Source organism: Coenobita brevimanus, chromosome 57, assembly GCF_032717465.1.
Source record: "Coenobita brevimanus isolate Jiangsu-jjx chromosome 57, ASM3271746v2, whole genome shotgun sequence".
NCBI lineage: Eukaryota > Metazoa > Arthropoda > Malacostraca > Decapoda > Coenobitidae > Coenobita > Coenobita brevimanus.
This window is the reverse complement of record NC_137010.1, coordinates 52,967,105-53,039,193: the sequence shown is the minus strand read 5'-3', so window position 1 is coordinate 53,039,193 and position 72,089 is coordinate 52,967,105. Positions and strand designations below refer to the sequence as shown.

The following is a 72,089-nucleotide window of genomic DNA, read 5'->3' as shown; positions in this document are numbered from 1 at the left end:
GTGTGTGTGTGTGTGTGTGTGTGTGTGTGCGTGTGGTACTAAGTTGTGGTAGCAGTTCCTGTGTGTGTGTGTGTGATGCTAATGGTTGGTAGGTCAGGTTAACAAGACAGTGTTCTAGTTGATACAAATGTCACCGCTATCTGACAATGGCACCTGTCATGTGGTCTGCTGCCAAGTATGGTATGGTAATGGTGTGGTGGTAGGTGTGGTGTGGTGACAGGTGTGGTGTGAGGTGAAAGGTATGGGGTGGTGACACCCATCTTCCTACCTATTTCAGATTATTGATAATTATCTAATTGCCTTCTTACCTACTGACCCATATGCCCAGCCAACCTGCTTACCTACTCACTAATTTATCTGTTCACCTACATTCTTGCCTACCTTCTGTTTAGCTACCCACTCGCCTGTTCACCTACTTACCTTCCACAGACAGAAGCTCAGGTGATTCAAAGGGTAGAAATCCGCCTTCTATCAATATACCGACCACACCACCACCACTACCACACGAGTAAGAAGACCCAGTGACAATATCTGACCCTGCAATATAAATGTACTATTCTAAGTTTTATGTTAGAAAATCATTGGTTAAACAGGGCTAGCTGGGGGCTTTACTCGCTAGCTGATAGCTTACTCTCTCCTTCCTCACAAAAATAAATAAATACAATAAAATAAAATGAATCAAACAAATGTACCGTAGCTTACAGAACAATACTTTTCAAATTATACTAAGCAAGACTTCAGATGGCAGAGACCATTAGTGCCATTTTAGTGAGTCGTAAGGATGCATGTTAACTAGTGATGCATAAGAGGACGTGGAACAACCACAGCTGCATTTAAATCCAGACCTATAAGAGTCCTAATTTTACCTCACCACTTTTCCGAATGGCCACCCAATCTGAAAACTACAAGCACCAGCCATCCAGCCAGCCGCCACACACACCTGCCCACAATCAAGGTGACGCACTCCACCCCACACCACCACCCCCACCCCCGCACCCAGCCTCATACTGCTGCCACCCAACGATGTACAGTGTCCAGTTCTCATACTGAAACTTGCCATCATTGTGAATCCCAGCCCAGTACTGTGAGCATCCCTAATACCTCCTTACACTCCAACAGTATTACCAGAGTTGCCCCTGATAATGACAGTGAAAACCATACCATCCCTGATACTGGCAGTAACAGGGATACTACCCCTGATACTGACAGTAACAAGGATACTCTCTCTGATACTGACAGTAACAAGGATACTCTCTCTGATACTGACAGTAACAAGGATACTCTCTCTGATACTGACAGTAACAAGGATACTCTCTCTGATACTGACAGTAACAAGGATACTCTCTCTGATACTGACAGTAACAAGGATACTCTCTCTCTGATACTGACAGTAACAAGGATACTCTCTCTCTGATACTGACAGTAACAAGGATACTTTCTCTCTGATACTGACAGTAGTGGAGATACCATGCCTGATACTAATACTGGAAGTAACAAAGATACCATTCCTGATACTGATATTGGCATTAGTAAGGACACTACCCCTAATACTTATACTGGCAGTAGTGACAACACCCCTAGTGACATAATCTCTAATACTTATACTGGCAGCAGTAGTGTCGTCATTCCTAATACTTATACTACCAGTGGTAGTGACTCATCCCTCATACTAATACTGGCAGTAACAGTAACATCATTCCTAGCACTTATACTGGCAGCAGTAGTGACATCATTCCTAAAACTGAATCTACAAATGGTAGTGACTTACCCCTCAAGCTAATACTGGCAGTAACAGTAACATCATTGCTAATACTTATACTGGCAGTAGTGGTGACATCACCCCTGATACTAATACTGGCAGTAGTATTGACATCACCTCTGATACTAATACTGGCAGCACTAGTGACATCACCCCTGATACTAATACTGGCAGTACTAGTGACATCATCCCTGATACTTATACTGTACTGGCAGTAGTAGTGACATCAAACCTGATACTAATACTGGCAGTAATAGGGACATCGCCCTTGATCCTGGCAGTGGTATTAACATCACCCCTGATACTAATTCTGGCAGTACTAGTGACATCACTCCTGATACTAATACTGGCAGTGATATTAACATTACTCCTGATACTAATACTGGCAGTGGTATTAACATCACCCCTGATACTAATACTGGCAGTGGTATTAACATCACCCCTGATATTAAAACTGGCAATGGTATTAACATCACCCCTGATACTAATACTGGCAATGGTATTAACATCACCGCTGATACTAATACTGGCAGTAGTAGTGACATCACACCAGATAAAGGTAGTGAAGGCAGCACTACACATGATAATGACATTAATACCATCAACATTCACCCTTATACAGACCCTGACACCGGCACTGTCATTACGACCACCGTGACACCAATTAACACACTCAGAACCATTAAAATCACCACATGTTCCTCTACTCTTGCCTTACCCACTAATGAGGCTCGGGTCAAACTTTGTGAATTCTAAAATAAATGCCAAACCGACACTAAATTTTTAACCAGTTCCTTGTCCATCTACACCGACGTTTAAAAAGCATCAGCAAATTCAGAGACATTTACCAGGCAAATGATCCAAAAGAGGAAAGGATAATTGGTAGCAGAGAACCCATAATGCAGCAGCCCGCCCAACCCAAATGTCAAGTGAACCCTTTTGAAAAAGCACTTGATCTAATGGTTTCGTTGGAAAAGCCTTTGGCTGATGCTGTATTTGACATTCTGAATGAGGACCTAGTGACCTAAATCACCTGCTACTTTACCAGAATCTCATACGCCACAAATGAGGGACCTTACTTATTGTGTTGGGGAAGTAGCAGCCAAGAGGAATGTGTCAAGACCAAAAATCAATTAGGGATCTTAGAGGTGGCTTTGGAAGGACTTGATGCAGTCTGTAAAGGACAAGAAGGATTCAGCTGAAGAGACTAAGAAAAAAAAATAAATTCAGCTCTCAGGGATCTACAAGCGACTGAGTCAGTGTCTGTGTACTATTAGCTTATTAAACTTCAGCTGACAACATGGCGAACAATATTACAGTAATAGCAGCTGTCACACTACCCACTACCTAAGTGTACAGTCATGATTACTAATCTCTGACCAGAGACGCGTGCCGGGCAGTGTTATGACCACACACGAGCCACGCATTCGAACACAGATTCTACATTACTGGGCGGGGCAAAGAACTGTAATCAGGTGATATGACACGTTCCACTCCTCATATCTCTGATATTACCATATTTTTATGGCTTATCTTTCATAATACTGTAAACTGCGTTTACTGACAGGGGCCGACATTTCTTCAATCAGTCTGTAATTGGGCAATTTCCAAGTTGTAAATAAACATGTGCCACTATATGTGGGTATTGGCACCAAATACATCGTAATAATCATTTATGAATTAACGAGATTAATTGGCACATATTTTGAACAGAGGGTGCATGCAGCTAAGACGTCGCGTCGGAATAGCGCAACCATTCCCACTGGATGGTAATGGGGCCTGTTATCACCAGGGAAAAAAAATCAGTTCAAAGGAGTGAGTAATGGCTGAATTGGTAGAATGGCGGCCTGCAGTCTTAATGGACCCAGGATCGAATCCCGGCTGGGGGAGGGAACAGTATAAGGATTTGAATTTCATAAAAGCAGACTTCATTGCTCTACCAGAAGACCCGCCGAAATGTCGTAAAAATACCTCCCCCCCCCCAATACCAGTACACCAGTCCTGTATGAGACAGCCCTAGCATGTATTCAATATGAACGGTGGATATTAGCGCCAAAGTGGTGACATGTGGTGTGTAGGAGGACTAATGGGCCTTAGGATAAGCCCTGAAGCCTTTGCCCAGAGTCTGACACATAAAAGATTTCTCTCTCTCCCTCTCTCTCTCTCTCTCTCTCTCTCTCTCTCTCTCTCTCTCTCTCTCTCTCTCTCTCTCTCTAAGTTTAGAGGGTGAAGTTCTTGAAAGGGTGCAACAGGGACGAAAGGTTGCTGGTTCCTTGACAGCAGTGATAAGAAACAGGGAGGTAACCATGGAAGTGAAAAAGTTACTACATGACAGTATTGTGATACCAACTCTAACGTATGGAAGTGAAGCTTGGACCTTGTTGGAGGGACAGAAGTCAAGAGTGAGAGAAGTGGAAATGAGTTATTTGAGGGGAGCATGCGGAGTCACATGGAGAGACAGACTGACAAACGAGAAAGTGAAGGAGCGTTGTGGTGTGGATGTGTTAGGAAGCGTTAGGAGAAACACACTGAGGGGGTTTGGCCATGTGGAGAGGATGGAGAGTGAGAGACTGACGAGGAGAGTGTATGTGAGTGAGGTGGAGGCCAAGGATGAGATGAAGGAATGGAGTGGAGAGGTATATGAGAGATGGGGGTGTGAGCTGGGAGCAGGGCAATGAAGTGGCGGGGGACAGAGCGACATGGAGGCTATTTGTTTGTGGCCACCCCTTATGAGATTAAGACGTCTGGCTATATATATATATATATATATATATATATATATATATATATATATATATATATATATATATATATATTATATATATATTATATATATATATATATATATATATATATATATATATATATATATATATATATATATATATATATATATATATATATAAAGCATACTTGGAATATGTCGTGTGGATATGGGCTGCTGTGGTAGTCGTGGATATTTCTCCGCTATCACCTATCAACAAATCGCTTAAAGACTCGCCTCAGGAAATAGGTTAGTGAAATAATAAACAGATTAATAAAACACAGTATGAATGGCAAATGTCACGCACTCTCTGCACACTAAAATGTAACAGCTATGACCAACTTTCATGTCTATTTCTTAAGATGCATATACAGAATATTACTTGAAAAAGTAATATAATATGTGAAACGAAAGTGTTTCATTGATGCTTGGGAAATAGTTCATTGAAGCATTGAAGCACTAAACCTTTCTGGAACGATGGCTGAGCGTGTCTGATTGTGTAGCCTACGCCTGGCCACGACTTTTGCTAACTCTCTGGTCAGAGAATAATAATCATGAGTGTACCTAAAACATATTGACACCAACTGTACTGTATTTTTGTATGTCCATTATATGGCAGTATAGCATCATTTCAAGATCCATTTTGTGGTCTTGGATGTAGGGGGAGGGTCACTTTCAATCAACATGGAAACCTAGTTAATACACCAGTCTTCAAAATGAAACCTCTGTGTTACCTGAGGTGAACTTGTATACAAAAAGGGATTAATCCCCGAGCTAGAACTAATCAGATCATATAGCCCTGCTAGGGTTACAGGAGACCGCTACCCCTCCCAGTACAGCAGCCACCGCGCGGGGCGCGAACTCGCAACCTCATGATTACGAGCCCGACACCCTATCACCGAGCTACCGCGCTCCCCTACTTGTATACAAACACCGTTGTGTTGCATCCTAAAAGTCAGAAGGAGTTAGCTGACTGGTTTACAGTCTTGTCACTGTCTGTACACAGCACTGTCAGAAAGTAAATAAAGGGAAAACAAAAATTATGCTTGCTGAGAGATGACTCTCATTATTATGTGCTGATGGACTGGATAACAGTGCAGTCTAGTAATGGAGTAGGATATATTGTAAGCTAGAATACCATTGTGATGATCAGACTAATATATGGTACAGTATATGCTGACTTTTAGCTATATATCACAAGTAACTTTCTGCATTATTTCAGGCAGCATATTTACTGAACACAACTTTACCAGTGCCATGTGCACCTAAGTAGACTAATATTATTAATTAATATTCTAAATTATATTACCAAGTGGATAGGAAGCAATGTGAAACTAATAATCTCAGGTAAAGGTCTGGAGTTTTATAAAGGCTTCCTTCATATAATGTAGCTAGAAATAAAGTTCCAGTTATACTGGTAATTATGGTTATGAAGTTATGGTGCTGCCTAACCCCAGTGTTCAAATGAGGATGTCTTTATTATTTTCTTGCACAGCATGACCTGGTGCATGAGTCGGAAAGGTAAAAGCATGAGTGTGGACCGAAGGCTGCAGTATTTTATTGACAGCCACTTAACTTGTAAAATAATAGTGAAGTAAGTGGCAATGATACAACATGGTCAGCTTGTGCTGGTAATGCAGATATTGTGGCCCCAGGCTCAACTGAACATAAGCCTGGTGGACTGTACACTGAAGCTGCCCTACTCACTCCTGCAGTTCACCATTCTTCTATCATGAGTTAAGGGGTGTTGTGTAAATGCGCTGAAGAGCAACCAGGATATATCAGTGACAACAAGTGAAGGCGACTATTTCAGTACAATGAAATGCTGGACTGGCTGTCCCTGTGCTTCTGTCTTGGAACTGAGAAGAAAAAATGCTTTACTGTGCTGCTGCAACCACAACCTGGAAACTGAAGCCATAAGTGCACATTTGTAGGAAAATGTAGACTTATTTGGTGTGGGGATATTTCAGTTACATTAAGTTTTAGCAGCACATGAGTTCCATCCAGAAGTACCTGGAGAATCAGCGTGTGAGTTCTGATACTCCATCCACAATTACAAGGTTAATATTGCTTTAGTTGGCTAATGCAGTTATATACAGGAAACTGAAGCCATAGTTAGGTGTGCACATCTGTACAAACTGAATTAGCAATGCTATAGTGGCCTATCCTAATGCGGTTGTGAAAAGGAAACTGAAGGAATTAGTGTGCACTTATCTACTGCATCTAAAACATCAAGACTCTGAGACCTTGGGATGTTTCCTTGTACCGGTACTGGTTCTGTAATAACAAAGCTTGGGTTACAGGCTGGGCTAGTGTATGACTGTGTAACCATTTTTGTAAAGCCTGCTGAGATAATACTGTACAATATATATTGTGCTGTATCAAACAGTACTTTGTACTGTATGGCCAACATGATGAACACCACACCTAGTTAACGTATGGTGGGCAACATACATAGGCTACTCAAACAAAGTTAATACACATGGCAAACATAGTGAAGAACACATATACTGTAGTCAACATGTGACCAACACACATAATCAATATAGTGATGAATGCGTGGTTAATTTAGTTAACACATACAGTAGTTGACACAGTGGACATCACATATGGTCAACATATGGAGGATACTTGACAACAAACACAGCCAACATATACATAGTGGACAACACACATGGCCGACGTGATGGACAGCACACAGGGCCAACATGATGATCAACACACATGGCCAACATGAACAACTCATGGCCACATATCACAATTCACTAACATCCAAACAAATACTGCATTCAAGCTTCAGCCTGTTGCCCTGCCAGTCATTAGCACATATAATACTCAAATACACCAGTACCAAGATTCATGTTACCATCCATGAAGGACACAGATTACTTGTGGGACCAAGAGACTAAATACAACTGCCTAACAACAGATACAATAAAATCCCATTCTCAATTGTTCATTAGAAAAACAATGTCTGTGTGGGTATAATGACATGGGCTGGTATGCGATGAGGAGTGCAATATACAAAATGGAGCGCCAAAAATGTGTGAAAGCAACATGATTTCTCTATCTATCTATCTCTAGCCCGACACCCTTGTATACTGTATAGTGTTACGTCCCCACCCCACACTGCCACAGGCTCCAATAGCAGTAGTACAGTATAGGATGGACGTTGCACAGTGAATTGTTCTTCCTGTGGTCAGCCTTTCGGTGTAGAGCACACAAGATCAACTGAGGCGAAAATAAACACTGTCTTCTTAAGTTCACTGTATTTATTTTTCCAAATAATTACATTTAATGCTTTCCAACTTCACTTCACTATTTTTCACAAGCACCGTATACGCACTGCAGTAACACTTCACTGTTTGCCAAAATCACTTCACTGTTTGCCAACATCACCTCACTATTTTCATAAGTACCGATCATACACAAACTGCAATAACACTTGACTGTTCGCCAACGACACTTCACTATTTTCACAAGTACCGAAATATACACACTACACTGATAATGAACTACACTCAGAACTGCACTAAAACTGACTGAACCTACTCTAGTCTCTTCCCCATCCATACATAGCTAAGCTTACTGTATTCTAGAGTGTTCTAAACTTCTCCACAGATCCCGTGTATTCCCGAAGGGAGCAATGGTTATACTCGTACCAGTTACCACCTCAGATGAGGAAACGTAGTAAGATAGACGCTGATGGAAAAGACAAAAGTAACATCAAGCCACAAGTACTTGGGGAAAATAATCCAGCCACAAAGGGAAGCAAAATGAAGACATTAAAAACAGAATAAAGCAAAAGTGGCAATGAATGAGAGTATCAGTCTAATAAAAGGAAATGAAGCTTAGTAAAGTTAAAATAGGATTAAAATTGTTTGACGCATGTGTTACACCAGCACTCATGTCTGGAGCAGAAACTTGGAAAAAGTTAAAAGAAAAAGAAAGAAAAGAAGTTAATGACATCCAAACAAAGATTTTAACAAAACTATTAAAATTACCAAGAACAACACCAAAATGTGCCCTACTGTATGAAACAAAATCAATGAAAATGGAACATAAGATAAATACAAGAAAGTTAGAATATTATATAGAGCTAAACTACAGAAATGAGGATGCAATGGAAGTACAAATGAAACAGCTTTGTGAGGAAAATGAGGGAGAATACGAAAAAGAAATACAAGATCTGAAAAGGCTACATAATATTACGGAAAATATATCAAATATGGAACAAAATGAGGCAAAGAAAATGATAAGGTACAAGAAAAAAATAGAGAAGAAATCATAGCTGAAATGAGACGAGAAAACAAAACTAAAGAAGCAGCAGAACAGGAAAGAGAATATTTAGAAAAGCTGAATTTTGAAAAAACAAAAGTTATATTTATGTTAATAAACGAGAATGATTGATGTTAAGGAAAACTACAAAAATAAAAATGAACAAAATTTACTATGTGAATTATGCAAGGAGGAAGAAGAAACACAACTTCATCTGTTTCATTGTAAGGCATATGAAGACATAACGAACATAATAGTAAAGGAAACGATAAATGGAACAGTTCAAGAAAACGATATAGTTAAAGTCGCAGAAACTGTAGAAAAAATACAGAAAAGAAGGAGTATAATACTAAATATAAGAAAGGAACAATGGAAATTGATACGGGATACGGAAAAATAAATAAATTAAATAATAAGAAAAGAAGCCATCTGTTATAAAACAGAACTCCTGGACAGGAGAGTGCGCCAGCAACAACAACAACAACATGCCAGAGTTTTCTTACGGACTTACAAATAAGACAATAAAATCCACGGGTTCGCTATTGATCTATAAAGATCCTATTACCCGCCTCCATTTCCACCTGTACCATGTATTTATCATACCTTTCCTTAAAAATATTTATTGAGGGTGCACTCACTACATTCTCTGGGAGTCTGTTCCAGTGACTGATTATTCTGTGAGCAAATGTGTTTCCGGTTTGTGATTTATTGAATCTCTTTTTGTACAGCTGTCTTGAGTTCCCTCGCACACTGGTATCTGTTCTTTGAAAGAAGTCTAAATGATTTATGTTCTAATGTTCTTCCAGTATCTTATAGACTTCAGTTATGTCTCCTCGTCTTCTACGCTCCTCCAGCTTGGGAAGTTGAGAGTTTGAAGACGTTGTTCATAGGTAAGGTGTCTGAGATGCATACACGTAGCCACGGGGGGGCGGGAGCAGGGGGGCAGTTTGCCCCCCCTGGGAAAGTTTTGGGGAAATGTTGGAAGGGATTTTTGGCATAGTTCTTGTATGACAATACAGTTTTCCTAATTTTACTACTAGTATATTAAACAAGATTATCTATTTCCAAAAATATTTATGTGGGAACAATAAGTTCCTTTGAAATTGAAAACTAAACTGAATATTATAAAACCCTTGAGAAAAAGTGACCAGTTATAACTTAACAATTTCCCCTATCACCTTAGCTTATGTGGTTAATATTAGAGCTCTAATGATGTTTTGCACTTGTATCCTGATGAGGTGTAAAAATGGCCTTGCTGTCCCCTCAGCCATATCCTCTCACCCTGTAGCCATTATTTTTTTCTTTTTTATGCGAGGAAGAAGGAACCAAAGGGCACGAGCCCTCAATAACAGCTCCCACCAAGAGAAAAACATAATACAAGAGAGAGCCAAATTCATGATCCAATTATTTCGAGATGCCTGGACACACAGCGTTTGAAAGACTGGAGATCATAGGCAGCAGAAATACAGACAGAAGGAGACAGTTCCAGAGCTGACCTTTTGCAAAAATGAAGGACTGGGAGTAACGGTTAACTCTTGCATTAGAGAGTTGGACAGAAAAAGGATGAGAGTTTGCTGCTAGACTGGTGCTACGCGCCCGTCGTAGTGGTGGAGGAATGCACCCAGACAGTTCAGAGGAGCAGTGACCATTAAAGTAGCGATAGAAAAGAGATAAAGATGCAACAGTGCAGCGAAGAGACAGAGGTTGAAGGGAGTCAGTAAGAGGAGAAGAGTTAATGAGACGAAAAGCCTTTGACTCCACCTTATTGAGAAGAGCTGTATGTGGGGAGCCTTCCCACACATGAGAGTTGTACTCCACACAGGGGCGGATAAAACCCCTGTATAGAGTCAACAATTGTGCACGGGTAAAGAAAGAATGGAGTTGGCTTAGCACACCTAATCTCTTGGAGGCAGATTTTACAAGAGATGTAATATGATCTTTCCAAGCTAAGTCCCGAGTAAATAAAACCCCAAGCATATTCAAGGATAATGCAGGATTAAGCTGAACATTATTAAACATAAGTGGGTATACCTGTGGAAGATTTTGTCGGGTTGATAGGTGCAAAAACTGAGTCTTTGATGCATTAAAAACAACCATATTATTTTTACCCCAGTCAGAGATACGAGCCAAGTCAGACATTAGGTGTGCCATAGCCTCATCCCTTGTTTGTTGAAGTAACTGCTGAGATGGGCGGTACGGGAACTGAATGGAAAGGTGATGAGTGGAGTCATCAGCGTATGAGTGGATAGGGTTAGATGTACAGCTTAGAAGGTCATTGATGATCAAAGGAAGAGAGTTGGTGATAAGACAGAGCCCTGAGGAACACCACTCTTGATAGCTCTAGAAGAAGAACGATGGCCGTCTACAACAGGGGCTATAGAATGACCAGAAAGGAAGCTAGCGATCAAGGCACAGATAGAAGGATAGAAACCGTAAGAGGGCAGTTTGAAAATTAAAGATTTATGCAAGACTCGATCGAAAGCCTTTGAGATGTCAAGTGCAATGGCAAAGCTTTCGTCAAAGTCCTGAAAGGAGGATGACCAGCAGTCTGAAAGGTAGGTGAGAAGATCGCCAGTGGAGCGTCCCTGACGGAACCCATACTGACGATCAGAAAGAAGGTTGTGATAGGAAAGATGCCTTAAAATTTTTCTATTGAGAACTGACTCGAAAACTTTTGAAATACAGGACGTTAAAGCAATTGGACGATAGTTAGAGGGTTGGGAATGGTCACCCTTCTTTGGGACTGGCTGAATGAGAGCAAACTTCCAGCAAGAAGGAAAGGAACAAGTTGACAGACAAAGGCGAAAGAGTTTGCCTAGGCAAGTTGTAAGCACAGAAGCACAGTTCTTGAGAACAACAGGACGGACTCCATCAGGCCCATATGCCTTGTTAGTATTGAGGCCAGTGATGGCAGAAAATACATCAGTTGATGAAATTTTAATATCAGCCATGAGGAAGTCAGAGGGGGGAAGGATGGAGGAACAGCACTGGAATCGTCTAAGGTGGAACTGGAGGAGAAAGTGTGTGCGAAGAGATCTGCTTTATCAGTAGAAATAGCTGCAGAACCATCAGAGTACAAAAGAGAAGGGAAGGATGATGAGGTAAAGTTGTTAGAAAGGTTTTTGGCAAGGTGCCAGAAGGAGCGGGAAGATTTCAAGTTGGAGAGTTGAGAGCATTTAGTACGGATGAAATTATTTTTAGCAGAGCGAAGAGCAGACTTAGCACAATTCCTGGCAGAAACGTAAAGATGATGTGATTCAGGGGTGGGTTGGCTCCGGTACCTTTTGTAGGCCCTCTCCTTGTTGCAGACAGCATTAGAACAAGCGTGATTAAACCAAGGCTTTCTTGCGTTAGACAAAGGATACGAGAAAGGAATGTATGCTTCCATGCCTGAGAGAATAACCTCCGTAATGCGCAAGGCACACTCGGATGGCTCCCGGCCATGGAAGCAATAATCATTCCAGGGAAAACCAAAGAAGTACTGCCTGAGGGCCTCCCAATCCGCAACTCCAAAGTGCCACAGGCGACGTTTCTTAGGAGGGTCTGCAGGCCGTACCGGAGTGATAGGACAGGTTAAGGAGATAAGGTTGTGATCACAGAAGCTCAACGGAGAGAAATGATTAACAGTGTATGCAGAAGGATTAGTTGGAAGGAAGAGGTCAAGTATGTTGGAGCTCTCTCCAAGGCAGTCTGGGATACGGGTAGGGTGCTGTACAAGCTGCTCTAGGTCACTGAGGATAGAAAAGATGTTGGGTTGTTCTCCACTTGGATCAGAGAAAGGAGAGGAGAGCCAAAGGTGGTGGAGAACATTGAAATCTCCTAAAATGGAGATTTCAGAGAAAGGAGAAATGGATAGAATGTGTTCCATCGTAGAAGTAAGATAGTCGAAGAATTTTTGATAGTCAGTAGAATTAGGGGATAAGTAAACAGCACAGATATATTTAGTCAGAGAATGACAGGAAAGCCGAAGCCAGAGTGTAGAGAATTCAGAAGAATCGAGTTCAGAAACACGAGAGCAAGATAAGTCATTGCGTATATATACAGAACATCCACCTTTGGGTTTGAAATGAGTATAGAGAAAGTAGGAGGATACAGAAAAGGGTTTGCTGTCAGTTGCCTCAGACAGCTGAGTCTCAGTTAGAAAAAGAAGGTGAGGTTTAGAGGAGGAAAGGCGGTGCTCAACAGAGCAAAAGTTAGAGAAAAGGCCGCGAATGTTGCAGAAATGAAGAAGAAGAGAGTCAGACAGTGGTTCCAAACAAACACTGAACAATTATTGTTACAAACAGCTGAAACAAGCAGAATTTTTGAAAACTGCATGGAACCCTTTTGATCACCTCGGACTACATTTTAGAAGGTAAGCAGATATAAATATGTGTGCCATGGGCCTCGTTTGAGTGGGGGACAGGCGGATGTGTCTCCCCCACTTTTTGGAGCTTGGGAGACAGAGTATCTATTGTCCCCCCCAGCTTTTCTAGGTGAGAATTTTCAGGATGAATAGCTTTACACCGTTTTCTTTTTTACCTTATTGGAAAAATCCTTTCTATACAGTACAGTAGATGTGAAAATCATTCCCTGCTGAGCGGGGAAGGTCGAATGGTCACTGAGTCAAGGATTAAGAGAAGTTAATCCCACCAGATGTATTTACTTAGGTCAGTCTTGACGTATGCACCACCCCTGATGCTTGAGCCAATGAGAATCAAACTAAAAGAATAAGTAGTGGAAAACAGAATTTCTATTGGCTACCACCACAGCAGTAGTACAAAACAGAATACCAGACTGGGGGTGGGTGCGGCAGTGAAATTTAATTTGCACTTATCTAATACTCTATAGCAGTAGCCTCGTGTGTGTGTTCTTACCTAATTGTTCTTACCTAATTGTATCTTTACAGGAATGAGTCAAGCTCGTACAGTCCCGTGTCTTAAACCATATTTATCGTACATATCCTTAAATTTGTGAATTGTTTTGATACACACTATTTCATTCTGTAGTGCATTCCATTGATCAATTGCTCTGTTTGGGAAAATGAATTTCCTTACGTCTTTATCATCTCTCTTCTTATGCAGTTTTTTGCAGTGTCCTCTTGCTGATGCTTCTCCATATGTTAAGTAATCATTTATGTCTATTTTCTCCTTCCCTGATATGCACTTATATAGCATTATCATGTCACCTCTTTTCCTTCTCTCCTGTAGTGTTGGTAGATTCAGTTTGTTTAGTCTTTCTTCGTAGCTTAGGTCCCTTAAGCTTGGTATCCATCTTGTAGCGGCCCTTTGAACTTTTTCAATCTTGTCTATGTGCTTTTTGAGATGAGGACTCCAGACTACTGATGCATATTCCAGGGTTGGTCTAATGAATGATGTTATTATCCTTCTTAGCATGTCTTCATTTATGTATGTGAATGCTATTCTCATATTTGCAAGCAGTGTATACATGTTCCGTACCTTCTCGCTGATGTGGTCAGCCGGAGATAGTCTGATATTGATAATCACACCTAGGTCTTTCTCTCTTTCTGATGTGTATAGGGTTTTATTTCCTAACTTATAATCCCAATCAGGTCTTTTTCCACTTTTACCAAACTTGATTACATGACACTTGTCCACATTGAATTCCATTTGCCATGTACTACTCCATTCATGAAGTTTATTTAATTCTTCTTGTAGCTCTTTACAAGAGTCTGTGTTAGTAATTCTCCTTTGTATTTTTGCATCATCTGCAAACATATTCAGATAGCTCTCATTTCCAGTGTTACTGTTTATATCATTTATATACACTAAAAACATGATTGGTGCCAGCACTGAACCATGTGGTACTCCACTAGTCACTTCTTTCCATGATGAGTAGTTTCCTCTTAGTACTGTTCTCATTTCTCTTTTTATGAGAAAGTCTTGCATCCAACAAAACAGTTTGCCTCGAATTCCTCCTTGATGGTACAGTTTCCATAAAAGTCTTTGGTGTGGTACTGTGTCAAAAGCTTTCTTGAAATCTAAATATATACTGTCCACCCATCCTTCCCTTTCCTGTATTGTGTTTGTTACTCTGTCATAGTAGCTCAACAGATTAGTAACACATGATTTTCCTTTTCTGAAACCAAACTGTCTTTCTGTTATCATACTGTGTTCTTGTAGATGATTTACCCAAGCTTTTTTTATAAGCTTTTCTAATACCTTGCTTACAACACTGGTCAGTGATACTGGTCGGTAGTTGAGTGGATTTTGTCTATTTCCTTTCTTGAATAAGGGGACAATGTTTGCTTTTTACCAAATATCAGGTAGTTTACCTTGACTCAAGGATTTCTTGAAAATTAAAAATAATGGTTTACTTAACTCCTTTGCACATTCTCGTAGTATGCAACATGAAATTTCATCAGGACCACTTTTTTTTTTTTTTTTTTTTTTTTAATGCGAGGAAGAAGGAACCAAAGGCCATGAGCCCGCAGTAACAGTTCCCTCCAAGAGAAAAACAAAATACAATAGAGAGCCAAATTCAAGATCCGATCATTTTGAGATGCCTGGACACACTACGTTTGAAAGACTGGAGATCATAGGCAGAAGGAAATACAGACAGAGGGAGACAGTTCCAGAGCTGACCTGTTGCATAAATGAAAGACTGGGAGTAACGGTTAACTCTTGCATTAGAGAGTTGGACAGAAAAGGGATGAGAGTTTGCTGCCAGACGGGTGCTATGCGCCCGTCGTAGAGGTGGAGGAATGCAAGCAGACAGTTCAGAGGAGCAGTGACCATTAAAGTAGCGATAGAAAAGAGATAAAGATGCAACAGTGCGGCGAAGAGACAGAGGTTGAAGGGAGTCAGTAAGAGGAGGAGAGTTAATGAGACGAAAAGCCTTTGACTCCACCCTATTGAGAAGAGCTGTATGTGGGGAGCCTCCCACACATGAGAGTTGTACTCCACACAGGGGTGGATAAAACCCCTGTATAGAGTCAACAATTGTGCAGGGGTAAAGAAAGAGCGGAGTCGGCTTAGCACACCCAATCTCTTGGAAGCAGATTTTACAAGAGATGTAATATGATCTTTCCAAGATAAGTCCCGAGTAAATGAAACCCCAAGCATGTTCAAGGATGATGCAGGATTAATCTGAATATTATTAAACATTAGTGGGTATACCTGTGGAAGATTTTGTCGGGTTGATAGGTGTAAGAACTGAGTCTTAGAAGCATTAAAGACAACCATATTATTTTTACCCCAGTCAGAGATATGAGCCAAGTCAGACATTAGGTGTGCCATAGCCTCATCCCTTGTTTCTTGAAGTAACTGTTGAGATGGGCGTTGCGGGAACCGAATGGTAAAGTGAAGGGTGGAGTCATCAGCGTATGAGTGGATAGGGTTAGATGTACAGCTTAGAAGATCATTGATGAATAAAAGGAAGAGAGTTGGTGATAGGACAGAGCCCTGAGGAACACCACTGTTGATAGATCTAGGAGAAGAACGATGGCCGTCTACGACAGCAGCTATAGAACGACCAGAAAGGAAGCTAGCGATGAAGGCACAGATAGAAGGATAGAAACCGTAGGAGGGCAGTTTGGAAATTAAAGATTTATGCCAGACTCGATCGAAAGCCTTTGATATGTCAAGTGCAATGGCAAAGCTTTCGCCAAAGTCCCGAAAGGAGGATGACCAGGAGTCTGAAAGGTAGGTGAGAAGATCGCCAGTGGAGCGTCCCTGACGGAACCCATACTGACGATCGGAAAGAAGGTTGTGATAGGAAAGATGCCTTAAAATGCTTTTCCTCTGTCTAATCTACTTAACTCCTCCTGTATTACTTTTTCTGCTATTTGTATATCTGGTAGTATGTGTGGACATGCATGTTCCACATAGTCCCTCTCAAAATTTTTTTCTTCTGTATAAACTAATTGGAAATTCTTATTTAGTGCTTCACAAATATCTTTCTCTTGTGTATAAGTGATTCCCTCGTCCGTAATGGATTGTATTATATCTTTTACTTTGGTTTTGCTTCTGATATAGCTGTAAAACAGCTTTGGTTGATCACTAATTTTATTTATTATATCCTCCTCAAACTGTTTTTGGGCTTCCCTCCTTATTCTTGTATAATCGTTTCTTGCCTGTTTGTAATTATTATACACCCTTTCACTATTGTGTCTTCTGGATTTATCCCCCAACAAATCTCTTCTTTCTTTTGATTTTTTACATTCTGTATTGAACCATTTCTGTATTTTCTTATCTGCTTCTTTGTGCTGTGGGATATACTTCTGGACTCCTATTTCATAAAATTCACATAATTTTTTATATACAGCATTTAAATCTTGTCCTCTAAGCTCATTTTCCCAATCAACTTCTAAGAAATAATTCTTTAGGTCTTGATAATTTCCCTTTTTATAGTTTAGGCTCTTTTTGTAACTATCATTGCTGTTTACTATGTCATATGCTATCCTGAAGTTATAATTTAGTACTGCATGATCGCTTTTCCCGAGTGGAGGGTGATATATTAAACTGTCAATATCATTTTCTTGCATAGTAAATATTAGATCTAGCACTGAAGGTACATCAAGTCCTCTTTTTCTGGTGGTTTCCCTCACATGTTGCGTTAGGAAAAACTCTTGCACGAGATCCAGGAGCTTTTGATCCCAACAGCTTTCTTGGCTAATTATATCTAGAGTATTCCAATTTATATTTGTATTAAAATCCCCAGTTAGTATAATTCTTTCCGATTTCTCTTCCATTTTATGTAGTAATGATCTTAAACTCTGAATTGTACTCTCTGCCAGGTCCTCATATTCATCTCTTTCCCATGTGTTTGTGTGTGTGTGTGTGTGTGTGTGTGTGTGTGTGTGTGTGTGTGTGTATTTTGGGCAGCCGAAACTACACATTCAAATCGCACCAAAATTAGCACAGAAATCGCAAAAAATTAGCTGATGTGAAAAAACTTTGTCTCATCACGATTGACAAACTTTTACTATATTTAATGAGCAATCATATTTTGACCATAAAACGCTGCTCCTGACGCCCGGCATAGGATCTCCGTAGAATTTTTTGCCCACAGGTACAACTAAAGTACTTCGGAGTTCGGACTTGCGTTCGGACAACTTGGGTTCCATTCCCGAAGCTGCAAATAACACGATCATTTGGTTAGCTGCAAAAAACCCAAGTGACAACGTTATACTAGAACAGCACATAAACGCAAGATCCCTCCGCAGGAGCAAGTGCGAGGGGCCCGAAGGGCCCACGAGCACTTGTGTGCTAAGTAGAGAGAGAGAGAGAGAGAGAGAGAGAGAAGGGGGAATAATACCCGAGCTAGACCTCATCTGATCATATAGCCCTGCTAGGGTCACAGGAGAGCGTTACCCCTCCCAGCACAGTAACCACCGGGCGGGAAGCGAACTCACAACCTCACGATTACGAGCCCAACACCCTACCACTGAGCTACCACGCTCCCAGAGAGAGAGAGCGAGAGAGAGAGAGAGAGAGAGAGAGAGAGAGAGAGAGAGAGAGAGAGAGAGAGAACCGTAAAGGAAAATAGAAAAACAGCGATATTATCACGAATGTGGGAAAGTGTGTGTTCGGGACACTCACGCCAGATCTCGAGTTTCTTTGGCCTATCCATTCCGCCATTTTCCTTCCAGCAGTCAATCAAAATACAAGGTTTATTTCCGAATATAAGCAGATAGTATGGACGCCATTGCCTCTCGTATGGTAGATCCGTGGTATATTTCATCAAAATTTCGTAGGTTATTACGCTAAATAACTACTTCCTTATATGTCCAGAGAGATAAACACAGCAGGTAAATGATGCGCTAAGAGTATAGTGTGACAGTGCTTTTTTCAGTACTAAAAGGATACAAGAAATCTGTGGTACCGAGAAAAAAAAATGAGATAGAATGGACGGACGTTAGCACGCATATATCGATAATAATACCATCTACGAGACTGACCGTGATGACCAGTGATACTAGTGACAAGGAGATGTCTTTGCTGTTGAAATTCCAGTGCCTTCTAAATTATTGCTGGTGTTTCTTTTTGCGCTTTAATGAAAGAGGAAACCTTTGGTAACATTATGTACTGAGTGTTTTTACATACTCTCCTCTGAAAAGATTATTAGCTATTTACTTAAAGTTACTCCAAGAGAGCTGTGAATATGTGGGGAAGAGATAGTTTATGCCATTGCAACAAATGCGACAGTAATGATGTAAATTTATTTCTGATGAAATAAAGCATCAAATCTAGGATAATTTGGGGTGACAGATATTTGGGGGAAATATTCCAAGTGTTTGCCCCCCCTGGCAAAAATCCTGGATACCCCACTGCTGAGATGTGGGACTGTCCTAATGGCTCTTCGTTGAACTTTTTCACTTTTGTTTATGTTTCCTCTTTGCTGAGGAGACCATGCTTGAATGGCATACTCCAGGCAGGGTCTAATATATGTCCTGTAGATGGTGGTGAAGCCCTCATTCGTTCAATACCTGAATGTTCTCTTCATAAGTCCAAGGATAGCCTACTGTTTGCTTTTGACACAATCCTATCTATGGGTGTGTCAAATTTTAAGTTATCACTAAACAGTACCCCCAGGTCTTTTTCTGATGTGGACACTGATATCTTAACCCCTCTGATGTCACAGGTGTGCCGTGGCTTGTTCTTTCCAACATGCATAACTCTGCATTAAGCAGGGTTGAATCTCTATCTATCTGTCTATTGCCAGACGCCATAATCCTGTAAGGTGAGCTATTTGTTTTACGGGGAGGGACACTAACCCTCCACCAACCCACTTGTTGACACATAGGGAGCACTTTTTGGTTATATGGTTACCACCCAGCGTTGTAAATGGTTTCTTGGCTTACAGGAAATCATTTGGCTTGTCACTCAATGTACAGCCACCTGTAAAGGAAAGATGGGCAATAAGAAGTGACAGGAAAGATGGGAAAAATAGGAAGAAAGGAGGGCAGGCACAGAAAACGAATGATAAAGGCTAAGGAAGAAGTAGGCAGTACATCAAGAGAGTGGATGATAGTCGCCACCACCTACTCATTAGCCACTTATCAGACCATTCAATCATACTGTTTATATCACTTTGTATCATTTGGCATTCTTCTGGTGTGCTGACTTGGTTATATATTTTTGTGTCGTCTGCAAAGATTTTGCATGTGGAGCTCACTATTTTGGGGAGGTCATTGATGTATACTAAGAACAACAAGGGACCTAGTACTGAACCTTGTGGGGCACCACTTGATACCTTAGTTAAGTCAGACTTGACACCCAATATTTGTACAGTTTCTTCTCTGTTTGTTAGAAAATCTTCAATCCATTTCAGCACAATTCCTCCCACGCCAATTTTTCGCAGCTTGTAAATTAGCCTGGCATGTGGAACTGTATCAAAGGCCTTTGCAATATCAAAGTAGACTACGTCAAAGGAATTATTATTGTCATGCATGTCCGAAATGAGTTATTTAAGAGGAGCCTGTGAAGTCACATGGAGAGACAGGCTGACGAATGAGGATATAAAGGAGCGTTGTGGTGTGGATGTGGATGTGATAGGAAGTGTTATGAGGAACACACTGAGGTGGTTTGGCCATGTGGAGAGGATGGAGGGTGAAAGACTGACGAAGAGAGTGTATGTGAGTGAGGTGGAGGGGGGAAGAGGGAGGGGGAGGCCGAGGATGAGATGGAGGGATGGGGTGGAGAGGTATATGAGAGAGGGGGGTGTGAGTTGGGAGCAGAGCAGTGAAATGGCGGGGGACAGGGCGACTTGGAGGCGATTTGTTTGTGGCCACCCCAAACGGGATTGAGGCGTCTGGCAATAGATAGATAGATGTCTGACCAATCTTGCTGCTTTTCTAGCAAATTTGTTAAGCAAGATTTCCCGCTTCTGAACCCGTGCTGGTTTCTGGATAATACATTTCTGTCTTCAGAAGATTTTATTAAGTAGTCCCTTATTGTATCTTCAAGAACCTTTCCAATACTATTTGTCGGGATCACTGGACGATAGTTACCTGGCTTGGTTCTGCTACCACTATTGAATATAGGAGACACTAAAGCCTTCTTCCAACTCCTTGGTACTTTAGCAGTTTGAATTGAACAGTTGAACTGAACTGTTAATGGCTCACTAAGTTCTTCTGCTAATTCCTTTAGTATTTTTGGGTGTTTATTATCCGGGCCTGGTGCCTTATATTCACTTGGTACACAGAGTTTGGCCTTGACAGTATTTTTGTCAATCTGAAAGAAGTTAATCACCTCCTCAAATACCCCAGAAGTCTAGTGGCTCTGGCACTTGTCACTATGAAGGTGATGCAGAAAATCTCTTAGCCAGATCACATCTTGGTCCTCCTCATTTATGTATTCTGAACAGAGGAAGTTGTTTAATACATTGGCTGTTTCCTCAATATTTGATGTAAGCATACCATCAGACTTTTCTATTTTAGTTATACGGTCTTTTATATTGATGTTGCTGTTAATGTATTTATACAGTGCTTTAGGGTTAGATTTTACCTCACTGAAGAGCGTTAGTTCATAATTCCTCCTTATTTTCCGCAGTGTCATGGTACAAACATTTTTTTGTTTAACATATTATCTATGTGTTCTCCAGTTTTGGTCTTCCAATATCTATCCCATGCACTGTGTTTATTTTTCACAGCCTTTTCTGCAGCCTTATTGAACCATGGTTGTTTTACTTCTCTTTGGTTTATAGTCTTTATTGGTATGAATTCCTGTATTCCTTCAGTAATTTTCTTCTCTATTATGTCACTCATTTCATGCACATCTAAACCAAGTAATGTTTCTTTCCAGTTTATTTGCCCTATTTTCTCCCGGAATTTTTTGTAATCACCTCTAAAGAAGTTAAACTCATTGGTTTCGCCTTCAAACTGTGGTGGTGACATACAGTATATATGTAGTCAAATTCAGTAACCCCATGATCACTTCTGCCCAAGGGATTTGAGACATTTATTTGCTCAATGGAGTTTTCTTCACTTGTGATGATGTCAAGAGTGCTTGGTCGATGATCCCCTCTTACTCTTGTGGCCTTTGTAATATGTTGAAATAAGAATCCATCTTCCACGCTGTCCTAGAATTTTTGATCCGGTGAATTTATTGGTGTTGGCATAGTTTTAGTTCTCTAGTCGATATTCGGTAAATTGAAATCACCTGTGAGGAGTACATTGCATTGCATATCGCCGATTTTTTCAAATGCTTGATGAAGTACTCTATCGTTTTGTTCTGTTGACGTTCCTTTTCGATAAATATTCCTGTGAGAATATTTGGGCCATCATCCTTTTTCATTCATTTGAACTAGGCTTCTGAGAAGTTTATAGTGTACCTGTCTAATACATCACAATCAATTACATCCAGGCTCTTGTGAAAGTACATGATAGTTCCACTTCGGGTTTCATTTGTATTGTCTTTTTGTGACGGGAGATAATTGTTTAGCACACCACTGCATAGTTTGCTGTCAAGCATGTTATGTGGTTGACACCATGTCTCAGTTAAAAATATCATGTCTGGTTTCACTTTGTTCACTAGGTATTTAAATTCTGATAGTTTGTTTCTGATACTTTCACAATTAGTTAATAGCCCTGTTAGGATACAATAATTTCCCTGCCCTTTGAGCTTTCCAAGACAACTTGACATAGCTTTGGGTTTTCGTTTCAATTGTTTAATGTTAGCATTACTTGAGATCTTTAGACACTGCACTGTTATGATCATTTTTATTTTCTCTGTTTACACATTTATTCTGTATACCTTTCTTCCTGTCATTATTTACCTTAATTACATTTGGATAGTTTAAGCAGTTTGTTGAACTTATGTCCTTTCTAAACGGTTTGCAAGGGGCCTCTTGACAATTCTCCCGTTTTTTATCACCCAATCATTGCTTCCAGTGTCTGTCCTCTTTTGTCTCAGTTCCTGCCGAAGTTTGTTGCTAGCTGCTCTTTGTTTTGGCGTTTGGTCTGGTGTGATGTACAGGAAGCTTTCCACTAGGAATTCCTCAGTTTGGGGGGTTCTAAAGATCTTTGAGTTCTTAAGGAGGCTGCTTCGGTATTCTTCTTTTTCAACTAATCTTGGTCTGTTGTCAGGTTTCTTTGATCCAAGCCTAATTGCCTGACTTACTGTTAAGTTGTTTACTTTGAGAGTGTTTGTTGCAATCTCCTGTATGGTTTGGATGCCTCTTCTCATTTTTTTCTTCACTTGCCAATGCTTCATCAGGTTCAGGAAGATTGTGTATAAAGTAAAATTTTCTTTTCTCAGTTTCAAAGGCCTCAGCGACTTGTTCGCTGACTGCCTTCGACACTTCTTCTTTGATGATTTGTGACATGTTTTCCCATATTTCAGATACTTGTTCCTGAAGATCTTGAAGTTTTTGTCTGTCATCATCACCTATCCTTCCTTCGTCTCTACCCTCATTAGATCTTGAAGTTTTTGTATGATGTCATCATCACCTATCCTTCCTTCGTCTCTACCCTCATTATGAGGTGATGTTTCATCCCTGATGTTCAACTGAGGTGTTGTTTTCTGTGTCACTACCATTTCTGGCCGAGATTCTGAGCTGTCTCCTTCAGCTACACCCTCTGTAGAAATAGTGTTTCTCCCAGGCACCTGAGTCAGTGTTTTTTTCCTACTGATGTTCATTGAGGCTATCACCCTGTAGTGGCATCCATCACAGATTCACAAAGTATTTGATTCTTCATCCACGGCATCGTAAAGTTCCCTTGTTAACTTCGTGCACCTTAGATGGAACTATTTCTCACAACAGCTACACCGTATTCCATGTGAGTTCTGTCCAACATTTTTCTTGCAGGAAGGACAATGAAAGTTGGAATACAAATGTGGGCGATTGTGTGCGTGTATGCGCCACCGCAAGATCGTGCAAACAGAGTGAGAGAAGAGTTCTGGACAAATGTGGAAGTGTGCATGGAAAAGTTTGGAAGAAATGAGAGAGTGTTTTTGATTGGTGATATGAATGGTAAAGTAGGGAATGTGAAGATGGATGGAATAGTTGGTGAGTGGCGTATGCCTGCAGAGATAGATGAGATGGTAGTGCGTTAGTGGACATTTGTGCCGGGAGGGGGTTGGTGATAGCCAATACCCTCTTCAGGCACAAAATGATCAACAGGTATACATGGCGAAGGGTGGATGATGAACTGAATGAAAGAAAGGCAATGGTTGATTATGTGTGTGTGGATGAAAGGATGCGAAGATGTGTAATGGATGCAAGAGTTTATAGAGGCTGAGGGAGTGGACTTTCTGACCGCTACTTGGTGATGGCCAGAATCAAGATCCAAGTAAGATGGAGAAATAGAAGAAGGGAAGGACGGGAGGAAGGAGTAGTTGCAAAGAGAGTGGAAAAGTTACAAGAGGATGAGAAAAAGGCAGAATATAAGAGAGAAGTGGAGGAACGATTGGGTAAATATGAATTGGAGCAGATGGGGGACGTGGATATTCACAAAAGAAATATGTGCAGCATGTGATGTGGTGTGTGGGATGAAGAGAAGACGGAAGGGGGTGTAAGGAACAGCATGGTGGAATGAAGAGGTGAGACAGGCTGTGGCACAAAAGAAGAAAGCACACAATGAATGGATGAGAAATAGGAGTGTGGAAGAAACTGAGAGGCGGAAGAGAAAGTTATATGTAGAAAGGAACAGAGAGGTGGAAAGATTAGTAAGAGAGAGTAAGAAGACAGTGGATGAGGATTGTGGAAGGAATTTGAGTGTAAAGTAGGGGGACTGTAAGAAAATGTTCTGGAAAGAGGTAAAGAGAGTAAGACAGGGCGGCAGTGAAGTTAGTAGGGGAGTGAAAGATAACAATGGTAAATTACTCGTGGAGAAGGGAGAAAAAGTGAGCAGATGGAGAGAACACTTTAGGGAACTGTTGAACATAGAGAATGGACGTAGTGCAAGTATAAGTGGCTGGGGAATGGCTGGGAGAAGGAGGAAGGTGAGAAGACAGGAAGAAATCAGTAGGATAGAAGTTGTGGAAGCAATGAAGAAACTCAAATTGGGGAAAGCCCCAGGAATTGATGGAGTGTATGGTGAAATGCTGAAGCATGGGGGAGAGATAGTAGTAGAACAGATGTGGAAGATGTGCAGATTGGCCTGGGAGGAAGGTAGAGTCCCGGAGGATTGGAAGTCAGGTATAATTATTCCCTTGTACAAAGGAAAAGGGAAAAAGAAGTGTGTGGTAATCATAGCGGCATTTGTCTTCTTAGTGTAATGGGAAAAGTGTATGGTAGGATACTTATTGACAGAGTTAGGAAAATAACAGAGGAATTAGCTGGAGAAGAACAGGGAGGCTTTAGGAAGGGAATAGGTTGTGTGGATCAGATATTCATTCTTAGATCTTTAGTGGAAAAGTTTCTAGAGAAGGGAAAGAAGTTGTATGAGGCCTTCATGGATTAGGAGAAAGCATATGACAAGGTGGATAGACAAGGATTGTGGAAAGTATTAAGAATATATGGAGTAGATGGGAAGTTGCTGAGTGCTGTGAAGAGTATGTACGATGGTGCTATGGCTGCAGTGCGTGTGCATGGTGAACCGAGTGAATTTTTCTCTTTGAAGGTTGGGTTGAAACAGGGATGTGACATTTGGTGGTCAGCGAAAGTACGGACCTCGTCTTCGAATCAACAGTGAATTTCTACAAAAGCAGGTGACACTCTACAAGATTAGCTTCAGTTCTACAATGAATTCCTACAAAATACAAGCCCACGAGTGTACAATTGATTCTGCATTATCAAGAGTGAAAACAAAAAAATACCTCTTACAACCAACAACTCACAACCAGCTCCTGACAGTTCTCTCCAACCCCCTATCAGTCTCCATGATGATCACACTGATGTAGAAGTGATCACACGACGTCTTGCCAATAGTTTAACAATGTACTGATACAAACAGTCTTGCAATTTCTACGACGAACCAACAAACTACAACCATCTACAATCAACTACAAGTAACAACTCTACGAGTCGTCTGTATAATCTTCTACACGCTCCTACAAGTAGCGGCAGTCTTCATCCCACAACGAGTAAATCACAAGAGAAAAGGACCGAGAAAACATCGAGAAAGAAATACAAAACAAACAAACAGAGAGTGAGACACGACTCACAACTCATAACCACCAGACCTCACCCTCCTCTCTCTGCTACATCCACCCAACCTCCACCGCTGACGCAGGAGTGAAGAGGTCAAGACGACGAAGCAAATACCAAGTCCATAGTCACAACTCATCTTACTCACTCATCTTCACTCAAGTTACTCATCGCTACTCATTTACTCACCACAGCTACCAGTGTGGGAAGTCGACGTCACCATACGTATCAACGTGTGTCTGACACCCCACAACACGTCAATCAACCCGTGAAGAACAACGCTATCACCACGTGCAACACCACTCACACCATTCCCACCACGGTAAAAATTAGTGAGTTACATAGTTACTTCATTTATACGATACACAGTGATAGACAACACATTTTGCACAAGCATATAAAACCTGCTGTATGATTACAGCTTGAATACATATACCTACTTCAGTTATCTTCATAATTCAGTCTCAGTACTTGCACCAACAATAAATATTCTACACTATATATATTCATTCATTTACTATACCATTTAATTACTGCCAACGAGTGTTACCATTTATACCTACATAAAATACGTCTTTCATACATATAGCTATACATTATTACATCTACAAAGTGATAAAGAAAATATACCATCACAGTTACTCAGTGAGCGATTAAAAGAACTGTATTAAACATTTATTAATTAAAACTACCAAGTGGAAACATATAAATTAAGTTACAAGGAAAACCAGAAAAAAAAAAAAATGGCCAACACAAATGACGTTAGCAAGAATGAACATCTTCAACACAATCGTGAAGACCAAGATTTCCACACAGGGCTGACACATATATTGCCCACGATAGGTACAAGTGAACAACAAGTCAGTGTATATAGTTAATACTGTATATAGTGTATGTATATATTTTTTATATAAAATAACAAAATATGGGGCTATATAATATCATTTTCAGTAATATCTGTGCAATATAAACTAAACCTTAAAAAAGGATCCCAAGGAAATTAGGCAGCAATTATGCAACCATAAACAACACAGAAAAAGTGTAGACAAACGAAGAAAAACAAACTATAGAAAATCAATACATAAAAAAAAAAAAAAAAAAGGAAATAGAGTGAGATCACATAACAAATGAAAATAAGTGTAAGTGTTACTACAAATGCCAAAATACCACATAAACTACAAACAAAAAAGCAAATTGTTGTCTCCACAAGCTAGTGGCATGGTACATCATATCATTGACCGCAGCATGACCGTATTCAATGTCAGGACTGCAATTATTACAATTATGTAACTACAAACGATATGTAACAATTATGTAACGACAAACGATTGCATTATGTTACACTTGCTACAATTATGTAACTACAAACAATATGTAACAATTATGTAACAGTTGCATTAACAAGATGTAACTTTTATGTAACTGTAACTACAATTATGTAACTATAAACAATATGTAACAATTACGTAACAGTTGCATTAACAAGATGTAACTTTTATGTAACTTTAACTACAATTATGTAACTACAAACAATATGTAACAATTATGTAACAGTTGCATTAACAAGATGTAACTTTTATGTACATTTAACTACAATTATGTAACTACAAACAATATGTAACAATTATGTAACAGTTGCATTAACAAGATGTAACTTTTATGTACCTTTAACTACAATTATGTAACTACAAACAATATGTAACAATTATGTAACAGTTCCATTAACAAGATGAAACTTTTATGTAACTTTAACTACAATTATGTAACTACAAACAATATGTAACAATTATGTAACAGTTGCATTAACAAGATGTAACTTTTATGTAACTTTAACTACAATTGTAAGACCAACACAGTTATGTAACAGTTGCATTAACAAAATGTAACTACAATTATAAGGCCAACACAATTATGCATTACCACAATATTATGTAACAATTCATAAAATGTTACAATTATGTATTACCACAATGTTACTACAATATTATAAGTCATACAATTATTCCACAATTCTGTATTACCAGTATCATCATACAAGGTAGGTGAAATATTAGACATTACTAAAGGGATAACTCAATATGTAATGTATAACCTAGCAGTATTACCATTGCACAATTATATGCATATGTCTGTTATACATATACATCTTACAAAATGTCATACAACAACCATTGCATTTATTCAAATATGTATACAACTTGTTTAAAATGTAATATAGATCATTGCAATTTACTATAAATATTATGTGTATACAATATTATAATCCATATTATGTACTAATAGATTAGCATATGTCAATGATGATTGCTGTCGGAGGACCTTCAGCAGCGTGGCCGAGAATATGTTAGGACTCCATATTATAATTACGAATCCTAATAGATAAATAGATAAATAGATAGATAGAGAGACAGATAGAAGCAGGAAGTCAGATGATGAGAAGGTATTGTGTCTGCGAGAATCGAGCAATGATAAACATGCTTGCACACTCTTAACTCAAGGAATGCTTTATAGGCACACGACAGCGTCTCGTGACCATACACACACACACACACACACACACACACACACACACACACACACACACACACACACACACACACACACACACACACACACATACTCACACACAGGCTTCTAGAACTTTCCAACCACAGTGTAACACACGTGACACGACCCCTGCTACACCAGATTTTAGGAAGCAGAGGCAGAAGGAGGCTAGCCATAGAACAGGCAGGGAGTAGGGAGAACGAGCCTAGCAACATGGGCGAGAGAGAGAGAGAGAGAGAGAGAGAGAGAGAGAGAGAGAGAGAGAGAGAGAGAGAGAGAGAGCGAGACAGGGAGGTAGCTAGCAGGACTCTACTTTATACTTCACTCTGTGTGTGAGAGACTTTGTTAATATTTCCAAGACAAATAAAAATAGTCCCATACTCATCTTTACCTCTCCTGTCATTGCATGACAAAAGGGAACCAAGATTATCTACTTACAAAGCAACTCACGTATAACAACCGCTCGTCCACAAGTTCAATATATATATATATATATATATATATATATATATATATATATATATATATATATATATATATATATATATATATGTAACTAAACTACAAAACTCCACTACAAGTTTCTACAAAGTCTTTTGTGACATCATGTCTCCATGGTTGTTCAATCTGTACATGGATGGGATAATAAAAGAGGTACAAGGTAGGGCAGTGGATGTTGGAGTGGCCCTAGTGAGAGAGGGTAGTGTTTGTAAACTCTCTGTACTGTTGTTTGCAGATGATACTGTGTTGTTAAGTGAAGACGAAGGGGAGCTGCAAGGCTTGGTGGATGAGTTTGGGAGAGTGTGTAAGAAACGGAATCTAAAGGTGAATGTAGGGAAGAGTAAGGTGGTGGTCTTGAGAGAGGTGAAGTCAGTGAATGTAGAGTTAGGTTGGATGGTGAGGAAATGGAAAATGTGAGTACGTTTAAGTACTTGGGTAGTGTGATGAGTAAGGATGGAAGTTTGGAGGATGAAGTGCTTGAAAGGGTACAACAAGGAAGAAAAGTTGCTGGTTCCTTGAAAGCAGTGATAAGAAACAGGGAGGTGAGCATGGAAGTAAAAAAGTTGCTACATGTCAGTATTGTGATACCAATCGAACGTAAGGAAGTGGAGCTTGGACGTTGTTGGAAGGACACAAGTCAAGAAAGAGAGCAGTGGAAATGAGTTCTTTAAGAGGAGCCTGTGGAGTCACATGGAGAGACAGGCTGACAAATGAGGATATAAATGAGCGTTGTGGTGTGGATGTGGATGTGATAGGAAGAGTTAGGATGAACACACTGAGGTGGTTTGGCCATGTGGAGAGGATGGAGAGTGAGAGACCGACGAGGAGTGTATGTGAGTGAGGTGGAGGGGGGAGAGGGAGGGGGAGACCGAGAATGAGATGGAGGGATGGAGTGGAGAGGTATATGAGAGAGGGGGGTGTGAGTTGGGAGCAGGGCAGTGAAATGGCGGGGGACAGGGCGACGTGGAGGCAATTTGTTTGTGCCCACCTCGTACGGGATTAAGGCGTCTGGCAATAGATAGATAGATAGATAGATAGAAGAGCATTGGTTGCTACCATGTTTGTTTACATGTTGGTGAGGGTTACCATGGTAAGCTAATAATAGAGGCCAGCCTGCAGGCTGACTTCTATTATTAGCTCTTGTATGTCTGCAATTTTGGTACATTTTAGTGAGAATTTCAGATAATATTATGGAGGCGGCAGTAATTTAAGCAAGGATCATATACTTATCTGCGAAATCCAGGAATTTACTGGTGGTTTGATGCTATGAAGAGGAGAGCTCTCAACACACACACACACACACACACACACACACACACACACACACACACACACACACACACACACACACACACACACAAGATTAAAAAATTCAAACTTCATAACACTAAATTATTTAGCATACAAACTTAAATTACATACCGGCAACTTAATAAACAATCACATAATTCATTACAAAGAAAAAGAGCACAAAAATTAATGCATAACTTACAAAACAACTACGCTCGCAAACAGCAGGCTAACTGGCAACACTGACTCGTACCAGAACTACCGTACTACGGTAAACATTCGGAATTCCCCAGAACAATCTAGCTAGCAATCCAGCTTCTCAACAATATCATGAGATGCTTGAGAGAGATGCCTTCATGTGATGGCACCATTATGGCCGGGTGGCTCTAATACCTGATTATAGAAATATCCCTCAATTACTTCCCTGTCCCCAGAGAGGAGGATAATGGTCTGCAAGAGAAAGGTAGCAATAAGCCTGCAGTCCACTAGGTTAGAAATTCAGATAAGCCTGAAGCTACAAAAACAACAACAGATGTGTGATATTACTGAAGGTACCGTATTAAACATAACAATGGTAGGTCTTTGCCTGGACTGGACTGCATTACTGCACTACAATCCATCACCGCTGCGGGTTCGCGTAAGAAATGTTCATCGAAGTGAGATTTTATTTTTTCCAGCAATGGACCTCTTCCTCACTCTCCCATTCCTTACAACCCAAGGTTATTCAGTAATTTTGAGCTTTAATTTTGAAATCAATTAATGTCGAAATGTCTAAACAATTTTGAAAAAAGATCGAAACATATTCCTGAATGACATTTTACATTTTTCTGAGATAGACGCAGTTGGGTTAAGTTGCTGATCAACTAGAACATCCATTCCCAACACCAAATCTTGGGGACAGTTCTGCATAACATCAAAATTGCAGAGAATACTCCAGTCTTGACTGGAAACACTAGCACATTCTGTCCGGATGAAGATTTCCTCAGAGAGGCCCATCTGAGGGTAGGTGATCCGGCTTGGGGGCTGTGCTGCTAACGGTACACCACAGGCAAGAGCCGTCCGTAGTGGCATTACATTGCTCCTACTACCAGTGGCCACGCTGGCTCTCACTTTATGACCTTTCACCACCACTGTTTTGCTCCAGTAACGTTTTAGTGTCCTAACAGCCGGAATATTTTGGGGTGAACGAATCAACAGTAACCTGTTAACCAGGTTTGTGTTTAAAGTACAATCAAATTGTGTGAGAAAATCTAAGCCCAATATACACGAATTGGTCTTATAAACCCCAAACTTAAATGAGTTTAGGATCGGGTGGAGCACAAAGCTGAACATCATGTAAATGCCCCACAATTACTGGATAGGCCAGACCATACTTAGTTTTATACTCAGTAAAACTACTGCTTAAACCACTAGCTTGTAACTTTTCTTCGGTAACACTGGATGTGGGCGATCCTGTATCCACCAAGAACCGCACACGGGTTTGTCCCAACCTGAAGTCGACGTACAGACGATCAAGGCCCCAGGCCATGGGCACAAACCTTTTGCCAGACATGCTGCCAAACTTTGTCTAGAGAAAAATAAACGCTTGGGGTTAAGATACGATTAACTTACGATTTACGTAGGGATACGATGCAATAACAAATTCAGTTAATGACCGCTAATCAGCCTTAAGACACTACCAACGCTTGAGAGTGAATTCTCGACTTCCACTCGGTAAGAAAGTCAGACTTAAAATGACCCACATCATCACTCGCCTCCTTCAAAAAAGGCTGCAGCTTGACGCTCCTCTTAACAGAGCGACTGCCTCCTCCTGCACTACCTCTGCCCCGCCCATGGACACCGACACCGCCGACGATCACCGCCCGCCGTCAGCAAAAGAGGGAAGGGCCGCCTCTCCTGTCCTTTCCATCCCACAGGACGAAGGCGACCACATCTCCCCCTCACCACCTCCTGCTGCTGTCGTGAACCTCCAGGCCACCTAGGAGGCACGTACCTCTCCCTTGCCACCACCGGTATAAAAAAAAAAAAAGAGGAGAAAACAGCCAAGACTACCGCCACCTGCCGACATGGATACGGAAGACACTACACCCTCCACATCCACGGCCTCTCAACCTGTCCTGAGCACTTACAAGACCTTCGACAAAGACGAGTTTCAGAACATCATCAAGATGGCCCTTGACCCTGACATCTTCTTAGGCCGTCTCAAACAGACGGACCCACATCTTTTTTCCAAATTAACAAGTCTGAGCAGTTCCTCGTAGAGGACTTTCCACGTTATCTCTGCTAACTCTGGCGGGCTCTCCACCCTGAGCCCGCGTCCATCCTATCAGACAGGTGGACAAATCTTCACATCACATCATCGCCTCCTCCATATTTGTTGACCTAAGAGAGCGTCAGTATAATTGTTTTGGTAGAGAGAGCGAGTATAATTACAGTTACAGAGATAAACGGTATTATTGTAATTGTAGACAAAGCATGTAATATTAATAGGAGATAGCACATATGATTATTAAAACGCTTCTAATAATTATAATGGGTAAAACTCCAGTCAAGCGAATGATGATAAAGGACTGCCACAAATACCCGCCCGAGATCATATAATAATGACTAAAATTAAAATGTAATATGATAAATCCTCAACTGAGCTGCTTTCTATCATTCAAAAATCTCTCTCTCTCTCTCTCTCTCTCTCTCTCTCTCTCTCTCTCTCTCTCTCTCTCTCTCTCTCTCTCTCTCTCTCTCTCTCTCTCTCTCTCCAAGTCAATAATTATTCAGGAGAAATAAATTCGCTGTTAAGGTCACTTCATTTACCGGTTTCTGAGGTAAAAAATAATTCGACTGGCAATTTATACTCTCTCAGGCTCCCATGACTCACTCTCAGCTGAGGAAAATAACATTTGCTGGAAGATACTACAGTTTTCCCTACCAGTTTTATAAGGCCTTGGATCCTTTTTTCCTTGCCAGTGTTAAAACTTTCACTGTGACGTAATAGTTTCCTTTTTTTTTTTTTTGGCTTTCTCTGGACGATTATTTTTTTGAACGACGTATACCATGAATGGGTTGCTAAAGGTTGTTATTATCTAACCCCTCCAGTTGGAAATATCAAGTGTATACCTGAGAAAAATCGTCTCTGTTTTATCCATCCATATCTTATCTGTCCACATCTTATCTAACCGCATCTTATCTATCCACATCATATCCAACCACATCATATCCAACCACATCATATCCAACCACATCATATCCAACCACATCATATCCAACCACATCATATCCAACCACATCTTATCCAGTGACAGTCTTTCCTTACCGTCCTCTTCTGCTCTTCTGTCCTTTGTCTCTTCTTGATATTTCCGTGCTTCTTCCGGCCTTTGTTTTCCCTCTACTCCTACCGTGTCATATAGCCAGATTATTTATGGATACGGCTAGTTAATATCCTTTTGAATGTTTGTTTTCTTTTAATGCAGAGTAGGGCGATATTAGGAGGATTTATATAACAGAGGAGGACAGTGTGGTGTAATAAGCAAAGTAAATCGCTAAGGAACCGGTGTTAGGAAGAAAAACCACCCTTTATCGTGACCTTCTGCTATTAGGCAGCTTCTTTAATTTATAGAATTTAGAATATAATTTCTGTCCCTTAGTGAGTATTTGTCTTTTTCCTTGTTTCCAGTTTTCCTCTGTTTTGTTCGTGTCATCGTATCATTTCACTCGTGTTTTCCAGTCCATCTATCTATCTATTGCCAAACGCCTTAATCCTGTAAGGGGTGCCCACAAACAAATCGCCTCCATTTCGCCTTGTCCCCAGTCACTCCACTGTCCAGCTCACACACCCTCTGTCATATACCTCTCCATTCCATCCCTCCATCTCATCCATTTTCCTAAACTCATATATTTACCCTTTTTGCTTTTTCCACCTGGCTGTCTTTTGTTTTCAAGTAAGAATCTTCCCATTATTTCTACATAACTGTAAACGTAGGGTTGTTGCAGTCTCATAACAGTTCTTCTTTCTGCTAAAGCGCTGCAAAACAGGATAAAATGCTCCAGATTTTCTACTTCTGCTTCACACAGTTCGCATGGAACAATTTCGTTTGTGAAATGTTTGTTCTCCTTGGGTAAGGAGGTTTTCTAACATCTTTTTAATGATTTATTTTCCAAACAGCTTATTAATATCCTGTGGTTTGCTTTTTTTTTTTTTTTTTTTTCACGTAAATATATATATTCATGTGTGCATGGATAGCACACATGAATATAGCTGCTCAGCGAATCAGAAATAAATCGGTATGGAAGTAGTGATAGTGAGCTTCCTTAAATCGGTAAGGAAGTAGTACTAGTGAGCTTCCTAAACCTATTGGCATACCACCACGGCACACACCACCCTCTGCCCCTCGGTGACCAAGTCGAGTTAAGAGTGTCTTAGTTTCTGTAATCCATTATGTTCTGGAGATTAAACTCATAATTAAAAGGAAATGTTTCCACCTACTAAAGTAATTATAAGGTCCAGTTTATCCGAATTTTACGGAGATATGTTATTACTGCAGACAGAGAATAGCTAATGAATGGGTGTTGTGCGTCTGCGCTGTGTCGTTTTGGCACCAAAACAAGAGGCGTACTGAATTTCATTTTTGATAATTCATAGTCTGTGCCTTTATTTCAGTACTTGGAGATTAACTAACTTACCAAAAATATTAGGTGTCTGACATCCTTGCAATGGCTTGGTCGGGTTTCTCCTCCGTAAATAATTTCGAAATCTTTCTCAACCGCATTGACTATAACGAGATGGAGGGGAGGGAAGCAGAACGCGAAATTGCATCGTATATGACTGCAGGGAACGAAATTACGGTCGATGCCCCGTGGCAGTATTTTTTGCAGGAAAAAGATGGAATCAAGAAGTTTACTTTATTACATCGGCAATTCTATCAAATTTCCTATTCCCAGGTAGATTAGGATACGTTAGGCTAGAAGTTGTATTCTGACATGAATTAGGGACTTCCAGAGTTAGGTTTCCTAGTAATCTAAGATGGTTAAAATCATAGTGTGTGGGAGCCTGGGGCACCAAAGTTAGGTTGAAATCATCAGCACACAAGCTGCCGCCAGCGGCCAGGCAACTTACTTAAATTCCATGAAATAAGTAAAATTTGCACAATGTATATATAATATATTTTGTAGTCTATAAGCAATAAGAAGTGATCTGTGTTGCATATTGTGTTAAAATTACTTTCCTTAAGGACGTGAGAATGTGAGAAGACAGGTGGAATTGCCGCGCCCGTGTTGTGAAGCTTACTAAAGTTTCTGCACTCCTTTTCCTTGTCTTTCTTGAAATAATAATAATAATAAATAATAATAATAATAATAATAATAATAATCTTTTCAGTTAACACATTACAGTTGGGTCAGTGAATATGCCTACGTATGTGTGTGTTCATCCCGACCCAGGAAGGAAGGTTGAAAGGAGGGAAATGAGAGAGAGAGAGAGAGAGAGAGAGAGAGAGAGAGAGAGAGAGAGAGAGAGAGAGAGAGAGAGAGAGAGAGAGAGAGAGAGAGAGAGAGAGAGAGAATGGAGGGTAATAAGGGAGAAAAGGAGGGTGACAGGTAGGAAGGGAGGAGCTAGGAAGCTAAGGAGATAGGATGTGGGAGGGTAAGAAATCAGAAAAGAGCACATTCTCTCTCTCTCTCTCTCTCTCTCTCTCTCTCTCTCTCTTACCCTTTACCCAGATTGGTTCAGTTTAAGTATCATTTGACCTTTTCCTCTGCTAACTAAACTTGACCTTCAGTGATCTTTACAAAAATTAAAAACATCTGATTCGTCAAGATGTCTGATCTTTAGGAAAGGTCAAACAATGCAGTGTATTAATGTCTGTCTGTCTGTCTGTCCGTCTATCTATCTATCTACCTGTCTGTCTATGCCTGTTTATGTCTGTCCGTCTATCCATCTATCTACCTTTCTGTCTATCCCCCTTTATGTCTGTCCGTCTATATGTCTAGATTTTTTTTTTTTTTTTTTTTTATGAATGGAAGAAACAACGAAAGACCAGAAGCCCGTAAAACTGTTCCCTCCAAAAAACAAACAAACAAACAAACAAGAGAAAAGAGAGCCATATTCAAGATCTGTTCATTTCGAGATGCCTGGACACACTGCGTTTGAACGCCTGGAGGTCATAGGCAGTAGGAAATACAAATAAAGGAAGACAGTTCCAGAGTTGATCCGTTGCATGCATGAAGGACTGGGAGTAATGGTTAACTATCCGTCTGTCATGTCTGTCTGTCTACTGTATGTATGTCTGTCTATGCCTGTCTGTCTCTCCTTCTGTTTGTGTCTGTCTGTCTATCTATCTCTCCGTCTCGCAACTGTCCTACGCATATGAAGATTGAAGGGCACATGTAAACAAAGCAGTAAGATGAGTGTTTATTTCCAGCTTAACGTTACGTTTATACACAAACTTTTTTTTTTTTTTAATATTCTACCTCACTGCAGCATATATTTGTCTGTGTAGTGGTGTTGTATACTAATGCTTATTTTGAAAACAAATTATAGTCTTTGCGTGGCCCATTAAGGGATAAATAAATAAATAAGTGTGGTGTTGACGTCGCTTAAGCCCGTGTGTCAGCTGAATGTAGCGTTCCAGCAGCAAGGCGATAACAGGTATCACTAAACCAATTCCCAGCAGGATCAAGGCGCCCTGGAGGTGACCCACGTTCAACACCCCTGTACCGCGAACCTGGGGCGTAGGAAGAAGATGGGTTGGTGGGATTGGTGTGCATTTTTTCTTTTTTATTCTCCCCCCCCCCCCTCTCTCTCTCTCTCTCTCTCTCTCTATCCGAGTATCTCCCCACTCACCACTTCGTCCCCGCCAGCGGAGTATCCAGTATGCATTCGATACACCTTGGTAAGAATGCCCGTCTCGAAAAAGCGTTGTTGGAGGGCCGTGATGATGGGCGTGTAGGGCGTGTGTTTAGGCAGGAACCAGTTCATGTAGTGACTGTACAGCTGGAAGAGGAAGAGAGGAAGATTATGCCTGCCAAAGAGAAGAAGAATGAGGACGAGGAGAAGGAGGAGAAGGGGTGAGAGGAGGAGGAGGAGAAGAAGAAGAAATATAAGATTAAGGCTTTTAGGTACTAGGCAAGCATCACTAATAGAGACAGTTACTTTTCTGTCAGAAGTTAGAAAGTTGGTGATAGGCTGTAGCGACCATCATCCATTCACTTGATGTAGTGTTGCCTACTTCTTCCTACGTCTTTATAATTCATTTTCTGTGTCTGCCCTCCTCTCTTCCTATTTCTGCCATCTTTCCTGTCACTCTGTATTACTTTCTTTTCTTTTGAGGTGGCTTTACATTAGGAGACACGCCAAATGGTTTCCATTAAGGCAGGAAACTATTTACGGTGCTGGGTGGTAACTATATAACCAACCCATACGTGTTCCCTACGTGTCAACAAGTGGGTTGGTGGAGGGTTAGTGCCCCTCCCCGTAAACAACTAACTCACAGATAAACGGCCACCCCTTACGGGATTATGGCGTCTGGCGATAGATAGTGATAAAAGTTAGAAATTCGTGGTCAGTTTCTCCCTGTGCCTTAACTTACCCTAAAATTACCCTACTGAAAACTAACTGAACTCAACCAAACATAATATTAACCAAACCTACCCTACCTTACCCTACCCTACCCTACTCTACCCTACCCTACCCTACCCTATCTTACCCTACCCTACCCAACACTACCCAACCCTAACCTAACCTAACCTAAACTTCCTTACCTAACCTAACCTAACCTTCCCTATCGTACCCTACCCTAACCTAACCTAACCTAACCTAACCTAACTTTCCCTACCCTACCCTACCCTAACCTAACCTAACCTAACCTAACCTACCTTACCCTACCCTAACCTACCCTACCTTGCCCTACCCTACCCTACCCTAACCTAACCCAACCTAACCTAACCTAACCTTCCCTACCCTACCTCACCCTACCCTAACCTAACCTAACCTAACCTTACTAAACCCACCCTTAACCCAACCTAACAACCCAGTCTAATAGAGAGAGAGAGAGAGAGAGAGAGAGAGAGAGAGAGAGAGAGAGAGAGAGAGAGAGAGAGAGAGAGAGAGAGAGAAGCATTTCTTTTTTATTTCACGTAGTCGCTGAAGCATATGGCGTGGGTGTTCTCAAAAATAAATAAAATAAATAGGTAAATAAAGAAGATAAACTGATAAAGAAGATCTATCTATGTCTATCTATCTACAGCCCGAAGCCCTAATCCTGCAAAGGGTGGCCGCGGACAAAACGCCTCCAAGTCACTCTGTCACCCGCCAGTTGACTACCCTCCCCCCAGCTCACTCCCCCCTCACTCATATACCTCTCAACTCCAACCCTCCACCTCATCCTCGGTCTGCCCCTCCCTCTCCCTCCCTCCAACTCACCTACATACACCCTCTTGGTCAGTCGCTCATTCTCCATTCTCTCCACATGCCCAAACCACCTCAGTGTATTGCTCCTAATCTTCTCAACCACATCAACATCCACCCCACAACGTTCCTTCACTTCTTCATTCGTCAACATGTCCCTCCATGTCATTCCACATGCTCCTCTCAAGTAACTCATTTCCACTGCTCTCACTCTTGACTTGTTCCCCTCTTGCAAGGTCCACGCCTCGCTTCCATACGTCAGGGTAGGGATCACAATACTATCATGCAGTGACTTCTTAACTTCCATACTCACCTCCCTATTTCTCATCACTGCTTTCAGTGAACCAACAACCTTCCTTCCCTGCTGTACCCTTTCATGCACTTCATCCCCCAAAGTTCCATCCTTACTCATCACACTACCCAAGTACTTGAATGCACTCACATTCTCCATATCCTCACCATCCAACCTCACTGTACATTCTGTGACTTCATTCCTCTCAAACACCATAACTTTACTCTTGTTTACATTAACTTTCAGATTCCTCCTCCTAAACACTGTCCCAAATTCATTCACCAAACCTTGCAACTCCCATTCATCTTCACTCAACAATACTGTATCATCAGCAAACAGCAAGAACGGAATCTTCCAAATCTCACCCTCATTCATTAGAGCCACCCCCACATCCACTGCCCTACCTTGCACCTCCTTTTCAACCACATCCATGCATATATTAAACAGCCATGGAGACATCACACAACCCTGTTTCAGTCCTACACTGAGATCAAAGAGTTCACTCAGCTCACCATCCACTCGCACCGTAGCCCTAGCTCCTTCGTACATACTCTTCACAGCACACAACAATTTCCCCTCCACTCCATATATTCTTAATACCTTTCACATACCTTGCTTATCTATTCTGTCATAAGCTTTCTCCAAGTCCATGAAGGCAGCATACACTTTCCTTCCCTTCTCTAGATACTTCTCCACTAAACATCTTAGAACAAATATCTTATCTTTTTTTTTTTTTTTTTTTTTTTTTTTTTTTTTTATGTGACCGACTCTGGGCAAAGGCTTCACAGCCTGCTTTCAAGGCCCAGTAGTCCTCCTACGTACCGCACACCTCTACATGTCACCACTTCGGCGCTAACACCCACCGTCCATATTGAATACATGCTAGGGCTGTCTCATACAGGACTGGTGTATTGGTATTAGCGGGGGTATTTTTACGACATGTCGGCGGGCCTTCTGGTAGATCAGTAAAGTCTGATTTTATGAAATTCAAATCCTTAAACTGTTCCCTGCCTCAGCGGGATTTGAACCCGGGTCTGTCAGGACTGCAGGCCAACTCTCTACCGATTGAGCCACCGCCTCCCCACTTGTTCTTCTCCAACTAGCTCCTCTGTCATATGCCTAACCCTATCAATGAGTATTCTACCATATATTTTACCAGTCACACTAAGAAGGCAAAGACCCCTATGGTTACCACATACTTCTCTCTCCCCTTTTCCTTTGTATAAAGGAACAATTATATCTGATTTCCAGTCCTCTGGAACCCTTCCCTCTTCCCAAGCCAATCTACACAACTTCCATATCCACTCCACAACAATCTCACCCCCATACCTCAGCATTTCACCACACACTCCGTTAATTCCTGGGGCCTTTCCCAACTTGATCTTCTTCATTGCTTCCACTACTTTCGCCCTATTGATCTCTTCCTCCCTCCTCTCACCACTTCTTCTCCCAGCCATTCCCCAACCACTTATACTCACACTGCTCTCACTTTCTACATTCAACAAATCCTCAAAGTGCTCCTTCCATCTCCTCAATTTATCTCTCTTCTCCACCAACAATCTATTATTCATATCTTTCACTCCCCTAAAGAAGATAAAGCGCGGAATTTATATCCTCTAGAAGATAAAATTTCCTGATGGTTTGCTCCTCTGCAGGGAGCATATGAGAGCGTTGGTGACGCTCATGATATAAATAAATCAATAAGGAACTAACACAAGCCAATAAATGAGATAAAGGAAGAAATTTGCCTTGTTCTACTGAAGATAGTCGTTCGTGGTCATTTCTCTCGAGATAAACAACATTCGTTCCCCCTTCTCCTCCGCCCCCCCCCCCAAAAAAAAAAATAAGTACAGGTAAAAGAAAATAAACAACTTAATAAGGGAAAGAAATCAAACATTAAATGAGATAACGAAAAGAAAACATTCACCTTGTCCTCGAGAAGATAAACCTTCCTGGTGACTTTGTGCCTGTGAAGGGTGAACCAGAGGTAGTCGCTGGAGCATATAAGAGCGTGTGTTCCGGCCAGCACCTTCCCCACCAGGTAGTTGTATGGGTCCGCCTCCAGGAGCACATTGTCCAGGAACATCCTCCTTCCCAGGGTGGCCAGGATCGGATTCTTGGACGACTTTAGCGCCAGGGGTACAAAACTGCCGTAGTTCAGCATGGACGGACTGACGTAGAAACGGGGAGGCTAGGTTAGGGTAGGTTATATTTGGTTAAGTTAGTGCAGGTTAAGGCCATGTTAGGTTAGGGTAGGGGTGGTTAGGTTGGGGTAGGTTTGGTTAGGTTAGGTCATGTTAGGTTAGGTCAGATTTAGTTAGGTTAGTTTCCACTAGCCAAGGTTAGATTTTTAGCTTATATTAGTCCCGGGGAGTACAAAACTGCCGCAGTACACCATGAGCGAATTGATGGAGAAACTGGGAAAGAAATTGTGAGTTCGATAAGGAAATATCACTGTTAATGTGGTAGGTGGGGGCGCTCATTATCCACTCACTCGATGTAGTGCTGCTTGGGGTATCTGCCCTTTCCTCCCTTCCTTCCTCTTCTGTCTTTCCTTCAATCTTTTCTCTCAGGATGACTTTACACTCCCTCTTCTGTCTTTCTTTCCTTCATTCTTTCCTCTTCCTTCTGCCTATGGGTGACTCTACACTGAGTGACAAGCCAGATGTTTTCCTGTACACCAGGAAACCATTTACTACGCTGGGTGATAACTGTTATGCTAGGTGTTCTTAGGTCGACTTCTCATCCTAGAAACACTAGCTGTTGAGCCGGCGTTCTCTTTCGAGACCGGAACTAGAATACACTACGAGAGGTGCAGGGCATAAAACTCTTGGGCAACAACCTTACACGTGTATCATCTCAAATTCAGGAACAAACAGATACAATGCAAATATTACAAAGACACAATACACTGCGTACAAAGTCAATCACAGGACAGGACGGTTTATACAATGAGAGGAGCACGATACACTGTAACACAATACACTGTCCCAAAGTACACTATCACAAGTTAATGTCGGGACAGGGGGGTTTACACAGGGCTGCTGAAATCCTAGGCCCTTACTGGTGTCTGCCAGGTGTGGGAGGGGTCCCGTAAGGTGTACTCTCTCTCAGAGGACACGGGACCATCCTCAGTGTCTGCGTTGTCGGGAGTGGACTGCTGGGCTGCGTGGAGAGAGGCCCTTCTCTATTAAGGCCTCGGTGGGGCGTCTGGTCCCTAGGACTGGGACCAAAGAAGGAGACCAGGTGCGCTTGCCTGTGCCTGCACTGGAAAGTGGGTCATCATCCTTTGGGGCTGGGGAGGTCACTCCCGAGGTTCGAAGGACATCTTGGGGAGCCTGAGGGCTGCAGCCTCCCTTGGATCAGGCCGCTGTCAGGTGTGGGTTGTGGCGTCCTCGCCTCCAGGAATCCGGCAGTGGGTGGTCTCGCCTGGGTGCTGGCTGGACTGCTCTCACTCCCAGGGTCACGATGGGACCTGACCAGACCTCCTCCAGACGGGGTAGTACCCCCTGGGGGCTGCTGCTGCGGGGAGAACAGGAGGGGTGTCCCACTTGGCCACAGGAAGGGCGGGCTGAGCAAGGAACGTCCTCCAAGGATGAAGTCACAGGGGGCAAGAGATGAGTGGTGGATGATCTCTCCCTGATGCTGCTAGTGGCTGTCATCGAGGTCCCAAAGGCAACAGGGTTAAGGCGGCTAGTGGCCGTCCTTCTCCTGCCGGTGCGGCTAATGGCCATCACCGGGGCCTGATTTCTTCGCAGGACTGAGGGCGAGATGCGGCTAATGGCTGTCACCTGCCCACAGGCGCGGTTAATGGCCGTTACCGAGGTCCTGTGAGGGGAGGCGTGGCTAGTGGCCATCGCCCGTCTTCCGGTGCAGCTAGTGGCCGTTGCTGGGGCACTGTCTCTTGGTGAGGGGCGGTGAACTGAGTGCGGCTTATGGACGTCACCTGTTCACTGGTGTGGCTTATGGCCATCACTGAGGTCCTAGGAGGAGAGGGGGTAGCAGGTGCAATGCGACTGATGGCCTTCATCTTCCTGCTGGTGCAGCTAATGGCTGTCACCGAGGTCTCACTCCCTGTAGCAACTGCAGGAGGGGAGTGGCTAGTGGCCATCTCTACACAGAAACAGCTTATGGCCATCACTTGTCCCTGCAGGGGGGGGGGATCCAGATAGCGAGAAGCTAGTGGCCGTCTGTACAAAAGTGTGGCTAATGGCCGTCACGTGGGTGCAGTCTGGGACTGGAGAATCAGTCCCACCCCTAACCTACTGAGGGCTGGTCCCTTTGGAGGGTAATGCACCAGCATTGAGTTCTTTAGGTTGGGTCCGTTGAGGGGAATAAGGGCACAAAGTAGTAGGAGACATAGGCCCATACTGTCTGGGTAATGTATGCGCACTCGAAGCCCCACATGTTCTCCCACTGGGGTGGGGGTCGCAACGTCCCAGTGGTATCTCGTCGCTGGTGGTATTTCAGTAACCATATAACCAAATTACGGCACCTGGTTGTTTAGTGAGTAATTAAGGTCACTCATCTTAAATGTCAGGACTAACTTGCCTAGCCCTGGGCTCCTACGCTCCTCATGGGGCAACATAGGAATGGATGATGAATGGATGGATGGAAAACAACAAAAGCTAAAGATTGCCAAGAAGAAATTACCAAAAGAATGCAGGATGGCCTCCACACAGCTACAGTACTATTTATATGTCTGTGCAAAGTACCATGATGATTAATGCACAAGAAATAGGATCTCAAACTCTTTGTTTATATGGTTTACGTTTGACCACATAAATCGCTATCAGAAGGCCTGAACCATGAAAATGAAAAGGTTGTGTGGGGGCATTTATCCAGTGAAGAGTTGTATTATGTTTGAAACAAACTGATGAAGGAATGGCATGAAATTGAAGAATGTTTTGAAGGAAGAAGAAACTGAGTGTGGAAATTAATTACTACTACTACTACTGCTGCTGCTGCTGCTGCTACTTCAACTACTACTACAGCTGCTGCTGCTGCTGCTGCTGCTACTACTACTACTACTACTACTACTACTACTACTACTACTACAACTACTACTACTACTACTACATTACTACTACTGCTACTGCTGCTACTACTGCTGCTGCTGCTGCTACTACTGCCGCTGCTGCTGCTGCTGCTACTACTACTACTATTACTATTGAAATACCCGCGCAGTGGAGTGAGCCTGACACCACCACCCCAGGAGAGTATGAGGGGGTGACACCCACCCCACAAGGAGAGGCTGGCTTAATTGGCTCACCATCCAGGTTAAAGCGACATATCTCTCCCGTGACCCGGTGCCCCTCTTCCCCGCGGCCAGACCACCCGGCAGTGTGCAGGGAAAGTACACTATTTTTCAGCAGTGGGAACACTCACTAGAATCGGGGTGGGACTTGTATTAACAAGCTCCCAAGCACATCCTCGGACACTGAGTCCCCTGGATCGGCCTCCTATATAATAGAGGACTCAGAAAGAGCCTCAAGGGTTGCTCTTCCCGTACGGCAGGAGGGCACGCTCCATCGGAGCTGTGGCAAAAACAGAGAGAGAGTTTGTCCGACCTCTTCCTCCCCCCGTCCCTGGGACAAAACCTTCCCTCCCCGGAAGGAGGGCACGCTCTGTCAGAGCTGTGGCAAAAGCTGAGAGAGTTCGTCCGACCTCTTCCTCCCACCAGCAACGGGACAGGAATCCCGACCCCAACGGAAGGAGGGCACGCTCCGTTGGAGCTGTGGTAAAAGCTGGGAGAGTTCGTCCGACCTCCTCCTCCCACCGTCACAAGGGCAGGAATCCCAGACCCTACGGCCTGAACGCAGGCCCTGCTGGATCCGTGGCTGTGGCTGGGAGAGCCCGCTGGGCTCTTCCAGCCGCCAGGGTTGGCGGTGTCCCGGAGAGTCTCCTCTGACTCCTCCCGCTCTCCTGCCTCCTCTAGGAGCCCAGGCAGTGCCCAACGGGGCTGCCTGATGGAGGGAGAGTCCTCTGGACCTCCCTCACATACCCCGGATCGAAGTTTCGGCGAGGCCCTACGGGCTTGCCAAGCAGGAGGCTCAGCCCTCAGTCGCCCTCTCTCCGCCAGTCCCCAGGCTTCTGTAGAGGGGAACACCCCTAGCGCCACCCACCACCTCTGCGGCAGAATAAGATGCCCCTCTCCCCACCTCTCCACCCGAGAAGGTGGGATTCCTACAGGCTCCTCACCCGCGACCAGAATGGGCGAGACGTCCCCGAGGCGAGGTGTCTGGTCCTTGCAGCCTCGCTTTCCCCAGGTGCTGACAGGCTGCTCCAGGACGAGAGGCTGCAGTCCAACCTTGACGGCCTCCTCCTCCAGTCAAGACTGCAGCTCCCGGAGACAGCAGGTCTCCCCAGATGCTCGCTGTGATGGTCAGCCCCTCCCCCAGTGCATGTGGCCGCAGTTCCTTCCTAATGGCTGCCTCTGCCGGACGAGACGACAGCCCAGTAAAGACTTCCTCCCGGCCGACTCTAGGTCCGGGGCTCCCCAGGTCCCCTCCCAGGACCCCGACGACGACTGAGGGCTGGCGCCAAGCAGCATGCCTCCTGGCCCTGTTTGGCCCAAGCCCGGAAAGCCCTGCCTCTAGCCGGGCCATAGCGGCCAGGGAGCCACCTTACACATCACCCACCCACTCTTCCCAGACTAGTGGTGGACCACCATCCCCTACATGACTCGCTGGGCGGCACACCTCCCATGCCCGGCTGCCAGCTGACACTCCTGGTGTAGGTCCCTCTGCCCTGTGGGCCGTGTCTTTCCCTCTGCACGAACTGTGAGTACCAGACACTGTGACTATCTGCTCCCCCAGTGCTACTAGATCCCTCCCCCAGTGAACCAACCCCTGTGCCCCCTCCCCATGCTCTCAGTGTGCCTCCCCAGTGCTACTAGATCCCTCCCCCAGTGAACCAACCCCTGTGCCCCCTCCCCATGCTTGCAGTGTGCCTACCCAGTGCTATATAACCCTCCCCAGTGTTTCAATCCCCCTCGTATGCCTCCCCTTCCTCCTGGCAAACGTGGTGTTATCCCCCTTCAGCGTGTCATAGTGGACTCTGCCTGTGGGCTCGTATGCGGAGTGCTCGACACCCCTCCCCTGGGGCTGGTTCCCCAACAGTGACAACCCTCCCCGCAGTGCCGCTCTCCCACCAGGCGATATACCTCAGTGTGATTGCTTCCAGTGTGTTCTCTCTCTCCCTCCCCCAGGCCGCTAGCCCCCGGCCCCTACACGAGTAACCCCACCCTAGACTCACTAATCCCCTCCCCTTTTCCCCTCCCCGTCGAGCGTGACTCATCATATACTCTCGTCCTGTGTGACGCATCTATAGTCTAAGGTTAGGGCCTCGTTCTATGTGACGCGTAACTATTGTATTAGTTAGGGCCTCGTCTATGTCACGCAAATCTCTAGGGTTAAGGACTTGAATATATGCCGTCATATATGTCAAGCGCCTGATGGAATGGACATACTGTACCATACTGTCTGTATATGGGAAGTTGACATACCTTACCTATTGTGGTAATATTGCCTGTGACACTGTGTGGATATACTCTTAATTCAGGAAGGTGAAATCCCGTGTATAAGCCAGAACTTGCTGAACTAGGTGGAAAGTGATTGTTGCATATATATATTTTAAGTCACTGTAAGTTCCTTGGTTTTGCTCATAGAACGGCGTGTGTTTGTCTCTTTGATAATATACAAAAGTGCCTTTGACCAATGGTGTTTGTGTTTTTCCTTCCTTGCCTGTGGCTGACCCGGTCGAGAACAAAGAACCCAAGGTCGCATCATATATGAACCCGAGAAGTCGGGACTCAGAATACACTGCATAACAACTATTACTACTACTACTACTATTACTACTACTACTACTACTACTGCTGCTGCTGCTGCTGCTGCTGCTTCTGCTGCTAGTACTACTACTATTACTACTTCTACTACTGTTCCTGCTGCTACGACACTGCTGCTTCCACTGCTACTACTACTATTACTACTGTAATGCCACAAATTTAGTATTCATATATATGTTTAGAAGTACTGTAATTTCTAAGTAGTAGTTCATGTGTTAATGATCGATATAGGGACAACTTTATTTTTATATGTACATATCTCTGTATCTATGCATAGGTAGTATAAGTGGGAGTGTTGAGCTATGGGAGTTCACCCATCTGGCAGGTAACGAATAACAGATGTGGGCAACATCCCCTTGCTTGTGGTGCGTCGTCCCCGGGCGCCAAGTTTAAACCTTAAACAGAATAATAATGGATATGCAATTCTTTCCATATCATTGTTGTGAAATGCTTACCAATGAAGCTGCTAGAATCCAAATATGTGAAATTAATAGTCAGAAAAGGCAAAGATAATGTAATTTGTGAGGATCAAGTAGTTCCGCTTGCCTTAGCCGTCACTAGATGGCATAAGCTACCCGAAACTCAGGGCGGGATGGCGGTAAATTCAGTATTTAACTGTAGTAAGGAATGAATCCCAAATATTCCCCAATTCAATCAAAAGTCCTACGTCATGTGTACTCTACTATATAAATAGTGAAGAGAATTAAAACCCCCCATATCGCAAAAACACAGTCTCATTTGACTAGCAGTAGCGTCCCTATGTGCCCAGCTAAGCAGCATTGGCTAACAAGACGTTACGGATAACAGACGTTGTTTCAGGTGAGCTGTACACATTCCTCCTTTCTCCCCCCTTGCTTGTTTTAATTCTTGCTTGTCGTGAACAATATGAAGTAATGTTGTTAAAAGCTTAACGTAGAGATTGGCTAACCAGACGTTACGGGTAACAGACGTTGTTTCAGTCCACAGACACCGTGACTTTGGGGTTGCACGAGGCCATCATGTGATATTGCCCATAGACTTGTTGTTCACACACACTTACACTACCCACAAATAGATTTATAACTGAATGTAGTAGCAACTGAATTATGAATCAATCAGGTGAACCTTTTTTTTTGATAGTAGACAATGTACAGAATTTTGAAAGTTAATGTGATCAGTAACGGAAAAGCGAATTTAACTCATCAACCGTTTTTTTCTCTCTTCTTTTATTAATAGTTCAGAAATATTGGGAGTGTTAAAGTGAATTTAGTGGTTGTAAGGACATGTAATTTCGAATTGTTCCTCGAGGCTAAGCAAGCCCGAGTGATTATGAAATATTAGTGAATTGTGTGATGAGTTTAGACTGGCCCGACGTAATAGTACAATGAGTGAAAATTTTTGGTTCGAGGCTATGCCAGCCCGAAAAGACAGTCCATGTCATTGAATGTCCCAGTCTTGAGGCTATTGACGAGCCCAAGAATAACTGATAATCGAGAATGAAATGTGATGAACGCAGGAGTCATTGTTAAATATTCAAATTGTATCGCTTGGTAAGAGTACTGTATTACTATCGCCCAAACTAGTACTTAATTTACAACTCTTTTCATATTATTAAAGGTCATGTAATTAAAAAAAAAAAGTCTGTTGTTTAACCAGTATAGATTTATTAAGGTAGAGTAAAGTATATGCAATTTTGATATCCAACCAAGGGAATTTTGTCCTCTCACACATGACTCACTCCCCTTCCAGTTCAAGATTCCTCCGCTTTGGGAACGACTAACACACGTGGTACTAACCTATTCTCGACTCGGCTAAAAATACAAACGCTACCAAAAATATCCTTTATGCAATTAACCTTTATCATTCAAAGTCGAAGTTACTCCCCCCCCCTTCGTTTTTTCTTTGATGAATACTTTATCAGTCGTTGAGGGGAGACTAAGTTGAGTACCCTTTGTATTATCAACAAGTAAGTTAAACAGAACAAACCTGATAAATAATAATGAGATAAAATTTCTCATCGTTACACTGATGAACAATGGTGGGATAAAAATCCTACCGTTACACTGGTGGCACAGCGGTTGGGATCATCGTTCCCCAGTTAGTGGCGTTGGTGAGAAAGTGAAGGGAGTGACCTGCAAAGAGAGTGAGAATGTTAAGAGTAGCATTGGTTGGTCACTCCCAAATATCTCCGCAACTCTATGTTCAGGACGTGGAGATTAGAATCTTTCTGGCAAGTGGGGGGCAAGGTTAGGAATTTCTTTCAGGACCCCCGATTAAATTCTGCATTGGAGTGGGAATGTGACCTTGTATTTTTGTGGATTGGAAGTAATGATATTGACCAAAATACTACCCCTCAAGAAGTTTTTCACAGAATAAAGAGTGTACTAGGGAGCTAGTGCCCCTATTTCATCCGAGGACTATAAAACCGTAAGGAATTCTGTCAATCAGAAAATTCGCCGACGCTTGCCTAATCAAAACCTGCAATTTAACTGGGCTTACTATAGTAATAATCTAGATGATGGAGTACATTGGAGAGGCGCAGTTAGAGAGCGAGTGGACGCAAAATTTATCAAAATTATTGAGGCCTACAGAGACGATGTAAGTGACTAGACCTACTCAAAGGTAATGAAGGTGTTCACAAACAAAATCCACAATTCTTCTACAAACACCAAAAGAGAGAAAGCATTCCAAAATCTAATTTTCTGAGTAAGGGTGGAAAAGATAATTAGGGTCACCATGTCTCTATATGGACAATTACTTGAACAGTCACAGCCGGAAGCTGATCATCCGTCCCAAACAATGAGAGATCATGTAACTATCCAATTAGATGAGGCGGATAAGCAATTCGGTACTGCGAATAGAACGTTGCCTTCACACTCGACCCCTTGTTCGCACACCATGACTTCACGGGTCTCTCTCATAAAACCGCGCGATATTCCAATTTTGGAATTAAAATAAGCTTCAAGGGATAGAGGTCCAATCTCGTATCGAAATGTTTTGTGAGGCGGTTGAGCAAGTTGATACCAGTAATGTGATCAGAATCCAAGTTGCCAAAAGTCGAATGGGTTCCGAACTGGCCACTTTCATCCATAATTACCAAAAGAAACATTTTGCACTGTCATGGCCCAAACTAAAAAAATTCTTGAGAGCGGAGTTTGCCATTGAACTGAGTGTAGATCGAGCATGGCAAGAGCTAGAAAGTATAACTTATGACTGGGAAGAATCACCCCAGGGGTTTGCACATAGATTCATGTGTAGGCACACGGCTCTTGAAACGAAGTTTCCAAAAGAAAAGTTTCCCTCGCGAGATAAACGAATTAAGAAGAAATTGTGGTATGGTTATTGGAAGGTTACCTTGATGACGGATATCCACCCCGTAAATTCATTGACAGGATCGAAAATGAGAGGCAGCTTCTCGAAGAGAGGTACACCACCCGAGTTAATGCAATGCCGGATAGGGACAATAAAAGTGAAGTTCCCTCAAATACAAATGTAGTGGATACTCCACCAAGACCATCCCATGATAACCGTCAACCCGAGTCAGACAAGGAAGTGACTGAATTGAAAGCTCAATTAAGGGATTTGAAAACAAATTTAGAACAACTCAACCAAAAACAATCTACTCCTCCTGTAACACCGAGGCGAAAATACTGTAGTTATTGTCTGAAGAGTTCACACACGTTGCAAGAATGTTGGGCAAAACCACCACCAGGCCACTGTTTTGATTGCTGTAGGTTGGGATGTCGTAGAGGCAGTCATGATTGCCCAGGTCGCATAAACCACAGAGCAGCGACGCAGAGCAATAACAGATTTCACCAACCCAGTCCAAATGCGAGGCAGACCGCTCACCAAACAAAGTTCCCCCATCAGTCTATTTGACTAACCGCAGGCATAACATCGCCTACGATAAGTGTCAGCGTGAATAATAAAGTAGTGGAAGCCGTAGTTGATACAGGGAGTGGTTACACCTTACTCAAAGAGGCCACCGTGAAGCGGTTAGGAACAGAAATAAACATGAGGAGAAATCCACCGAGATACAGGGAGTCACAGGAGCGCCGCACCGTATCCTGGGTATGGTCAAAGTAGAGATCAGAGTGGGAGATGAGAAAGTTCATCAACAGTGGTGTCCAGTCGTCCCGAACGCCTACTTGACTACTGAAATGTTGTTGGGATGTGATGTCCTCGGACAATCTCCGCTGATCTGGAATGGTGCGCAACGAGCACTGATGTGGGGAGGAGCCCTGTACGTCATAAACTATGTTCCGCGGCGGAAAGGAAAATTTGAGCGAGTCCAGGCCACACCTATCAGGGGCGTCAGGAACCCTCAACAGTTGAAACAGATTAATCTCTTAACAGTAGAGAGGCTCACCCCATATCAAACCAGATACGTAGCCGTGCCAGTCAGTGAGGAGCCTAAAACCACTTTACTGTTCTACCCACAAGTGCGTTTCAGTCATAATAGTCACCCTTACATATTACAAGTGAATTCAGAGGGTTTAGTCTATTTACCCCTCAATAATGGAGCTAAACAAGATAAACTGTTTCGGAAAGGTACCATTCTAGGCTCACATGAAATTATTGACGACTCTCCTGAAAGTACAGTTAGCTCAGTTACCAAAATTCATAATGACCTGATCCCTACCAGTGATCAAACTGATGAAAGCGGAACTCGTGTTCAACGACTCCGAAAGCTAATTGACGAACAGACATGGCCTCACTTAGCTTTAGCTCAACAAGAAGAACTAGCTAACGTAATTCTGCAACACGATCCCCTCTTCATTCTGGAAAAAGGAGAACTAGGAACCATCAGCGGTCCCCCCGTTCACATTAAAGTAGCAGACCCACAGCCCAGCCGTGGACTGATCTATCGATATCCTGAACAAGCTAAACAGGTGATTCCTGAAATGTTGCAAGATATGAAAGAGAGAGAAATTATTGAAAGATCAACACCTGCCTGGTTATCTCCTACTGTATTAGTTAACAAACCAGACGGCAGCAAGCGCATGTGTTTAGATTATCGTCACTTAAATCAACATCTAGCCACGGATATCTATCCACTGCCCAGACTAGAAGAATTAGTCGAGCAGGCCGCAGGTCATAATTACTATGTGACTCTTGATATGCGTGAGGCATATTTTCAAATCATGTTGGACGAGGAGAGCCGTGATTTAACCACATTCAGTGATGGAGTCACCCTTTACAGACATAGGCGCTTACCATTCAGACTAAAATGTTCACCAGCCATATTTTCCCGACGAATGCAAGACATTCTTTCTCCATTGTTGAAACAAGGCTGGGTAAAGAATTATTTGGACGATTTAATAATTTTGGCTGATGACTTCTCCATATTATTGAGTTGCTTACAGCAACTATTCACTTTACTGACACAGAATGGGGCCAAGCTAAATTTAAGCAAATGTACTTTTGGATTAAAAGAAGTAACCTTTCTTGGCCATAAAATCTCAGCGGCCGGGAGTAAACCAGACCCAAAAAACATAGAGGCTATCAACAAAATGAAAAGACCCACGAAAGTCAAAGAAGTCCGGAGATTCCTTGGGATGTGCGGGTTCTACCGAAAACACGCACCTTCGTTCGCGAAAATAGCAGCTCCCCTTACTAACTTAAGATCCGGAGTAGCGTTTGAATGGTCAGACGAGTGCCAATCCGCGTTTGTTCAATTGAAGTCATGTTTAGTGAATGCGCCAGTATTGGTAAGAGCCTGTGTGACTCGACCATTCATTGTAACCACCGATGCGAGCAACACCCATATTGGTGGCGTATTGAGCCAGATACAACCAGACAACTCCAACTTACCTATTGGTTACTTTTCCAAAAAGCTCAATCCCTGCGAGAGAAAATATTCCGCAACTGATAAAGAAGCATTGGCAGTCTTTCTCACATGCCGGAACTTCCACCATTACTTGTGGGGTTCCCACTTTACTATCTTGATAGACCATCAACCACTTACCAGCATTTAAGCGAAAAACAAAATCCCCACGTATGAACCGATGGATTCTCGAGATGCAAGAGTACAACTGCAACGTGCAATATGTCAAGGATAAATATAATGTAGTCGCCGATCAGCTTTCTAGACCTGTCAGAGTGATATTCCACCAGTCAGAAACCAACTGGCTTGGATTTAGCCGAGACGAAGTGAGAAATAAGCAGCGAGAAGAACCCATGTGGGATGAGTTAGCTAAGTACTTGTGGAGTGAGAAACTCCCTACTAAAAGAATACCGAAAGCCATGTTGAGCCAGTTTGCGTTGATTGACGAACTATTATATTTTGCTCAGGAAACAAATGATGGTAGCATCCAATATTGCTTGGTGATTCCTAAGTCATTAACAAAAGAAGCTATAAAACACGCTCATGAAATCTCAGGACATCTAGGTCAGAAAAAATCTATCAAAATAGCAGAAGAACTATTCTATTGGCCAAATCTAAAAGTAGATGTATGCGAGTATGTGAAACAGTGTCCCACTTGTCAAAGATTCAAAGGTGAAACTGGGTTACAGCAACCTTGGAAAGGTTTCCCGCCTGTAAGTAAACCATTGGAACGTATCGGGATTGACTTGACCAATATGGTTGCTGGAGCTCAGGGCTACCGATATGTCCTTACTGTGATAGATCACTACAGTAGGTTTGTGAAATATTATCCACTCAGAGACAAACATACACAACACATCATACACTGTCTTAGGCAATACTTCACCGACTTTGAGATGTCACGAGGTATCGTCCTGGACAACGGCGGAGAGTTCACAAGTGGAGAATTCAAGAAGTTCTGCCGGAGGAACCAGGTGGACTTGTTCTACGTCACCCCTTATCATCCCCAGGGAAATTCCACCACCAAAAGGATGCATAGGACTATGAAAAGTATCCTAGCATCCCTCTGCAATGTGCACCCCTTGCGTTGGCCTCAGCTGCTCCAGTCGTGCCAAACCGTCATAAATCAAGCGGTGCACTCGAGCACGGGACAACAGCCCTATTATGCCTTCTTCTCACGCCATCCCCCTCGCCTTATTGGTACCTTATTGCCTTCTGTGGATGCAGAGGAGGACGACCTAGCGATAGCACACACCCTTATTAAAAGAACCCACCAAAAGATGACCAGGCGATACCGGGATGTGGCCAACAGGTGGAGGAGAGCGCAGAAGGTTGGGGTCAATAGCTTGGTGTGGGTGAAAAAAGAAACCATACAGCCGGGTACCTGTAGGAAACTGAATGCCAAATAGGATGGCCCGTATAAAGTGATCGAAGTGTTGCTAGAGGGAAGTGTTTATATCATTGAAAATGTATTTAGTGGCAAGAGAATACAAAGGGCTGCTGAAAAGGTAAAACCATATTACAGTACCGAGGAATGGCTCTTAGAACCGTTGCAACAGGAGCTCGCCCCGGAGCCCGAAGATGAGCGATTACCACCGCGAGTGAGGAATGCCCCTCGGAGGCTCATAGAGGAGTGTTAAACAGGAAAGTAGAGATGAGTGCGAGACGAATGTTGTGAAACATAACTGCCTGAGGTTGTGTTCCGGGTGGACTCATCCCCGAGGAAAGGGTGTAAAAAGAAAAAAAAAAAGAGAGAAAAGTGTTTTGGTTGGAACTGGGAAGTGCCTTACTTCGAGGGGGGTGATCAATCCCCTCACCTTACAGTTAGCACAGTTTGTGAGGTAGTGGAGTCTTCAGGACAGAATGAGCCCTCACCTTCTTGCAGGCGGAATGCTGGAAACAAAAGAACCGAGTGAATGCGAATGCGAATGGAAGAGTGGAAGGAAGCGCCCCGTGGTGGTCTCACTCTCGAGAGACAAGCTATCCTCCAAAACCTGAGGCTGACTGGGGCATAAATTCCCTCATCACATCAAGTGTAAGGAGTGATCATACCTCCTAATGAAGTGAGTAAGTGACCTTCCAAGGTATGCATTAGGTGTTTAATGTGGACCAACAGGTGCCACCAATTGTGGGAAAAAAAAAAATGTTCCAATTCAAAGTGTTAATAGCAGTTATACGGGTAACAACATTCCATCCATGCATATGTCATAGATGATTGACTCGGGTAAAATTTGTCTTCCGAACGTGGGGGCCGTGTAATGCCACAAATTTAGTATTCATGTATATGTTTAGAAGTACTATAATTTTTAAGTAGTAGTTCATGTGTTATTGATCGATATAGGGACAACTTTATTTTTATATGTATATATCCCTGTATCTATGCATAGGTAGTGTAGAGCTATGGGAGTTCACCCATCTGGTAGGTAACGAATAACAGATGTGGGCAACATCCCCTTGCTTGTGATGTGTCGTCCCCGGGCGCCAAGTTTAAACCTTAAACAGAATAATAATGGATATGCAATTCTTTCCGTATCATTGTTGTGAAATGCTTACCAATGAAGCTGCTAGAATCCAAATATGTGAAATTAATAGTCAGAAAAGGGAAAGATAATGTAATTTGTGAGGATCAAGTAGTTCCGCTTGCCTTAGCCGTCACTAGATGGCATAAGCTACCCGAAACTCAGGGCAGGATGGCGGTAAATTCAGTATTTAACTGTAGTAAGGAATGAATCCCAAATATTCCCCAATTCAATCAAAAGTCCTACGTCATGTGTACTCTACTATATAAATAGTGAAGAGAATTAAAACCCCCCATATCGCAAAAACACAGTCTCATTTGACTAGCAGTAGCGTCCCTATGTGCCCAGCTAAGCAGCATTGGCTAACAAGACGTTACGGATAACAGACGTTGTTCCAGGTGAGCTGTACACATTCCTCCTTTCTCCCCCCTTGCTTGTTTTAATTCTTGCTTGCCGTGAACAATATGAAGTAATGTTGTTAAAAGCTTAACGTAGAGATTGGCTAACCAGACGTTACGGGTAACAGACGTTGTTTGAGTCCACAGACACCGTGACTTTGGGGTTGCACGAGGCCATCATGTGATATTGCCCATAGACTTGTTGTACACACACACTTACACTACCCACAAATAGATTTATAACTGAATGTAGTAGCAACTGAATTATGAATCAATCAGGTGAACCTTTTTTTTTTTTTTTTTTATAGTAGACAATGTATAGAATTTTGAAAGTTAATGTGATCAGTAACGGAAAAGCGAATTTAACTCATCAACCGTTTGTTTTTTCTCTTCTTTTATTAATAGCTTAGAAATATTGGGAGTGTTAAAGTGAATTTAGTGGTTGTAAGGACATGTAATTTCGAATTGTTCCTCGAGGAAGCAAGCCCGAATGATTATGAAATAGTGAATTGTGTGATGAGTTTAGACTGGCCCGACGTAATAGTACAATGAGTGAATATTATTGGTTCGAGGTATGCCAGCCCGAAAAGACAGTCCATGGCACTGAATGTCCCAGTCTTGAGGCTATTGACGAGCCCAAGAATAACTGATAATCGAGAATGAAATGTGATGAACGCAGGAGTCATTGTTAAATATTCAAATTGATTCGCTTGGCAAGAGTACTGTATTACTATCGCCCAAACTAGTACTTAATTTACAACTCTTTTCATATTATTAAAGGTCATGTAATTAAAAAAAAAATGTCTGTTGTTTAACCAGTATAGATTTATTAAGGTAGAGTAAAGTATATGCAATTTTGATATCCAACCAAGGGAATTTTGTCCTCTCACGCATGACTCACTCCCCTTCCAGTTCAAGATTCCTCCGCTTTGGGAACGACTAACACACGTGGTACTAACCTATTCTCGACTCGGCTGAAAATACAAACGCTACCAAAAATATCCTTTATGCAATTAACCTTTATCATTCAAAGTCGAAGTTACTCCCCCCCCCCTTCGTTTTTTCTTTGATGAATACTTTATCACTCACTGAGGGGAGACTAAGTTGAGTACCCTTTGTATTATCAACAAGTAAGTTAAACAGAACAAACCTGATAAATAATGATGGGATAAAATTTCTCATCGTTACACTGATGAACAATGGTGGGATAAAAATCCTACTGTTACACTACTACTACTACTACTACTACTACCAGTAACAGCAATACCCTCACATGACATGGCTCTTGGACAACTGCTCTGCAGTGTGTATCCTGGGTGGGAAGGCCGGAACTGTCAGCACGGTAATAAGGTTGCTCATGTAGGCGGCTGCTAAGATGTCCACCGCCACCCACCAGAACACAAGCCATAGTCGTGCCTACCACACCCTTATTTCTGCATCAGGCATTGGTTGGTTGACTATGCCGGCTGATACCTGGGGAGAAGAGGAAAGAGTGTGTGTGTGTGTGTGTGTGTGGGTGTGCAACGTGCTGATGCACACATGTAATAACCGATATGAAACTTAACGATTTAATCACTGGGCTGGCCGAGATTCAATCTCAGGCCCTAGTGCTCCAAACGTGCGCACGTTACCACTGAGAGCCAAAGAGAGGAACCTCCACGTTCCCTCTAAGCAATGTGGGCTTTTATAGACCCCATTATATCACTCTTTTCTCCCCTTGGTGATTAATTTGGTGAGTTTCGAACACACGGTAGAGTAGCATTGGAGGCCACCACTGGGGACCCTGCGGACCACATCAAACAGGTCATCCCCGGGATGTAAGAACTAGGATGCTGTCAGCTAACCAACAACATCATAGCCCTCCAAGCCTCGCCTCACATCCCACACAGATGCCAGCCAATGTAATAACCGAACTGAAACTTAAATTAATCACTGGTCTGGCCGAGATTCAATCTCAGGCCCTCACGCTCGAAACGCACGCATTTTACTACTCATCCAAAGAGAGGATCTCCTACTTTGCCTCTAAACACGGGCTTTAATAGACCCCATTACACACACACACACACACACATATATATATATATATATATATATATATATATATATGCCTTGAGAGCAAAACCAACTGGATCATCGGTGTAGCGCATCCAGTAGACGAGAAGTGAAAGTACGGAGGCACACACTATGGTGGTGATGATTACCAGGATCTACATGAGGGTGGTAAAAGGGAACAGGATATTTCTCCAGAGGGGCAGGGGCAGGGGCAAGCGGACAGTGATGGCGAAGTAATGTTCCCAGAAGGGGTAAGTCCAGTCAAACTCCTGGGAGCTCTCGGGTGTGATCTGGTTAGAACTGAGCATGATGTGTTTACCATAATACACGAGTTGACCCAACATCCCATGCCATGTCCCATTCATCTTGAAGCCCCATTGGTGGTTGAGGACCTTGACGATGGTGAAAGTGAAGTTAAGCTTGTTCCCCATCATCTGCAGGATATCTATGTTGCCTCCAATGCATTTGCCATCCTTGTCATAGTACAGGTAGGGGTTGTCGTGGCACACTACGGGGACCTCCAACACCTTCCTGCCAAAATCGCGAAAACGGTCAGGGAAAGCGGACCAGCAGCTCTTCCTGGCTTCAGGATTCCAGGCCTCCATTGATGCCCATGTGAGGAACCTGTCCCGAGAGTTGCGCTTGAAGGGCGTGCTGGTGAAGGCCTCGAGGCACAGTCTTCCTCGGTGATAGACCAGCTGGAGAAGCAAAATAAATCTTGAACACTGGAGGACTGTCTGGGAAATGATGGACGTGGTGTTGAGATACGGGTTGAGACACACAAGCAGCAGGTACCCGGGATTCCACTCCATGTTGGCCCCAAGGAGGTCAAAGAAGTCTGTCGGATCCCCATGATAGACTAAGATGGCCGTCAGGAGGGAGCCTTTGGTGTTTTGGGCAGGCAGGGTGTTGTGTAGAAGGGAGTCCTGGGTGGAGAAGATGACGGGTGTTTTGTGGGACGCCTCAGTAGCTCTTATGACCCAGTCCAGGTCGATGAGACGTTGGCTTAGGTCATCCAGCACAAGCAGTATGTCATGGCCCCATAGCGGCTCCGACACCAGCTTGGCAATGCTGTGTTGACCGAGAGGCTCTCCAGCTGTGTGAAGGAGAAACAGGGAAGATTAGGCAAGGTTAGGTTAGGTTGGGTAAGGTGAGAGACAGAAGCAGTTTAATTAGGTTAGGTTAGATTGGGTTGGGTTAGATTAGGTTAGAAAGAGTTAGGTTAGGTTATAGGTAAAGTGAGAGGCAGAAGCTGTTTAGTTAGGTTAGATCGGATTGGGTTAGGTAGGGTGGAGTTAGGCTAGGTTAGGATGGGTTGAGTTTAGTTTGGTTAGATAGGGTTGGATTAAGTTACGTTAGGTAGGGTTGAGTTAGGTTAGGTTACCAGGGTTGCATTACGTTAGGTCAGGGTAGGGTAAGGTGGGTCAGGTTAGGGTAGGTTAGTTGAGGTTGTTAGTTTAATGAAGCAGCCTTAGGTCAGAGTAGTTTAAATTATAGTTACATTTATTGAAGGAAATTGTTAAGTGTTTTTAGGGCAGCTTCCCGTCCTAACAACACCTGCAGTATAGTTGGGTTCCCTTTCTAGACCGCAGCTTAGGCACAGTGTGAGAGGAACGGGGCATAAAAACACAGGGCAACATCCTTACACGTATATTACCAAATTCTGGATACAGGAAGCTAGACAAATTACGAAACTCTGTCCAAAGGCAAGAACTGGAATTGGCAGGTATATATAGGCTACAGGTATCACGCAGGATACCGACAGTCTCGGGAAGAGACGGACAGACACTACACTTAAGTGAGGATGGGATTACACTTTGTTCTAGGGCTGCTTTACTTTAAGATAATTATATACCTGTCCCATGTTACACTAAATGAAATAGGGTGGTGGAACACTGCTCATGCCTCTTATCACAACTTGTAGTATTCGGATAGTTAGACACTGACACTGTATTCTACACTCCGATAGTCACTTTCACTTTCACCTCACGGGCAGGGAAGTCACAGTCACTATGGGGAAGTGGGGCAAGGGAGCGGGCCAGCAAAGAGGGGGGGCAGCAGCTCAGGCGGCGGCCCCGTGTCAGCTGCTTCTCCTCAGGTGTCCTCTAGTCGAGGGCCATGGGACTACTCTCTGGGGCATTGTCCTCCAGAATGGGCTGTGGTTAGGCATGGTGAAGGGCCCCGCACTGGAGGGGCTCAGTACTGGGGTTTGGCCTTCGGGACTGGGGCCAAATATCCTCTGAAGGCACTCCTGCAGGCACCCAGTGCGGGAAAGGCGTTGCTCCTCTTCTGGACTGGAGAGGTCACACCCCGGGGCACGAGGGGCGCTGTGGAGAGCCCATCTACTGTGGTCTCACTCCCACTGCTTTGCCATCAGGGTAGGGCTGTGGCATTGCTGGTGGCAGGAGTCCGATAGGTGCTGGTTTCCCTCTGGCGTCGAGTGGATGGAGTGTAGCCCCAGGGTCAGGACGAGACCTCTCCACCAATCCTCGATGGGACGGTTCTCCTCCTGGAGGCTGCCTTGGTCTGGGGAGTTTAGGGTGTGGTTTGCTCTGCCACTGGTGGGGCAGCTTGAGCAAGGGTCTCCCTCAGGTTGTGAAGTTACAGGGGGTGAGGGGCTTTTAACCCAAGGCGTCCCATCGACGTATGGGTACATCACAACGTTTTGTCACAGCTAGACCCGTCAACATACCGGTACGTCGACAATTGCATGGTTCATAATTTGCAAAATTTTCAATTTTTGCGCGTGATTTTTGGTATGTATACATGGGACAGCTTCCTCTACAAGATGCCAGGCAGGGACAATGCCTTACCACGCATGATCTCCCCCCCTGCACGCCATTGTCTCGGCAATTCACCTGTTACCAGTGACCTGGTCAATAAAGACATTCATGGCCAGAGTGATTCCCCAATCGATTACAATGTCGAGGACAAAGTTTATGTAGCATTAGAGGAAGAAACAGTCAGAAATGATCAGGTAATGTTGCCAAAAAAGGTCGGGGATGTTGATGTGTTAGTGAGTGAAACAATGCGTATATTACCTATATTACTGTTTGAAAACCAATATACTCTTGTACTGCATATAAATTCATACCAAATAAATAAATAAATACCATTTATGAGTGGTGTGGAATAGTTACCCTCCCATAGAACTCATTTTCTTTGGAGCCAGCCTGATAGAAATCCCAGTAAGGTAAGGAGTACTGCTACCTTTTTTTTTTTTTTTATGCGAGGAAGAAGGAACCAAAGGCCATGAGCCCGCAGTAACAGTTCCCTCCAAGAGAAAAACAAAATACAATAGAGAGCCAAATTCAAGATCCGATCATTTTGAGATGCCTGGACACACTGCGTTTGAAAGACTGGAGATCATAGGCAGCAGGAAATACAGACAGAGGGAGTATATTAAGTATTAAGTATTAAGTATTAAGTATTGAGTATATTAAACTTCAGGTGAGCGATTTCTCTATGAATTTTTGATGTTTCTCATGAAAAGCGGAGGTTTCAGCCAAATTTTTTTTTTCTCCAAAATTGGTCGGGATTGGGGGGAGTCAGTAGTGGAAAATTGGTCGGGACGTGGTGGGTTAAGGCACCCCCACCCCCCTGGTGCGGCTACCAGCCGTCGATGAGGTTCCTTGGGCAACAGGAGGAAGGCGGCTACAGGCCGTCCCTTTCCCGTCGGTGCAGCAACCGACCATCACTGGGGCCCGACTTCCTGACGGTAATGCAGATGAACTGCGGCTACCGGCCGTCACCAGTCTATGGGCGTGGCTATCGCCGAAGTCCCATATGAGGGACGACAAGTAGGCGAAGGGTGGCTACAGGCCGTCCCTTGTCTGCTGGTATGGCTGATGGCCGTGACCGGTGTCATGCCTTTCAAGGCAACTGCAGAAGGAGAGGGGGCATACTGTTCTCTCCCCATGTGCGGCAACTGGCTGTCATGGGTTCCGCAAGGGGGGTGGGCAGCATTATGAGCGGCTGCTGGTCATTTCTCAAAGGTGTGGCTACCAGCCATCATGGTTGCACGGTTACAGGCCATTGCTTTTATTGTGTTGCTACTGGCCATCACTGGGGTGCTGCCTAGAGCTGTTTTTTTTAACTCCACCCCGATCCTGATGAAGGCTGGGCCGGTAGAAGGGTACTGCACCCGGACTGAGATGTTCGTGTTGGGTGCATTCCATGGAATAGGAGTGAGCGGCTGTATGGGACATACGTCCATATCTCATGGAGGTCGCGCATGCCCTGCTTACCCCTCCGTTGTCGCCTCCTGGGGGTGTTGTGATGCCCTCAGTTGTTACTATTTCAGAAATAAAGAGGTAACTGTAGAGCATTAATTAGGCCATACCAGCTAACGATTTAATTAACCCCTTCACTGCCACAGAAACGGTAAGCTTAAAAAGAAAGTCAGGAAAAGAATGGAGGTAGTATGGAGTGAAGAAAAAATAAAAATAAATAAATAACTAAACATGTTGTGTTGGAGGGGTAGACTATTTTGTTATTAGTTTTGATTGACTAATTTACTCCCCAGATAATTTTGGAATGGGAGAAGGGTAATTAAAGCATTCATTAATACTATCAAGGGTAATTATAGGCATTATTATTGCTATTAAGGGTAATTATAACCATCCTTAATCCTATAAGATTAGTTATAGCCATCATTAATGCTATAAGGGTAGTTATAGCCATCATTAATGCTATAATGGTAATTATAGCCATCATTAATGCTATAAAGGTAATAATAGCCATCATTAATGCTATAAGGGTAGTTATAGCCATCATCAATGCTATAAGGGTAATTATAGTCATCATTAACGCTATAAGGGTAATTATAGCTATCATTATCACTATTACTAGTAGAATGCACTTATAACCTCAAAATAATAATCTAGGGATAGTAGTAGTAGTGGTTAAAATACAGCATAGTGTCCCCTGGAATGCCCAATCCCCCCCACCAGGGATTCAGTGTAGTGCCCTCGGAAACTCACTGACACCCCCACAAGGACCCCACGGAGGAGCAGCAGCAGCACACCTAGACTATGTGCGACAACGGCACAAGCCAGCCCAGGCCATACGCCCCTATGACCCGGAGCCGCCCCACCGTCGCCATAGCAGAAATCCAACACTACCTTCTGGGCGAGGTACCACCAAACCATATTGGGGTGGAGTTGTCTGTCCAGCTCCGATCAACGCCCTTCAGGAGTTGGCCTGTAGCCACTCCCGCCTTCTACAGGAGTGTGCCAGTAGCCTCTCCAAAGGTGTCTTCCCTCTTGGGATGGCTGGTAGCTGCCTGCCCCTCATACAGCAATCAGCCCAAAGCCGACCTGAGGGTAATCAGAAGACGGCCGGTAGCCACTCCCGCCTTCATCAGAAGGTGTCCTTCTGGAGATGGCCGGTAGTCTCTCCACACCCCCTCCTGAAGGAGTCGGCCTGTAGCTGCTCCCACCTTCGTCAGACGACCGGTAGCCGCTCCGAAGGCATTGCCCCTGAGTCAGCCTGTAGCCAGTCCACACCCCTCCTAGAGGAGTCAGCCTGCAGCCGCTCCCACCTTTGTCAGACGGCCGGTAGCTGCTCTGAAGGCGTTGCCCCTGAGTCGGCCCATAGCTGCTCCACACTCCTCCTGCAGGAGTCGGCCTGTAGCCACTCCCACCTTCGTCAGATGGCCAGTAGCCGCTCTGAAAGCATTGTCGCTGAGTCGGGTTGTAGCCGCTCCCACCTTCGTCAGACGGCCGGTAGCAGCTCCGAAGGCATTGCCCCTGAGTCGGCCCATAGCCACTCCATACCCCTTCTGCAGGAGTCAGCCTGTAGCCACTCCCACCTTCGTCAGATGGCTGGTAGCCACTCTGAAGGCGTTGTTCCCTAGTTGGCCTGTAGCCGCTCCTCATACCAGCCGAAGGAGATAGCCTGTAGTTGCTCCCACCTTCATCAGACGGCTGGTAGCTGCTCCGAAGGTGTTGCCCTCGAGTCAGCCTGTAGCCGCTCCCCATCCCTCCTGCAGGAGTCGGCCTGTAACTGCTCCCGCCTTCGTCAGACAGCTGGTAGCCGCTCTGAAGGTGTCCCAAGGTGCGCTGGTACTTATTCCTCCTCTCAGGCCACGGCCAGTAGCCGGGCCTCGGCGCCTTATGGTCGTGCCCTGGGAAGCCACAGCCAGTAGCCGGGCCCCACGGCCGGAAGCAGTTGAGAGCAGCCCCACCGCCCCAGCGTGAGACGAGTATCCTGACCCCCAATGCAGTGGACGTAGGAGAGTACTGGAGAGGCCTTATCGCCTCCCCCTGCCTGTGCTCCCTACGCCTGGCCCTGGAGAAAACCCACCTGATGGACCCTGATGCAGACCGGTGCTGCAGTCCTCCCTGATGGCGGCGCCTGGCTCTAGGGGCCGCAGCCCTCAGGAACTCCTGTTAAAGCTTTGTAGCCAACATTTTTATATATGTAACTCTTAATTCCTGTAATAGGTGAGTCGAGTTAATTGAAGAGCAGGAGGAGTTAAAGATGAATACAGGGAGTTGATCTTGATTTATTATCTTCAGAGGAAGTCTAAGTTGAGCAGCATATGTATTACAGAGACTTAATATACTAAGTATGTCTAGTTGGACCCCTCTTCTTATTTACTTTCTCAACTACCTGTCGGTTCTATGGCTAACCTCCTTTTGAGCTCTGCTTCCTAAAGTCTGGTGTAGCAGGGGTCGTGTCACGTGTGTTACACTGTTGTTGAAATGTTCTAGAAGCCTGTGTGTGAGTATGTGTGTATGTGTGTGTATGGTCACAAGGCATTGTTCGTGTGCCTATCAAGCATTCCTTGAGATAGAGTGTGTAAGCATGTTTACCATTCCTCGATTCTCGCAGACACACTACCTACCTCATCCCCTGACTTGTGGCTTCTGTCTGTCTGTCTATCTATCTATCTATCATGCTATCTATTATGATTTGTAATTATAATATGGAGTTCTGACATCGTTCGGTCACGTAGCTGGAGGTCCTCCGACAGCAATCATCATTGACATATACTAATCTATTAATACATAATAGTCTTCTTATTCAATCTTAATACATAATTTTGATTAAAATATTGTATAGGTATAATATTGTAATGATTCAGTAATAATACATTTTAAACAAGTTGTATACATAATTGAATATGGTTAAACTGGTTATTGTATTACCTTTTGTAAAATGTATATGTATAAAAGTAAAATATATATATTAAAAAAAAAATAGTTCAAAGCTAAGATTATGGTAAGAGTTATTAATATTTCATACTGAGATAATGTTACTTGTATACTTTTATATCATGGGTCATTCTTCTTCTTCTTCTTCTTCTTTTTTTTTATATATATAAAATTAATACTATATACAAAATATGTACACTTCATACAGGGGGGTTGGTGTGGATGCTAATTCTACCCCCACTAAATACTGACTCCAAATTTGCAATTCTTGCATGCATTCTGTGCATTGCGAACAGCACTACTGCAAATACAATACAGAAGATTATAAAGACAGTAGGTGCTGGGCTATACACATAATATGGGTTGAACATACTCAAACTCAAATCTTCCCAGGGCTTCATTGTTTCATTGATCAGTTGCATAGTTTCAGACTTAGATGAGGTCAGCCTAATACTTGTGCTCATGTTTAAGTCTATATCAGGCAGTGGGTGGAAATGTTTGTGTGTATGATTGAGGATGGCGTAGTGATTGATGGTGGATAAAGTGGACATGGATGGTGTAAATACCACACAGTAGTCTGGTGCTATGTATAATCCTGAGGCTGAAGTATGAGATGGTGGTATATCTGGACAGACTATGTAAACTGATGTGTTATGAGTGAAATGAAAAAACTGTGAGTGTCCGATGCGTTGATGGTGTACAAGCTTATCTGGAGCAAAAGTGAAATTGCAACGATTATGAATATTGAGATTTCCTATGATAGCCATTTCACAAGGGACTGTATCAGTAGGCTGAAACGTGAAAATATATGCAGGACAAAGGTGAACAGCATGTAAGGATGTGCGGCACTTTCGTTCAATCGTTGATTCACTTGCGAAAGTGACAGTGTTCCGTCTCTTGGAGACCATGATGAGTTCGGTGTCAGTGTTGTTGTTGATGATGACCAAAGTATTATTATTCTTAGAAGGGAAGGGGTATATTTGGTATAATGTGAACAGGTCATCAGTTATGAATGGTACATGAACTACTACTGATGTTGGTGTTAGTGTTGGTTCTAAATATGGATAATATTGCATGAATTCCCTACTTCGGAACAAGGGCTTCAATTTATGTTTATGTATGCCTTGACTAATTATCTGACTTAGCTCATGAACTGGAAGTAAGTCAATTGTGATCTTGCCATCACCGGCATTCGAAATTCCTTGCATAAGTGCCCTGTAACGAACTCTAGTGTTGTCTAACTGGAGAAGAATTGTGTCAATGTGTTCCGTGATGATGGAGAAGTGTTGGAAAAGTGATATGTTACCTTCCATGTCATTTATTTTATCTACACTTTCGAGAGCTATGTTTTCCGCCTTTTTCAGATTTTTCGCAATTGTCTTCATTGCTGAGTTATGTCCTGTGATGAATTTATCTTGGTATGTTAGTACCTGAGCTATTTTATTAAATTTGTTGTTGAAATATTTCTATAAGGTCTTCCTCTGTAGCCAATCCAAAGATGTTCCCAAGAACTGCGCTACCCAGGTCGAACAAATCGCGCTTTTGGCGAGTACGTGTGATGTTGTTCTTGTCGCTCAATACCTCCGTTCCATAAGATGGGAGATCTTGGATCATGATGAGCATAGTTGACTTAGCCTGTTCTAATTTCCATTTCGCTAACTTCACTATTTCATCCACTTCCTTTGTGTTATGTGCTTGTGAAACATAGCCTCCTATCATGAAGTCCAGGGTTCGCATTGGTTTCGCGATATTTTCTAGATAAGAAGGTAATTCATATAAGTAATCCAGATTTATTTCAGTACTCATGACGTCTTTCACGATTGACCTCGTGGCTGTTGGAGCTATGAGGCATCCTTGTCGTACTATGTGTTGGAGGTCTAAGTGCGCATATCCTCTTGCTATGTAGAGGAGAATCCATAGCATAAGTCCCTTCATCGCAACCTACCGACAAAAAAATCTATTAAGTTTCTAATATGGTCATGCTGTGGTCGATGATAGTGATGATGTGCGTTACGGTTGACTAACGTAGAACAATAACTTGATTGTTATTTCATTTATAGAAGGAGTTTAAATCGATATTTAAATCTCGTAAATGATGTACTGTAGATTTTATTGGAACAGTTGCACCTATGTTTGATTGTTTGGTATATGACCTTAATTTATTTTTGTAATTATTGTTGTTTTCTTGATTGGTTTCATGAGTTACGTTCGCTTGTTCGGTTGTATCCGAGGCTGAATAATTATTGGATAGTTCCCTTGAAACTCGTTTTAAATGGTCAATATGAACTTGTTTCTCTTCGCCACTTGACAGTGACTTAATTAAAACTTTGTTTGCTTTTATGTTAATTACTCTGTATGGGCCCTCAAATTTTGGGGATAATTTATTGTCTCTCGTATGAATGATACCATAAACAATGTCTCCTAAGGTGATATGCGAATCTCTTGCCTTTTTATTAAATGCCTCAGTCATTTCTTCCTTGGACATCGTCAATTGTTTTTTGACTCTTTTGTGTATGTCCTGGAATTCACGTAAACGGAGTTTAATCATTGTAATTGTATATGGGCAGGCTGTCACCTTGTAGGAGTTCATATGGTAGTTTTTTATCTGTCCCAATTATAACGAATTGTGGTGTGTCACTTATGGATTTATTTATAGATCCATTAACTGAGGCTTCTACTTTAGGAATCCAATCATCCCAGCTTGCATAATTTTCATTGAGAATGTGTCGTAGCACATCTAATACTTTTTTGTTTTGTCTCTCTACTAACCCATTAGATGCTGGGTGATAGGCTAAAACGTTAACCTTTTTGATGTTGTATTGTTTATATATTTCTTGTAAGATATCAGAATCAAATTCTCCTCCATTATCACTTATTAGTACCTTTGGGGTAGTAAAGCGACATATTACATTATCTGTTATTGCCTTTGCTACTGTCTCTGCTGTTTTATCTTTAATTGGAGCTAAAATTACATGAAGGAAAAACTGATCCGTTGCTACGAATAGGTATTAGTTATTCTATCTATCTATCTATTGCCAGACGCCTCAATCCCGTTTGGGGTGGCCACAAACAAATCGCCTCCAAGTCGCCCTGTTCCCCGCCATTTCACTGCCCTGCTCCCAACTCACACCCCCCTCTCTCATATACCTCTCCACCCCATCCCTCCATCTCATCCTCGGCCTCCCCCTCCCTCTTCCCCCCTCCACCTCACTCACATACACTCTCTTCGTCAGTCTTTCACACTCCATCCTCTCCACATGGCCAAACCACCTCAGTGTGTTCCTCATAACGCTTCCTATCACATCCACATCCACACAACAACGCTCCTTTATATCCTCATTCGTCAGCCTGTCTCTCCACGTGACTCCACAGGCTCCTCTTAAATAACTCATTTCCACTGCTCTCACTCTTGACTTGTGTCCTTCCAGCAATGTCCAAGCTTCACTTCCGTGCGTTAGAGTTGGTATCACAATACTGTCATGTAGTAACTTTTTCACTTCCATGCTCACTTCCCTGTTTCTTATCAGTGCTTTCAAGGAACCAGCAACCTTTCTTCCCTGCTGTACCCTTTCAAGCACTTCACCCTCCAAACCTCCATCCTTACTCATCACACTACCCAAATACTTAAACGTACTCACATTTTCCAATTCCTTACCATCCAACCTCGCTGTACATTCACTAACTTCACCTCTCTCAAAGACCATCACTTTACTCTTCCCTACATTCACCTTTAGGTTCCGTTTCTTACACACTCTCTCAAACTCATCCACCAAGCCTTGCAGCTCTCCTTTGTCTTCACTCAACAACACAGTATCATCTGCAAACAACAGTACAGGGAGTTTCCAAACACTATCCTCTCTCACCAGGGCCACTCCAACATCCACTACCCTACCTTGTACCTCTTTTATTACCCCATCCATGTACAGATTGAACAACCATGGAGACATGACACATCCCTGTTTCAAACCAACTTTCAAAGAGAAAAATTCACTTAGTTCACCATCCACACGCACTGCAGCCTTCGCACCATCGTACATACTCTTCACAACATTCAACAACTTCCCATCTACTCCATATATTCTCAACACTTTCCACAATCCTTGTCTATCCACCCTGTCATATGCTTTCTCCAAATCCATGAAAGCTGCATACAACTTCTTTCCCTTCTCTAGAAACTTTTCCACTAAAGATCTAAGAATGAATATCTGATCTACACAACCTCTTCCCTTCCTAAAGCCTCCCTGTTCTTCTCCAACTAATTTCACTGTTCTTTCTCTAACTCTGTCTATAAGTATCCTACCATACACTTTTCCTATTATACTAAGAAGACAAATGCTCCTATGATTACCACACACTTCTTTTTCCCCTTTTCCTTTGTACAAGGGAATAATTATACCTGACTTCCAATCCTCCGGGACTCTACCTTCCTCCCAGGCCAATCTGCACATCTTCCACATCCATTCTACTACTATCTCTCCCCCATGCTTCAGCATTTCACCACACACTCCATCAATTCCTGGGGCTTTCCCCGATTTACCTTTCTTCATTGCTTCCACAACTTCTATCCTACTGATTTCTTCCTGTCTTCTCACCTCCCTCCTTCTCCCAGCCATTCCCCAGCCACTTATACTAGCATTACTTCCATCCTCTACGTTCAACAATTCCTTAAAGTGTTCTCTCCATCTGCTCACTTTTTCTCCCTTCTCCACTAGTAATCTACCATTTTTATCTTTCACTCCCCTGCTAACTTCACTTCCACCCTGTCTTACGCTTTTCACTTCTCTCCAGAACATTTTCTGACAGTCCCTCCACTTTACACTCAAATTCCTTCCAAATTCCTCATCCACTCTCTTCTTACCCTCTCTTACTAATCTTTTCACCTCTCTCTTTCTTTCCACATATAACTCTCTCTTCCGCCTCTCAACTTCTTCCACGCCCCTATTTCTCATCCATTCATTGTATGCTTTCTTCTTTTGTGCCACAGCCTGTTTCACCTCTTCAGTCCACCATGCTGTTCCTTGCACCCCCCTCCGTCTTCTCTTCCTTCCACACACCACATCACATGCTGCACATATTTCTTCTGTAAATATCTTACACACACCTTCCACGTCTCCCATCTGCTCCAATTCATATTTGCCCAATCGTTCCTCCACTTCTCTCTTATACTCTGCCTTTTTCTCATCCTCTTGTAACCTCTCCACTCTCCTTGCAACTACTCCTTCCTCTCGTCTTTCCCTTCTTCTATTCCTCCATCTTACTTGGATCCTAATTCTGGCCACCACCAAGTAGTGGTCAGAAAGTCCACTCCCCCAACCTCTATACACTCTTGCATCCTTTACACATCTTCTCATCCTTTCATCCACGCACACATAATCAATCATTGCCTTCCTTTCATTCAGTTCACCACCCACCCTTCTCATCACTCGCCATGTATACCTGTGGATCATTTTATGCCTGAAGAGGGTATTGGCTATCACCAACCCCCTCCCAGCCCAAATGTCCACTAACGCACTCCCATTCTCATCTATCTCAGCAGGCACACCCCACTCACCAACTATTCCATCCACCTTCACATTACCAACTTTACCATTCATATCACCAATCAAAAACACTCTCTCATTCCTTCCAAACTTTTCCATGCACACTTCCACATTTGTCCAGAACTCTTCTCTCACTCTTCTAGCACGATCTTGCATTGGCGCATACACACACACAATCGCCCACATTTGTATTCCAACTTTTAACTTTACCCACACAATCCTTGACCCAACTGATCCATACTGTCTTATGCTCTTCTTCCATCTTTTACTCACAACTATACATACTCCTTCCTTTGCCCTCTCATTCTTATCTACTCCTGCACATATACCCCATCCATACTCCCATTCTCTCATACTTTCTCCTCTCCATTTTGTTTCAGTTATTCCACATACATCCACTTTCGCACCCTCAAGCACCTGGACAATCTCTCTCTCTTTCACCTCATCATTCGCTCCTCTTACATTCCATGTACTCATTACCAAGTCCTTTGTCCGGTCCTGGGTCGTCATCGTTTGGTCAGTCCTTGTCCGAGGCTTCTTGTTTGTTTTTTTAGTTTGTTGTTTTCCGGGGAGGGGCACTAACCCTCCGCCAACCCTTTTAGTCGCCTTTTACGACAAGCAGGGATACTGGGGGAGTATTCTTGAAAACCCCCCTACCCCCAGGGGGGAAATAATGATAATGATAATGGCATCTTGAGTAAATCAACAGCGACAACGTCCCATGGTTGATGTGGTACAGGGTAATTACCCATCGGTGCAGGTGTGATTGGGTATCCTTTGTGTTTTGCACATGATTCGCATCTGTCTATATGATTATTTATATCTTTTCGTAATGAAGGCCAGTAATATAACAGCTGGGTTTGTTTGAATGTCTTATCCTTTTCAGGATGTCCTGCATGTGGGCTATCGTGTATCGTTCGTAATACCCGGGGTATCACGTCATTAGGTACTACCAACTATTTCTTTGGCGTTTTGGTTGTTTCGGGTTGATCTTGTATAAAATATTATTGACTATTGTCGAGTGGTACATGCAGTTTGGGTAATTGTATGTCATCTCCACTTTCTAACTTGTATATAACTTTAGACCATATTGGGTCAAGCCTTTGTGCTTTTGCGATATCATCGTGGTTTGGGATGTCTCCTTTGAGATCTAATACCGCGACCTGAATTGTGTTTGGGTTCCTAGATAATGCGTCGGCTACTATATTGATTTTGCCTTGTATATAGTGTATATTTACATTGTAGTTTTCGATTGTACATTTCCATCTTGCTCTCCTCCCAGAGAGGAGTTTTTCTTTAAACATACCCACTAGAGGTTTATGGTCGGTGAATAAGTGTATTTCGTAACCATATACCAAACTTTTGTAATGCAAAAACCACTGCAAGTGCCTGTAAGTCTGTAGTGCAATAATTTTTCTCTGCATCTTTTGTTCGTCTGCTGGCAAATGCAATTGGTTGATTCTTTCCTCTTTTATCTTCCTGCATCAGTACAGCCCCTAATCCTTTAACTGATGCATCTGTACATATAATAAAAGATTTTGTGAAATCCGGATATGCCAAACACGGTGCATTTGTTAGTTTAATTTTTAGTTTTGTAAATGCTTGTTTTTGTTCTTCTTCCCATTGGAATATAGCATCTTTTTTGAGTAGTTGGAATAGAGGAAAGGCTATATGAGAGAATCGTGGTACGAATGACCTATAGTACCCAGCTAGACCTAAAAATTGTCTTACTTCGTCAGTCGTAGTGGGTTCAGGAAAATCTCTCACTGCCTGTATTTTGTCATCAGTGGTGTGAATACCATTAGAACTTAATTTGTGGCCTAAGAAATTTTTTTCCTTAAAGCAAAATTTCCATTTAGAAAGCTTAATTTTTAAACCAGCATCACCAAGCTTTTGTAAGAG

The 72,089-nt window shown here is 43.0% G+C and overlaps 1 protein-coding gene across 1 annotated transcript; it reads right to left on the bottom strand.

Moving 5' to 3' along the window:
- Positions 1 to 35,200: 35,200 nt before the first annotated feature.
- Positions 35,201 to 41,027, bottom strand: LOC145402004 (uncharacterized). The gene is made up of 4 exons (XM_080274105.1): positions 40,791 to 41,027; positions 37,009 to 37,158; positions 36,757 to 36,889; positions 35,201 to 35,217 (listed from the first exon to the last, which is right to left on the bottom strand). Exons 1-4 carry the CDS (start codon positions 41,025 to 41,027, stop codon positions 35,201 to 35,203), a joined length of 537 nt encoding a protein of 178 aa, XP_080130231.1.
- Positions 41,028 to 72,089: the final 31,062 nt, after the last annotated feature.

Coding starts and splice junctions, on each gene's coding strand:
- LOC145402004 (XM_080274105.1), bottom strand. CDS start 41,027: ATGCTGAACTACGGCAGTTTTGTACCCCTGGCGCTAAAGTCGTCCAAG. Junction 37,159..40,790: donor TTTATCTTCTCGAGGACAAG/GTGAATGTTTTC, acceptor TTCCTCTTCCAG/CTGTACAGTCACTACATGAA. Junction 36,890..37,008: donor CCGCTGGCGGGGACGAAGTG/GTGAGTGGGGAG, acceptor CCTACGCCCCAG/GTTCGCGGTACAGGGGTGTT.